At 41.5% G+C, this 72,089-nt stretch overlaps 2 protein-coding genes across 3 annotated transcripts; one reads left to right on the top strand and one right to left on the bottom strand.

Annotated features, from left to right (window-relative positions):
• Window positions 1–8,167: 8,167 nt before the first annotated feature.
• Window positions 8,168–27,175, bottom strand: LOC140717008 (uncharacterized). The gene is made up of 8 exons (XM_073030203.1): window positions 27,154–27,175; window positions 25,973–26,074; window positions 25,025–25,339; window positions 22,673–22,987; window positions 16,582–16,681; window positions 14,714–14,805; window positions 14,006–14,052; window positions 8,168–11,521 (listed from the first exon to the last, which is right to left on the bottom strand). The coding sequence occupies exons 1-8, from the start codon at window positions 27,173–27,175 to the stop codon at window positions 11,240–11,242; spliced, it is 1,275 nt and encodes a 424-aa protein (XP_072886304.1). The 3' UTR covers window positions 8,168–11,239.
• A 17,738-nt stretch (window positions 27,176–44,913) lies between these two features.
• LOC140717038 (Fc receptor-like protein 5) lies at window positions 44,914–61,977 on the top strand. 2 transcript variants are annotated; one of them, XM_073030223.1, is made up of 7 exons: window positions 44,914–44,995; window positions 49,017–49,337; window positions 55,600–55,920; window positions 57,112–57,432; window positions 59,466–59,511; window positions 60,378–60,468; window positions 60,732–61,977. In XM_073030223.1, the coding sequence occupies exons 1-7, from the start codon at window positions 44,959–44,961 to the stop codon at window positions 60,780–60,782; spliced, it is 1,188 nt and encodes a 395-aa protein (XP_072886324.1). In that variant the 5' UTR covers window positions 44,914–44,958; the 3' UTR covers window positions 60,783–61,977. The 2 variants fall into 2 exon arrangements, with proteins under 2 accessions (XP_072886324.1, XP_072886323.1); XM_073030222.1 differs by having other exon boundaries at window positions 60,654–60,783.
• The last annotated feature ends 10,112 nt before the right edge of the window (window positions 61,978–72,089 follow it).

Consider the following 72,089-nt stretch of genomic DNA (forward strand, 5'->3'; position numbering starts at 1 on the left):
ACCTAATCAGCCAATCATGTGACAACAACTCAATGTGTAAAAACATGCAGACTGGGTCAACAAGTTCAGTTATTGTTCAGGCCAAGCATCAGAATGGGGGAAGGAATGTGATCTAAGTGACTTTGAACATGGAATGATTATTGGTGCCGGACAGGGTAGTTTCAGGATCTTAGAAACTGCTGATCTCCTGGAATTTTCATGCACATTGGTCTCTAGAGTTTACAGAGGATGGTGCAAAAAACCCCCCAAAAAAACATCCAGGCTAAAGCAGTTCTCTGGGCAATAACATCTTGTTAATGAGGTGGGTCAGAGAAAAATGGACAGACTGTTTCAAGCTGGCAGGATGGTGACAATAACTCAAATAACCACACATTAAAACAGTGGTGCATGGAAATCATCTATGAACGTGCCACACTTCGGACCTTGGAGTGGATGATCGACAGAAGCAGAAGACCATGAACATACATTCAGTACAGGAGAGTATGGTACAATAAAGTGGCCTATCTGTATAAGATGATGAGAGGCTTTGATGGTGTGGATAGTCAGAGGCTTTTTCCCAGGGCTGAAATGGCTAACATGAGGGCACAGTTTTAAGCTGTTTGGAAGTAGGTGCAGAGGAGATGTCAGGGGTAAGCTTTTTTACGAGGAGAGTCGTGTGTGCATCGAATGGGCTGCCGGCAACAGTGGTGGAGGTGGAAATAATAGGGTCTTTTATGAGACTCCTGGATAGGTCCATGGAGCTTAGGAAAATAGAGAGCTATGGGTAACCCTAGGTAATTTCTAAAGTAAGTATGTTTGGCACAGCTTTGTGAGCCGAAGCACCTGTACTGTGCTGTAGGTTTTCTATGTTTCTTTGTACGTTACTGATTGAAGGCGTGCAGCCTTCGAAAACCACACATTTGATCTGCTTGGTTTCATAAACATTTACTGGTGATACATTTCAAAGAAATTTAATCTAAGCAGCAACATGTGCAGGAAACTCCAGAAATCCATGCAGCTATATTGGACCCTGACTGGCTCTGCCTTTTGTCTCTCTTCAGGGAGTCTCCAGGAGAGAGTGCATAAACCTGGGGTGAGCAGTTTATATATGGAGAGAAACACCAGGAGTACTCAAAAGTACTCGGAGTTATTAGGGATCAGGACAAACTAAGTCTGGTCTCAAAATGCACCACATTAGTGAGTCAGCAACGCAAGGAAATAAATTTAAGATTAATAAAGTTGTGGAAATCTATTTCTATATTTATGTTTGTAAGTATGTATGTATTGACATATGATGCAGCATGGAAAAGACTTTCTGGCCCAGCAAACCACCTTTATATCACTAACCTAACCAATTTATAATAACCAATTAACTGGCTAATCTGTATGTCTGGATTGTGGGAGGAAACAGGAGGTCGTTGAGGAAATCCATGTACCAACTCCTCACTGGCGGTTCTGGAATTGAGCTCTGAACTCCAAAAGTCCCAGGCTGTGATAGTTCTAACTCAAACTGCCTGGTGCCTGATTGTAAGAAAGCAGATTATTATCTGAGTGGAAATTTATTAGGAGAGGATCAAGCAGCAAGGATTGGTATCCCTGTGTGTCAGTTGCTGCAAGAACACAGGTGCAGTGGACAATTTAGAAAGCAAGTGGTATGTTGGCACTATCAGTGATAGGATTCAAGTGCAGAAACAGGATTGTAATGAAGTATAGTGATTAAACAGGGCTTTAGGAGGATGTCACAATGACTGGTGTGTGCAGTTTTGATCTCCATATTTGGGGACAATTGTTTTTGCTTTGGAAGGAGTTGATCAAATATTCTCCAGACTGGCCAATTCCAGGTATGACATACCTGAGAGATAGCAGAGAGATTGGTTGAATTCAGGTTTCATGTGTTATAGTTCAGAAGAGTTATTGGAGTTTCTATTGCAGCCTACCTTCCATACTACTCAGATGGGAGTAACACTCCCGAATATTTCCACAGGATAATATCCATTTTGCTCTCCCACCAATCTCAGCACTTTTACTGCACTTGCAGGTGCTCAGTGTTCAAAGGTACATTTAATGTCAGAGGAATGTATACGATATACATCCTCAAGTGCTTTTTCTTCGCAACCATCCACGACGATAGAGGAGTGTCCCAAAGAATGAACCACAGTTAAATATTAGAACCCCAGAGTCCCCCCAGCTCCCCCCCTCCCGTGTGTAAGTGGCAGCAAGACACGATCCTCCCTCTCCCCACCGGCAAAAAAAAACATCAGCACCTGCCACCAAGCACTCAAGCATGAGCAAAGCAACAGCAAAGAGACTGACTTGTAGTTACCCCAGAGACTTCACGTTTCACCTGGTATTCAATATACCGCAGGCTCTCCCTCTCCCTAATAAGGGAGAAAGACGTGATTCCGTTTTCACAGCGAGCGGGAAATCATAACAAACAACTCGCTGGTTTACGATGTTAAAAGTCTGTCATGTCGTTTTTCAAGCTCTGTGCCCAAATATCTTGAATTTCTGGGCACACAGCCGCAGCTATTCTGACTCCCCTAGCGACACACGGGTCTCCTGCCGTGATACTGACCCTCGATCCACCCATCTCCAGAGCCTCGAGATCCCAGGCTTTCAAACCTGAGCCAGACTCTTAGGCCGAGCCCTTGCTGTGCCAAACAAAGGCCAGTCATGAAACCCTGAGAATGGGTCCCATTCCCATAAAGAACCATAGACAGCATGTAACTCCATGTCAGGGTCTTCAAAAGAAACCTGACAGGAAAAAAAAGATATTAAAAATGGAAATAGAGCTGTTTCCCAAGATGGAAGCAAAAGGAGTCGCTGTTTAGTCCCATCATCACTCCGCTCCACCTCAAATATGTGAAGGACAGATAAAGTATCAGTGAATGTGACTGAGACATGAGTGCGGGCAGTGTCTCTCATTTGCAGCAACAGACACACCGTCACTAATAAAACTTAACAACATCCATGAAAACAATGAGTCTTTACTCAATGGAAGAGCTTTCATCTAGCGATTGTGCTTGATTGCGAGTGAAAAGTGGGTGAAATTAAATTTTATTTCCTTGCCTCAACAGGACGTGATTATTCTTGTGAAACTACTACAGCAGAGTCAGTGACAACTGCAGGTTCTACAGAGATAGGAATAAATTGCAGTGCTTCCCTGAGGTAAATCACTCAATCAGTTTCCAATGAAAAGCATAATGTTCCCATTGCCAATGATTTGAGATGTTCCACTTCAGATTGGTGCAGATTGTAGACAGAATTCCTTTTCATATGCTAGCACTATATGTCTGTGAGATTATTGACTGCAATCAAATTGACATTGAGAGCCAGGAATACCTGGTGCTCCCATGCATGTTTAAAGCTGCAGGTTCCAAGGTAAATTTATTTTTGAATAGCACAGGAATAAAAAGGGATATTTGTTTACATTGGAAAGCAGTTCATTAAGATGAAAATATCACTGGGGTTATCTCATGCTGCATGTTTATACCCCCTTCAGGCCTTTTCCCATCTTTGCTTGTCTATCTCTCATTCTTACCCTCAATTCTCTTCTCCTTCAATGCCTATCTTAATCATCCCTAGAGGTCTGACATAAAAAGCGTACTCACATCTCTGTGGGAATGACCTGTGCGTTCTCAGAAATCTTTCTAAGGAGATACTTCTGATTTCAATTGGATATGTCAGAGGCTAACTTTTATTGACAATTACTTGATACGCTCTTTCCATAATAGGAAGCGGTCTCTTGTTACCCATTCTGTTAAAACTTCTAAGAGAAAGTGGTTATAAATGGCCATATCTCAGTGTACAGGAAGGAGAAAGAGAGTCTCATGATGAGTTGTTATAACAACAACCATTTCCTCAATGTCAGCAAAACAAAGGATCTGGTGATAGACTTGAGCACGTGCCCCTGTCTTCATTAACCGTGCTCAGGTTGACAGGGTTGAGAGCTTCAAGATCCTCGGGGTGAACATTACCAATAACGTGACTGGTCCGATTATATAGATGCTTTGCCCCAATTGGAAAATAATTTTTTATTAAGGTTATTACATATTCAAATATTAGTGTATCTACACATTCTGTTGAACCCAGTCCACACACCAGCCACTGTAACCCAAGCCATAATGGATTTAATAAAGTAGCTCATGATCATTTTCCAGTTTTAAAAATCATTACCCTTGTTTCTATGCCTTCGCTCCTCATCCTCCTGAATCTTCTGCAGTTGCTCATATCCATCCATGTGATTCCATTGTCTCCTTCAGAGCTGTATCCATTTCTCCAATGACATCACATTGCTCGCAGCACTGTCATTGTTTTACCTCGCCAGTTCTCTCTCTGTCTTTTCTAAATCCATTTCATGCTGCAGTGACTAATTCCTAGACCCGATTTATCTGTAGCTATTTACCAGTAGCTAGGTCTGTAAATGATGATCACAGGTTTTCCCTCTCCCTCAGTCAACAGACTTTAGTCTCGTAGCTGAACTCTGTTGTCTCTGTTGCTTCACTCCACTAGGATTACAGTGCAAAACTGGGGGTGAGTGTATCAAACACAAAGCCAGCTCGTTTCTTCCCACTCATTCTATATCTCTTCTCCTTTGCTTAGTTACATGGTATGGAAACTGGGGCGCTGGCTGCTCTTTGCTCTCATGGTGATCTGCGCTATTTCAATCAAATAGTTCAAGCAAGAAACCTAAGGTAGGTTTGATGGACATCTGAGGTGTGTGCCCAAATAGTTTCCATGAATGCTTTCAAATATACAGGTCACTGAAAGGCCAAAATATTGTCTGTATGAAGTACTTTACATCCTCTTATCAAACCAAGCCTCTGTTCAAAGCCCAAGATTCAAGGTAAATTTTATTATCAAAGTACACATATGACACCATATATAAGCCTGAGATTCATTTTCTTGTCATAATCAACAAGTCTATGGAATAGTAACAGGATTAATGAAAGATCAACCAGAGTACAGAAGACAACAAACTGTGCAAATGCAAATATAAATAAATAGCAATAAATAATGAGAACATGAGTTGAAGAGTCCTTGAAAATGAGTCCATTGGTTGTGGGAAAGTTTCAATTGTGGGGCAAGTGGACCTGGTAGCGGGCTTGAACCTGGTGGTGTGAGTCCTGAGGTTCTATGCAGCTGATTTCAGTAAGTTTTGACACACTGTGTACAGAAGGGACTGGAGAGCTTGATATCAAATCAAATCAAGTTTAATTATCATTTAAACCATATATAGGTAGTGCTGAACGAGACAGTGTTAATCTGGGGTTAAGGTGCAAAACATTCAAAATAGCAAGCTAACTTGAAAATAGTGAGTAACGTTCAAAATAGCAAGTAATGTAATTCAATGTGAATATGGAGTCCTTGTGCCAGTGTGAGGCAGAATTCTGTTGTGAGCAGCCATTTGGAATAAACTGGATTCCCATTTTCAATGTATCTGATGACTTCATCATTGTCTTTTGCAGAAATGCCATGACTGAAATCTGCACTGCTTATACCTTTGTGAAGAATCCTTGAAGTTGACGAATGTGATGGGATCTTGCTTCAAGATCAGATGTTTTCTTCCAGCTTTGAACAGCTCTTATTGACTCTGTGTATATGCCTTATGTCACTACACCAATGACTTAATGAAAGCGAAACCAGGCAAAACAAACTAGTCATCCTTCAAAGTGACATTTTTGTTTCCATAATTCTATTTTTAAAACTTTCCCTTCTTTGTACTGAACATAATTTCACATTTCCCAATGCTTGAGAATCTTTAACTCAGTTAGATAGAGAGTTGTCAATTCAAATTTTAGCCATAGATATTGCTTATTATACTAATCTACAAATAATAATGAATTAAACGCTTCTTAATTCATTGCTGTTGTTAATGAGTGGTTATATGTTTTTTTCATCTGACTGAAATCATGGAGAACAGATAGCATTTTGGTTCTTGGATTTGTCTCACAGTGTCAATGGTTAATTACTTGCTGCCTGTTATGCTGGTGTTTAAAGCAGCAATGAAGGTCCTCCATCTCTGTCTGTCCTAGGCCATCTTCTCTATTGTATCTCAGATTTGGTTCATTTTTGCCTCTGTGGTATGGTGCCAAGTGGTATTTGGCCTCCTGCGTTTCCTCCACCCTTCAGGTGTCCTGTGAAGTGCTGTCTTAGAGAATGGAGTTGACCTCTCTTCTCACTACGTGCCCAATTCATCTGCTACATTTACTCACGATGACTGAGGCCACGTCCTCTTGATAACACTGATGGAGAATGGGAAACAATTAATCCTTCAGGCCATGAGATTACATGAGAACAACTATTGAGGATGGAGATGGACCTGAAGTATTGGATTTGTTTCACTTTATGCAGATGCTGCCTGACCCACTGAGGAATTTTCATCATTGGCTATTTTTGTTTGGATATTCAACATTGTTGCTTCTCTGTTAGAAAGATGAATATATGGGCAATGCTGCAATGATACAATCAACTCAAGCACAATTTCCGTCACTATATAAAAGCCTTAAAGGCCAATGAACAATATTAAGAAAAGACAGGTGCTGGATTAAATGAATGAGTTGCAGCATGAAATGGTGAATGGTGAAGCACGTGAAAGTGCTTGTAGATGATGTTACTTTATTTACTGCTGTTGTGTGATAGAAACCAATGAACACGCAATAACACTTGGAACTACTGTGTGAAGGAAGTTGTTTGCAAATGGGACAAAGTGAACTACGTTCACGGTACAGGAGTCTCTGCTATTTGGTGCTTCAGGAGTGGGTTGTGGAATTTTGCACTCACTCTCAACACTGTTACTATCACGATACTATTCACTGTTTGGATGAGTGCAGCTCCACAAAGACACTCACAAAGTCAAATATCTTCCTGGGCAAATTAGTGAGGGTGTTCGCCTGGAACAGCATCTCCCAGTTGAAGGTCTCCAGCAGTGACAAACGGCAACGTCCTGAGTAATGTTCCACTTTACAGTGGAAATATTTGGCAGTTTGTTCATTATTGCTGGCTGTGAATCTTGAATATTATTCATGAAATAATAATGTGGCTGATCTTAAGAGCTGTGTGGCATGAACCCTAACCAACAATAACATATGAAAAGAGGAGAAGAAATGGGGCATCAGACATGTCAGATTTCAAAGTCAATGTCAAAGTTCAATTTACTGTCATATGCACAATTATATGTATGGACAGGTGCAATGAAAATCTTATTTGCAGGGCCAGCATAGGCACATAACATCAGAGCAGGTAGATAAATCACCCGGACGAGGTAGTCTGCACTCCAGGGTTCTGAAAATGGTGGCTGAAGAGATTATGGAGGCTTTAGTAATGATCTTTCAAGGGTCAATAGACTCTGGCATGGTTCCAGAGGACCGAAAAATTTAAAATGTCAAGAAGGGAGGGAGGCAGAAGAAAGGAAATTATAGTTAGTCTGACCTCAATGAATGGGAACATGTTGGAGTCGATTATTAAGGATGTGGTTTCAAGGTACTTGTACATGATAAAATAGGCCATAATAAGCATGGTTTCCTTAAGGGAAAACTTGTCTGATAAATCAGTTGGAATTCTTTGAAGAAATAGCAAGCAGGATAGACAAAGGAGAATTGGTGGCTGTTGTGAACTTGGATTTTCAGAAGGCCTCTGACAAGGTGCCACACATGAGGCTGCTTAACGTTTAAGAACACATGGTATTACAGGAAAGATATTAGCATTGATAGAGCATTGGTTGCTTGGTATGAGCCAAAGAGGTGGAAATAAAGGGAAGATCTTCCAGTGGGCTACCGGTGGTGTTCCACAGTGGGCTGTGTTGGGAACACTTGTTATGTTATATGTCAATGATTTGGATGATGGAATTGATGACTTTGTGGCCAAGTTTGAGGATGATATGGAGAGAGGTGGATGGGCAATTATTTTTGAGGAAGTAGAGAGGCTACAGAAAAGCTTAGAAAGAATGAGAATGGGTAAAGAAGTGGCAAATAGAACTCAGTGTCATAAAGTGCATGTTCATGCACGTTGGTCAAAGAAATAAGAGCATGCACTATTTTCTAAATAGAGAGAAACTTCAAAAATCTTTTCCTAGTAATGTTCAGACCAGCTACTCCTTCTAGCAAATGAGTCTAAACAACTTTTCTTACCCACAATTGGATAATTTATTTTTGTATTTTGCATGAGAAAGGAAAATCTAAATGATCAATGACCATTAATGCAAACTATAATGCTTTATTTCAGGTTTACATAACATTAAATAACAAAACTTTTGATGAATTTAAGTTCCTTTCCATTTAATTTCAAGTTCAGGTTTTTTGTCATGCAACTACACACATGTATATGGCTAAATTAAACATTGTTTTATTAGGGACAAGTACATATAGTCAGCAAAACACAGTACATATAGTCACACACAGTAGATACTGTATAGTTTTGATTCACCATATACAATCATAAAATAATATTAGCAGAAGTCCCTGTGTAGCATGGCCTGAATATTGACAGGTTGACACAGAGTGTGAGGTGCATGCTTATGCGTGACAGTATAATGTTGCTGGCACTATTATAATAGAACAAGCAGGCATATAAATATTTGAAGCAGGCAGCAATAAATGGTGAACAGTGACAAGTGCAGGATGAGAGTGTGTCTGTGAGATGGAGAATGGGTAGGCAGTTATGTAATTTGAATGCCCACTGTAATCAGCACACTTGAATAAACAGCTAGATAATGGGGAACTGCATTGCAAGAGCTGTTGTGCAATAAATACCACTTCTTCAAATATGAAAGGAAATTAAACCAGATGTTTCCTGTTGTTTTCTCCTGTGTCGAGGCCTGAAGTCAGTGTTGAACTCAACAAAGGACTGTCTTAAGGACTTCAGCCATTGGAAGCATTTAATAGGTAGTCGCAACTTAATCCCATTATCAACCCTAGCTATAACAACCTTAAGGAACCATGTATACAGTATACATATTTCGATAATAAATGTGCTTTAACTTTGAGTTTCCTAGTGTAACTATTATCTAAGGCGTAAAGAGGATTGTTTCATATGGCTTTAAATGGGGACTTGTTTCCTTATAAAAGTATTGGACTATAACACACAAGTGTAGAATTAGGTTATTCAATCTATCGAGTCTGCTCAGCCATTCCATCATGGCTGATCCCATATCCCACTGAACCCTATACACCTGCCTTCTCATCATATCCTTTGATGCACTGACCAATCCGGAAATAATCAACTTCTGCTTTAAATACACCCACAGACTTGGCCTCAACTGCAGTCTGTAGCAGGGCATTCCACAGATTTACTACTCTCTGGCTAAAAAATATTCCTCCTTACCTCTGTTCTAAAGGGTCACCCTTCAATTTTGAGGCTGTGCCTTTTAGTTCTGGATGTGTCTGCCATAGGAAATACCTTTTCCACATCCACCCTATTTAGTCCTTTCAACATCCGATGGGTTTCAAAGAGATCCCCCTGCACTCTTCTAAATTCCAATGTGTACAGGCTCAAAGCTGCAAAACGCTCCTCATATGTTAACCACTTCATTCCAGAATCATCCTCGTGAACCTCCTCTGGACTCTAATGACAACACATCCTTTCTGAGATATGGGGGCCAAAACTGTTGACGATACTCCAAGTGCAGCCTGACCATTGTCTTATAAAGTCTCAGCATAATCTCTAGTGTTATCAGTATGGGTGGAGCTAAGAATGCTCAAAGAGCAGAAGACATTAATGGGAGCTGTCATAAAGTCATACAACTGCGAAGAGATAAATCACAACCCACCGAGTCCATGGACCAGGTTCTATTACTCACTTGTAAAGGACGTGTAGTTGAAACTAGACAGTAATCTACCAAGATTCACATTTTTTGAGATCTGCATGGAAATTGAGTCAAATGGAAGAAACCCAGGAAAACAGTACTGTATTCTCTTTCATACAGTTACAGACTTGTCCAACCAGTACTTCTGAAATTCAGAGTTCAATTCTGGTGCCATTCTGTGAGGAGAATCTGTATGTCCTCTCCGTAGACTGCAGGAGTTTTCTCCAGGTTCTCTGGTTTTCTTCCACAGTCCAAAGATGTACCGTGACCATTCACAATTAAGTGCCATGTCGGATGACATAGGTGATCGTTGTCAGCAAGGTGACCATGATTGTTGTTGGTGAATTCTTCCACAAAAGTGGTTTCCCATTGCCTTTTTCTGGGCAGTGTCTTTACAAGACAGGAGAACCCAACCATTATCAATACTCTTCAGAGATTGTCCACTTGGTGTCAGTGGTCACATAGCCAGGACTTGTGATATGCACCAGCTGCTTATACGACCATCCACCACCTGTTCCCATGGCTTCATTTGAACCTGATCATGGGGCTAAGCAGGTTGTACACCTTGCTCAAGGGTGACCTGCAGGCTAGTTGGTGGAAGGAGCACCTTGAGAATGGGAAGGGTGGAGTGCTGCAGGAGAGGTGTGGGAGAAGGAGGATGAGAGGAGACATGATAGAGGTGTACAAGATATTAAGAGGAATAGATAGAGTGGACAGCCAGCGCCTCTTCCCCAGGGCACCACTGCTCAGTACAAGAGGACATGGCTTTAAGGTAAGGGGTGGGAAGTTCAAGGGGGATATTAGAGGAAGGTTTTTCACTCAGAGAGTTGGTGGTGCGTGGAATGCACTGCCCGAGTCAGTGGTGGAGGCAGATACACTAGTGAAATTTGAGAGACTACTAGACAGGTATATGAAGGAATTTAAGGTGGGGGGTTATACAGGAGGCAGGGTTTAAGGGTCAGTACAACACTGTGGGCCGAAGGGCCTTTACTGTGCTGTACTATTCCATGTTCTATGTTCTATCAGAAGAGACAACATCCATCATTAAGGACTCTCACCATCCAGGACCTGCCCTCTTCTCATTGCTATCATTAAAGAGGATGTATACGAGCCTGAAGAAACACACTCAACATTTTAGGAACAGTTTCTTCCCCTCTGCCATCAGATGAACCCACAAACACTGCCTCATTATTTTGCTCGCTTTTTGCACTATATGTTTACTTTCTACATATTTCTTATTGTGATTTATAGTAATTTTGATGCATTGCACTCTACTGCAGCTGCAGAACAACAAATATCATGAAATATGTCAGTAATAATAAACCTTATTATGATTCTGACTTGGATTTGAAAATCTGTATGTGGGTAGTTTATGACTGTGGAATCCCAATAAAACAGTGGATCTCAACACAAAGCTGGAGTAATAACAATCATGTCCAAGCGTATACAGTAGATCTCCTAAGGAGCAATACTGGCATAAATTGTCTTTGTAGAGTTCTCTGGCATACCAGGAGATGAATATTTTCTGTTGACCTTTGGGGGATTGTTTATAAATTTAACATCTGTGTAGAAGACATTACTCTCTCCATTAACAGAGGGATCTGCTGTTGATTTCCTTTGAAGTTCCATTGTTGCACCCATGGCCCCATTTTCTTTGTTAGCCAGCTGGGCAGGTGTCCTGTCACTTTGAATCTCCAGCACTGTTTCATATGCATCTTGATCTTCGGATGTTGTTGTTTCCTCAAGAATAAAAAATGCAGAGACCAGTTTATGTCTGATGAATATGAAAGGTGCTGAGCAGAGGTCTATGACTAAGAGGTCTCAAGCAGTTCTTTTTTTAAACAAAGTAAACTTCATTCATAATAAAAAATATTTACAAAAATAAACCGTGCACTGTCTTTTCATTGTTTACATCCACAAAGCTGATGCTTAAGATACTGTTCTATTATTTTCCTACTTATCAATCAAAAGCACTGCTGCCTCTCAATTGGGCCCCTGAGTTGCGGCCCTATTACATAATAGAAGGGCTTCCTCCACTAACCCAACCCTCCCTCTCCAGTAAGAGATAAACCCTACACGTTTGTTCCTTCCCCACCAAGCCTTTGCAGTGGCTTCACCAAGCTTCTGTGATTCCTACAGCCCGCAATCTTCCAGCCTGGAATGTGACAGTCGGCAGCGTTCCCTTATGGACATCTCGATGTGCCGGCAGACCACCAGGCTTCAGGCAGACCAAAGGATGGCTTCACCAATTTGATGATCTGCCAGCAGCACTTGATGTCCACCTCCCTGTGTGCCCGTAGGTTTAGAGTCCTCTGTCACACAGCTGCTCGGGGTCAACTGCAATACAGGCGCTTGCATCTTTCCCCCACACCCTCTTTGCAAACCCACAGCTCGCGTTGAGGTGAGCTACTGTCTCTTCCCCACAATAGTCATCCTGCGGTCGCAACAAGCAGTTTTTGCAGTGAGCAGTCTTCTAAAGACCTCAGCAGGCTGAGCAGCATCTATGGTTGGGGGGGGGGGGGAAAGGGGAGGAATTTTAGCATTTCAGATTGAAACCCAGTATCGGGACTGATTTTATATGTCTAGCTGGTGCTTGAACATAATTTATTTACTTGTGTTAAGCCATGTTGTTGTCTTCCCCACATGCTTACACACTTTCCTTTATGACACTTGATTCACTTCACTTACCTCCAGCAGCGACTAACTCTAGAATGTCATCATGATCAGTCTACGTATATAAGCTAATCTTATGTAATTATAATTATTGGGTTTTTTAAAGTTTAGTTCTTTATGCTTATTGTGTTTTTTATGCTCCATTGTATCTGGATTAACCATCATTTTGTTCTCCTTTACACTTCTCTACTGAAGAATGACAATAAACAAAGTGAATCTTGAATAACCTGGGAATGGAATTTAATCTAGAATTCTTGATGGGGTAGGTCTATTATTAATTGCTTTATACATACAGCTTTACATCTGTTCTCCCCTTCTAGTGGAAACACCTTCACCTCTCTTTAAGGTACTCTGACAACCTTGTAACTTCCATCAAATCACCACTGCCCCCGCTCCAACTCTGCTTTGCTTTTCATTTTTTTTTTATTAAGCTTCATCTCCTTAAATGTGACAATAAAACTGTAATTTTCTAGCCTGTATGATAACAACTAATGATTCAAGTGATTCTCAATCAACATTGGCTATATGTAAATGTACAAGAACCATAGCAAATTCAATACAAGAAAAACTATTCCAACTGCTTCACGGTGGCATCATTAGATGAAAGACAAACTGAATGTGGATGGCATCAGAGCAAGGCACAAAATCTTTGTTGTTTGCAGTCAACAAGGCTTAGTGGACCAGTTTAGAGTTGCAGATATTCAGGGAGTGGATCCCAGAGCTGAGAACTGGGACAACTGAAGCCAAAGTGACAAGCAGTGAGATTAAGCAAGTGCAGATGGACAAGAGGGAAGGTCTATGACAGATCAGCAACCTGTGGAAATGTGAAGAGACAGTGGATATAAGTGAGAAGATTTTGAACCCAATTGACCATTTATTCAAAGTGGCCAAAGATTTTATCAACTGGAGTGTCCAGTTAAAAATTCATCATGAAGTCAGACAGAACAAGCATGCAGCACATTGTAGAAAATATCATTAACAAAGATGGCTGATAACTGATCCAAGAATCAGCAATATGTTTGGAGTGATGTTGTCAGCATTGAATGGTACAGTGAGAAAGTGGGTAGCTGAGGGCAGCTTATGACCACAGAAAAGACAAGCTTTTTATTCACTTGCAGACAACAAATTTTACAATATACAGTATGACAATGATATTAAACCTGATTCTGATTCTGGGTGTCAGAGTGAACTTTCTTTATTTTTCTGATTTTGCTTCAGTGTTTGGGACTCAGTGGGGAAAAATGAACTGTCGACTGAATAATTGTTGAACACAAATATAGAATAAGAAAAGTTCCCATTTTCAACAGTAAAGCCAGAGCCAAACTCACCCTGTGCCCATCAGTAAAAATATTAAAGTATGTGGCCACTCTGAGGATGAGCTCAGTAAAGTATTACGGATTTTTTAAGGCAATGCTGGATAATACTGGAGAGAGAATGAACAGAAGGATATACTAAAGAAGAATGATGTGAGGAGGTTTGTATATGGTATGGGGTAAATGGCCTGAAATGTTTGTTGTAAATTTTAAAAACATTCACAGTTCAAGCCCTTACCTGGGTTTCATTCTTGCTTGTTCTGTGAAACATTTTGAACGTGGTGTCTGGAAAATACAATATCACCTTTGAAAATACTTGTCAGTAACAGGGTTAATTGGCCATGTGCTGCGTGCAAAACCTTGGTTCCACCACAGGCACAAATCGCCACACAGAGCCAGAATATGCTCTGGCCACTGCACGCAACATCAGAAAAAGCAGTATTATTTTCTATAAGTGCTCAACTCAATACTGAACCTCAAAGACATGTCCTCTTCCCATTATTATCAACAGGGAGGAAGTACAGAAGCCTGAAGCCTGATTCTCAGTGATTCAGGAACAGCTTGTTCCCTTTCATAATCAGATATCTGAACAAGCCATGAACCTATAAACAATACTTCATTCCTCTTTAGCCCTTTTAACCTATCTTTGCAATTTACAGCATACAGATGAGATCATGTTAACAGAAAATGCTGGAAGTACTGGTGCTGCCAGAAAGAGAAGCAGTGAGCAATCCAGCTCCTAAGAACTTCATCAGAATAGCTGCCTGATCTGCCATTTCCCTTACTTCTGCTTCAGATTTCAACACCAGCAAGCAGGTTTTTGATTTTCAGTCAAGTATGTCCTTAACACTATTACTTTTTAATAAGAACCAGACAAAATCTCTCAATACAGTGCAGCAAATTCTCACAAATATCATGAAACAACTTTAAAATGTTCAAAACTCACCCTTGAGTTTACGGTTTAGGAACCAAATTAGGCAAACAATAAAAACCATGACAAGAACTCCAGTGACACTGAGCACGATTATGGAAATGAGTCTGTGGCACAAAGAATAAGAAAGCATCAGCCTTGGCTCACATTGATTCTTGGCTAATGATAAACAATGAGCATCTGGCATTTACACAATTTATTATATGTTATATGTGTTTCTAGTTTCTGATCGCTCCCTTTTATTGCTATTTTGTTTGCTTTTGATTGAGGTGGACTGGCTCTGCAGACAACGACACAGTGCTAAGTTGAACTGAAGTGAACTAAACTGAACATTCCTAGACTGTTTCAATGACTCTGTATTTTATTCTGTGTTTTTCATGCATTTTTTGCCACTTGCATGATTTGCTCTTTTCTTTTTGTCCATTGGGTGTTTGATATTTTCCTTGAACAGGTTTCATTGTGTTTCTCTGTTTCGGGGCTGTCTGTGGGAAGACGAATCTCAGGGTTGTATACTGAATACATACTTTGATAATCGATATACTTGCAATCTTTGAACTCCACTCGTGACCTCAGGATGTGCACAGCCCAGTAAGTGAGGTGTTGGATATTTTTGCAGTGTAGAAATGCAGCAGCCAATATATGCCTAGCAAGATCCCATAAACAATCATGTGATAATGACCGATAATGAGGGAGATAAGTATTGTTTAGACTATAAGGAAGTGGCAATTTATTCCTCATTGAATATTACACAGGGACTGCACCATCCACCTGAAAGCACTGATTGAGTTATTTTAATCCAACAGATGACAGTAATCATCATGCAACCCTCCTTAGTCCTGCTCACCAAGATATTGACTGAATAATTTGCAGTCGGACCGAAACACTACATTTAGAAGCCAACCCCAACCTCAGTGATGAAGTCTTCTCTTGCAAGGCCAGCAACCTGTCAGTCCTCTTAAGGGGAAGGGTGGAGGAGGCAGAGCAAACAAGGCCCAGGAAACTGATGTTAAATGCTTTACTATTGGCTAAACTCCTCCCACCCACATGGCTTTCTGTCCATCAGTCAAATCTATGACAGTTTATGACTACAGACATAGTCATAGACAAGTACAGCATAGAAGCAGGCCTTTTGGCCCATCTAGTCCATGCAGAAACCATCTAAACTGCCTACTCCCATTGACCTGCAGCAGGACCATAGTTCTCCGTGCCTCTACTATTCATGTACCTATCCAAACTTCTCTTAAATGTTGAATTTAAGTTCATATGTGCTGCTTGGGCTGGCAGCTCATTCCACTCTCATGACCCTCTGAGCAAAGAATTTTCCCCTCATATTCCTCTTAAACTTCTCAACTTTCACCCTTAACTCATGACCTCTGGTTGTATTCCTATGCAAACTCAGTGGAAAATGATTGCTCCCTGTCTATAACCTCTCATAATTCTGTATACTGTAATTCTATCAAATCTCCTCTCAGTCTTATGCATTCTAAAGAATATAGTCCTAACCTATTCAATCTTTCCTTATAACTCAGGTTCTCCAGACACAGTAACATCCTTGTAAATTTTCTCTGTACTATTTTGGCAGGGAGATTAATGAAATAAATCACACTATTTAAGGAAGTTTGAAATAATTATAAATCTATGTAAAATTATAATTCATGAAAATTTTCAAGCACTGCTTTTAGGAATCTGAACAGTAGTATTATTGTTGGGAGATTCTGGTTGATATCTACAGACTCACTGCAAATACACTCACATCATGAGCATCTCATAAAAGGACAATCCTCAGATTAAGTTGTTTTCTCCCTAATAATTGTCCCATAAAACCAGTCAAACCATTAGGATTGAGAACACTGCACTATTTAACAAAACTGGATCAAGTTTACCTTTGTCCGTCATTGTCTCTTATTTCTGGATTTGTAGAAGGGGTTATTATTGCTGATTCCTTTCCAGAACTTTTACAAGAATATCTAGACCCTGTGGAGACTAGGAAATAAAATTCAGTTTAAACTTTGTTTCCACCTGCATTCAAGTTAGAGAGCATGACTGTCAGAAGGAAAGTCTTTTCTTAACTAAATTTAGCGTAATGATTTACAGTGCCGGTGACTTGGGTTCAATTCCCAGCACTGTCTGTAAGGAGTTTGTACATACTCCTGTGACCACGTGCATTTCCTCCGGTTGCCCCAGGTTCCTCCCACATTCCAAAGACATACAGGTTAGTTGGTTAATTAGTCACATTGTTGTAATTGTGCAGCACAGGCTCATTTGCCAGGAAGGGCCTGTTACTGTGTTGTATCTCTAAGTAAATACTAAGTAAGAAACAGAGAATAGAAATAAACTGGTATTTTAGGTTGTCAGCCAGCGAACATTGAAATCTTTTGAATATTGAAAGGCTTAATCCCAATCTTGTGCATGCCTGCAAAAAGAATAGTGGGATCATAAAATATTTTCCACTCAGTTGCTGAGAAAATATCCAAGTACTGGGCTTTATAAGGCTTGGCCAGACTGCACTTGGAATATGATGAGCAGTTTTGGGACCCTTATTGAGAGAAGGATGTGCTGTCATCACAGACAGGGGGTTCCCAACCTTTTTTTATGCCAATGGGCCTGACCATCAGCCAAGGGATCTATGGACCCCCAAGTTGGGAACCCCTAGTCTAGGGGAGCTTGATGCAAATGATCTTGGGAATGAAAGGGTTAAAGTATGAGGACTGTTTGCCTGTACTCATTGCAGTTTAGAAGAATGATGGGTGATCTTGTTGAAACCTATTAAATATTGAAAGGCCCAGACAGCGTGGATGTGGAGAGGATGTTTTCTAGAGTAGGCGAGTCTCAGTCCAGAGGGTATAGTCTCAGAATACAGAAATGCTCCTCTAAAATAGAGATGAGGAGGAATTTATTTAGCCAGAGAGTGTTGAACCTGTGTTTTTTTTTACCATAGATGGCTGTAGAGGCCAAGTCATTGGATATATTTAAAGCAGAGATTGATAGGTTTTTCATTAGTAAAGGCATCAAAATTTATGGGGAAAAGGCATGAGAATAGGGTTGGGAGGGGTAATAAATCAGCCGAGATTGAATGGCAGAGTACTTGATGGGCCAAATGACCTAATTCTGGTCCTATATCTTATGCTGTTGTGATATATAGTATACTAGGGCTACTCACAATATGTAGTAGTTAAGTGGATGAGGAAATCTACTATAATATTTTCTGACTTCCAACAACTGAGAGTGTTTATGAGTTGGGAGGAGGATAGATCTCCATAGATCCATAGATCTCCATGGATCTCCGGTTTCCTCCTCCTGAAGACAATAATCAACTCCTTGGTCTTGCTGACTTTGAATGAGAGGTTGTTGTTGTGGTAGTACTCAGCCAGAATGGTAATTCATCACCAGCTTTGACATGGCCAACGACAGTGGTGTCACAGCAAACTTAAATATGCCACTGGAGCTGTGCTTAGCTACACAGTCAGAATTATAAAGCAAGTAGAACAGGGGGCTAAGCGCACACAAAATATTTTGTGTGACAGCCTTGTGTCGCACTTGTGCTGATGGTGACTGTGGAGGAGACGTTGCTGCCAATCCGAACAGGCTGGGACAGGACTTCTCCAGTTCCTGCATCACCCACGACAATTTCCATCAGAAATTCTCACCGGCATTACTACTTACATCTTTCACTGCAGCAGGATTCAGAGAGGGAAGAACAACAGGGTCCAGGTCACCAAGGACAAGGAGTAGGGCAGGTGAACTCGGGAACCAGGGACTATACAGGAAGGTGGAGTTGGATAATTGATTGGTCTCAAGGGAGGTTGGGAAAATGACACTCATTCTTCTTCTGGTGTTCCCACAATCGATGGTCTCACTTTAAGGGCTCTTTGTCTTGTTATTTCATGTTTGTTATTTATTGCTCATTATTTGTATCTACATTTGCACTGTATGTTCATTGATCCTGTTTACTGTTACTCTTCTATTAATTTGCTAAACACGCCTGCAGAAAAAGAATCTCAGGGTTGTACCTGGTGTCATGTATATACTCTGATAATAAATTTTACTTTGAAATTCGAACTTTTTGAATAAGCCTGGTCAGCAAGCCCCCCCCCCCCCCCAACATAAAGACATCCGCAGCTGCGAAACAGAGGACACGGTGCCCGAGATTTTACCACGCAGGCTTTGGTACAAACGCTAGAAAGTGCCGACAGCCTTGGTGCATCGGGCCATCCGAGGTGAATGAGCTGTGGGTTCCAGCTGCAACGGATGTCTACTGTTCATTACAGACACCTTTTCAGGGCGACGCATCCCGTGTGACACCGCTGCTCAAGTAGTGCGATGCCAGTATCGCCTACTGATGAGCAAGCGAAGAACGACAAAACCTCGCCAACGCTTCACATGAGATTTCGTCCTGGTTAAAGTGGCTAGACATCTGCTCGGTGCAGATCGTCTGTGTGCCCAAGGACTGCTGATCATCTTAAGAGCTGCTGGCTTATGGATGTCGAGGACTTTGGGTCGTTACCCTGTGCATATGGTGAGCAATAAAAGAACTGTGAAATATGGGAATGCTTCATAGTCTGGGCAGTGGGCTTAGTAAAAAGAAAGATCAGATAATGGCTTCAGTGGGGCATTTCAGGGCAAGAATCTTGGAGACATGACTGAAATGGTTATTAGATCAATGGACCTGTTGGGGGAAAACCTTGTGGTGGGGAAAATGTTGACTGTAAAATACCAGGAAGTTGGTTGAAGATAAAGCAGAGTGAAGGGCTAAAAATAAACAGATTACAAGGAAATCTGAAGTAGGAATCAGATCAGAGAGAGGCTGAGGAGGCTTGCCAATAAAACAGAGGAAAGAACTGTGTGAATGCACGTAATAGCACAAATGACTAAGCCAGAGGCACAAGTCTGGTTGATGCAATAGATTTCAAAGAATCAAAGTTTCAGGTAGAGTGAAATTGGGACCTTAACATTAGAGTTTATAACTCTAATTCATTAGGAACAAGATATGGCAAAAAAGTAACAAAAGGTTACTGCTTAAAAATAAAAACAAGAGAGAAGACCAACATTAATTATGACTCCAAGGTACTATAAGGTTGTTTTAAAGTTTATTGAGTTCACTATTGTCCTCTAGGGAAGAAAATCCACTATCCTTACCTGGCCTGTCTGATGACAGCATACCATTAAATGTGCTCACTCTTCTCCAACTCCCTCATTCCCCTTCTTCCATTCCCTGCTCTAGCTCCCTTCTTATCTCTTCTCTTCTCCACATCTGGTTATTATCTCCTCTTGGCACCCCTCCTAGTCACTTTCTTCCCTGGTTCACTCTTCTTTCCTGTTAGATTTTCCACCTGTCACCTCCCAGCTTCTTACTTCCTCCTCATTCCCATGACCACCTGGCTTCACCTATCACCTTCTAGCTTGTACTCCTTCCTATCCCCCCATCTGCTTATTCCGGCTTATCCGCCCTTTCCTTTCCAGTCTTGATGAAGGGTCTCAGCCTGAACCTTTCCTTTTCAAAGATACTGCATTACCTGCTAAGATTCTCCAGCATTCTGTATGTGTTATGCGCTCTTAAATGTGCTGAGAAGCCTCTTGTTCACATTTTTGTTTTGTAAGGGACGTGTTATCTTGTACTTCATGAGGAATTACAGAAAGGCTCCTCCTTTCATACCATTCCCTTGCATGTTTCCCCTCCAACCTGAATCAGCAGCTCTTCACTTCCCTTTTAGATGTGTATTTTGGTTCTGTGCCTCAGCAGCAATTCCACTTCATCAGGATCGTTTGCATCAATAAATTTCTCATAATCCCTGACTATATGAAATTTACATTTTCTAGTACTAACTCACTAACTGGTAGACCTTTACCCATTTTTTCCAAAATCCTGATAATTTTGAGTGCCTCCAGCAGCTAATACTCTCTCTGTGTTGATATCTCTCCCCTCAGAACTAAAACTGCTCACTTCTGGTGTTAATGGTATCTCAACCCATTCACACCCTCTCCTGGACATCCTCTCTAAACTAGGCTACACCACTCTGCAGCACTTTCAACTTTTCACATGCCTTTTTTTGTGTCTTTGCTCTTTCCAGCTTTAAGTTCATAACTTTTATTCATCTATCCAGTTTTCTCTTCTCTTCCTCTTTAACTCAACGATCAGCTATCCTCCATAATATGTTCCCCTAACAATCTTGGTCTTACCCTGTCATTAATACATGCAGTGGACTCTTTATTAGGTACACCTTTACACCTGCTCATTAATGCAAATATCTAATTAGCCCAATGACATGTGGCAGCAACTTAATGCATAAAAGCATGCAGACATGGTCAAGCAGTTCAGTTGTTGTTCAGATCAAACATCAGAATGAAGAAGAAATGTGATCTAAGTGAATTTGATGGTGGAATGATTGTTGGCGCTGGATGGGGTGGTTTGAGTATCTCAGAATCTGCTGATTTCCTGGGCTTTTCCTATACAACAGTCTCTAGCATTTATAGAGAATGGTGCAAAAACAAAAGAAAAAAAATCATTTAGTGAGCAGCAGTTCCATGAGTGAAAGCACTTCGTTAATGAGAGTTTATATGAGAATGGTCAGACTGGTTCAAGCTGACAGAAAGGCAACGTGTTTCCTGTCTCTGCTGATGTATCACAAGAGTGGTGTGCAGAAGAGTATCTCTGAATGCACAACACATCAAATCTTAAAGTGAATTGGCTACAGCAGCAGAACGTGCACTGAGTGGCTACTTCATTAGGTACAGGAGGTGTCTGAGTGGTCACTAAGTGTACTTGTTTCGTTATATTCATCACTTTCCCTGCAACTGAAAGCTAACTCTTCTCGACTTCTCGTGAAGAGTCTTCAAACTGAAATGTTAGCTCTGTTTGCCTCTCCACCAATGCAGCCTGAACTGCCGAGTGCAATTTCCAGCTTTTCCGCTTTTCAGACTTGCAGTTTCTTGATTTCCACGATCTACATCAGATGGGTTCCAGATTTCTCAGATCCAAATGACATTATCCTTTATAAATGCTGAGCTAATCAGATTCTATACTAATCACATTTCTGTGCTCCCGTAGTTCTGAACTCTCTTGTCCTGTACTCCAACTGTGTTTAGTCCATGGTTTGAGATTCATTACAAATGTATACCAACATTCAGCAGGTCAGGCAAAAGGAACAGAGACACTTTCAGGTCAGAGAACCTTTGCCCAAACTGAAGCCAACCCAAAAGAGAAGGGTTCCAGAACGACTTCTCTTTCCTCAGATGCTGCCTGACCTGCTGAGTATGTCCAAAATGTTATGCTATTATTTTGAATTTTCAACATCTGCAAGAAGTTTTTCTTTTTTTAAATTTACTTTTGTGATTTAATAATTCCGCCACAAGCCGGGAAAATAGGGTGGCCTGCATCAGGGTGGTGAATCTGTGGAAGTTATTGCCAAAGGTGGCTGTGGAGGCCAGGCCATTCAAAGCATTTAAAGTGGAGGTCGATAGATTCTTGATAAAGGCCTGAACAGACTCGATGGGCTGAATGGCCCAATTCTGCTCCAATGTCTTAAGGTCATATAAGTGCTAATGTATCCACACTGAGAGATATGGGTTTTTTTTTCAAAATGACTGAGAGATCTAAATCAGGAATTTGGCACTCATTTTGTCCATTTACACAGCATAGTGGTAATTCCAGATGGTCAGAAGCTGGATAACCTACCTCACTCTTCAAAGCCTTCAGGGCACTAATCTAGGCATATGTTGGAATGATTTCCATTTGCCTGAAATAATGCAAACCAATCTGCAAAATTTCCAAGTGTTAGTGCTATCATAATAGGCACATTAAACATCATGAAAGACGTCATAAATAAACCCCATATGCACCAGTAGCACCCTGGCACGAGTGTGTGACATCTACAAAACAGCGGGAAGCACATAACTATCACCATCAAGGCAAAATCAACAGCCGCATAGCATGCAGTGAAATAATCAGTATAGAGCGCATGGACAAAAGCAGCTTACCAATGGTGGTGGTATCTGAAGTACCTGTACATTTTTCTATAACGTTGGAGGCTGTCACATCCAGTATCTCACTGGCTTTTGGTCCACAATAATTCGAGACAGTGCAGTAATACTGCTGGCGTTTGAAGGATTGACAATGTAGATCCAATGTGCTGGTGTTTGAGATCATTGTATCCCCAGATTCGGTTTTTTCATACCACACGTACTGAATGGGAAGCGATCCTTGAACAGACTCACAGGACACTGACAGTGAGTTCTGCAAATTTAAAGCATTTGCTGATGGCAGAAACCTAAACACAGGTTCAGACACACATTCTGTGGGCAAGAATCAAAGATTCAGATATTGAGTGACCATCTAAAAATAAAACACTCTCCAATTTTTTTGCACTTCTGTATCTCAGCCCAGACCCACCAGGTTGGGACCTCAGCAGCTCAGCTCCCTCTCTGTGTCTCTGTATCCTGCCACGTCTACCATTATCTCTGAGCATTGCAGGGCAGCAGTGATGACACTGAGACTGTTAAAATCAGGGCTACAATCTCTCTCAGCAGCAGGGAACCAGTTCCCAGTGGTGACATGTGCATGCTCTACTGGTTTGCCACTTCGATGGGCTTAAGTCAGAAAGTGTCCTGGAAAACCTAAGCAGAACATTAATGGAGGAATTTGTGACATATGTATCACATGTTCTGTGGCTTCAGAGTCATAAAGTTGGTGTTACACAGCATGGAAACAAGTCCTTCAGTCTATCTCATTTGAGATGATTCAATTGTCTACTTGTCAACTAGTCCTGTTTCCCTGCAATTGTCACATATCCCTCTCAGCATTTCATCCATGTACCTGTTTCAATATATTTTAAGTGTTGTACCCATGTCCATAAGAGGCTTTATCAATGTACCCATCACCCACTTGGTGAAAAAAGTTGATCCTGATATTCTTTCTAAATCTTCCCTCTCTCACTTTAAATGCATGCCCTCTGTTATTATATTGCATTACCCTAGGAATAGGACTTTTGCCATTATCAATGCCCCTCCTGTATTTCTTTACAAATCTCTACAAAGCCAACACTCGGCCTCCTACACTGTAGAAGAAAAAGTCCATGCTTATCCGATCTCTCCTCATAATTTAAGCCCTCCAGGCTGATAAACTACTTTTACACCCATTCCAGGTTAATGACTTCACTCCTTTACCAAGATTATCAGAACAGAGTGTATTCCAAATGCAGCTTCACACATATCTTTTACAGATGTAACTTGGCATTATAACTCTTGAACTCAGTCCCCTGACCATTAAAGGCAAGTGTGCCAAGTGCATTCTTCACCAACCTGTCAATTTGTGTCTCGCCTTTCAGGGAAGTATCCACCTTTCCTTCTGTTATGTAACACTTCCCAGGGCCCTACCGTGTACTTCTTCAGTTAACTTACCAAAGTGCAGCAACTCATATTTATCTGCTTTAAATTTAATATTCTATTTCTAACCCACCTCATATGTTGGTCTAAGTTTCTTTGCAAAGCAGACGTGTTTTTCATTGCCCACAATACCACCAACTTTGTTGTCATGTGCAAACTAATTAGCCATATGGATAATGTCATCCTCCAGACCGATAACACTGATAACATACAACAGTGGAACCAAAACAATCTCCTTAAAACATCACTGGTCACAGACCTCCAACCTGGAAGCAACTCTACACCACAATGGTCATACACCTTCCACTAAGACAATTTTTTTTTCAGCTTACCCTGATTTCCAGGTGATCACACCTTCCAAATCAGCCTACCTTGCTGAAGCTCATGAAGATCATGTCCACCACTCTGCCCTTCGTCGCCCCTTCTATAAATTCAATCAACTTCATGAATGAGGTAGAGAGTTTAATTGTGATTGGTTTCAGTGACTTGCAGCTGACACTTACACAGAGGTAGCAAGAGATCATGTCAAACTTGTCCAGGCAAAAACTTGGTAAATCTCTTTCCAAAGCTTCCACATCCTTCCTATAATGGGGTAAACAGAACTAATGCAAGACTGCAGATATGGTCTAGTTTAATAAAGCTGCAACGTAACATCCTGTCTCTTGAACGCAGTGCCTCAATCAATAACAGCGAGCACTCCACACTCCTTCTTTACCACCCTCTCAACCTGTGCAGCTACTTTCAGGGAGGTATGGACTTGCACACTGAGATCCTTCTGTCAACCAGCATCGTTAATGCACCTGGCGTTACCTATGTACTCACCCTTTACATTTAATCGTTCAAGTGCAACAACTCACATTTGGCTGACTAAAGTCCAATTTGGGCAGATTAAACTTCACGGATCAAATTTATTAGTGGGGACGTAACATCAATTACTGACAAACTTACCTTCAAGTACATGCAGATGTACATTAAAGAACGGATTATGACCTATTTTTGTAATTCCACATCCGTGCCATCCTGTATCTTCAGAGTGAAGATCCTCCATAGTAACAGTAAATATTCCCTGTTCCGGGTTATCTGTGATTGACACTCGTCCACTCCGTCCGTGTTGCCCTTTTGTTTCCACTAAAACTAAACATTGTGGAGTCAGTCCACGGCACCAATACTTTGTGTCTGAACAGTATTTTGTTTCATAGTGACAATCGATTGTGATCGCTCTTCCCAAAACTCCTGTTACATATTTATCTGCCCACAATGCACCTGAAATTAAGGGGAAAGTACTTCAGAAAATTAAGATGTAAAATCAATTTAATCAACAAGGCATCTGAAATTGAACAGAAGAATATCCAGAAAGGAAATGCTTCATATACTAATGTACATTTTGTGAATAATTACTACCCTCCAGTCACTGATTAAAAGGAATTCTGTCAGATTTATGATAAGAGATGATAGTAAAAAAATCATTAGATATTAATCATTAGCTTCTCGCACTGGTTGTGTTCCTGCTCCTCACCTTCTTCTTTGTCTCAATCATCACCCTCCCTGCCATCCACACAGATCCATCTGCCTTGTGTTTTCCTCTGGCTGCTTCCAGCCATCATCCACCTGCCTCTATCTCCAAACATCACCGCTCCCCTTCCCCTACAAGGGGAACATCTGCCTGTCATCCTACAGCCCTCTTCAGTCCACTAGTGACCTACTGGCCCCAGTCTCGCCACTCCCCCTCTTCTTTTGATACGGACTATCTTTCCTCTCCACCCTCAGTCCTAAGATAGGGAATCAAGCCAAAACATCGACAGTATCTTTTTCAGCCATCTCCCCCAACCCACAGATGCAGCTCGACTCACAGAAGCCCCAGGACCAATCCCTTTGGATTGGTTAAACATGACCTACCACGCACAAAGCCATGCTGACTTTTTCTAATAAGTCCCTGTCTATCCAAATGTTGACTGTAAAATACCAGGAAGTTGGTTGAAGATAAAGCAGAGTGAAGGGCTAAAAATAAACAGATTACAAGGAAATCTGAAGTAGGAATCAGATCAGAGAGAGGCTGAGGAGGCTTGCCAATAAAACAGAGGAAAGAACTGTGTGAATGCACGTAATAGCACAAATGACTAAGCCAGAGGCACAAGTCTGGTTGATGCAATAGATTTCAAAGAATCAAAGTTTCAGGTAGAGTGAAATTGGGACCTTAACATTAGAGTTTATAACTCTAATTCATTAGGAACAAGATATGGCAAAAAAGTAACAAAAGGTTACTGCTTAAAAATAAAAACAAGAGAGAAGACCAACATTAATTATGACTCCAAGGTACTATAAGGTTGTTTTAAAGTTTATTGAGTTCACTATTGTCCTCTAGGGAAGAAAATCCACTATCCTTACCTGGCCTGTCTGATGACAGCATACCATTAAATGTGCTCACTCTTCTCCAACTCCCTCATTCCCCTTCTTCCATTCCCTGCTCTAGCTCCCTTCTTATCTCTTCTCTTCTCCACATCTGGTTATTATCTCCTCTTGGCACCCCTCCTAGTCACTTTCTTCCCTGGTTCACTCTTCTTTCCTGTTAGATTTTCCACCTGTCACCTCCCAGCTTCTTACTTCCTCCTCATTCCCATGACCACCTGGCTTCACCTATCACCTTCTAGCTTGTACTCCTTCCTATCCCCCCATCTGCTTATTCCGGCTTATCCGCCCTTTCCTTTCCAGTCTTGATGAAGGGTCTCAGCCTGAACCTTTCCTTTTCAAAGATACTGCATTACCTGCTAAGATTCTCCAGCATTCTGTATGTGTTATGCGCTCTTAAATGTGCTGAGAAGCCTCTTGTTCACATTTTTGTTTTGTAAGGGACGTGTTATCTTGTACTTCATGAGGAATTACAGAAAGGCTCCTCCTTTCATACCATTCCCTTGCATGTTTCCCCTCCAACCTGAATCAGCAGCTCTTCACTTCCCTTTTAGATGTGTATTTTGGTTCTGTGCCTCAGCAGCAATTCCACTTCATCAGGATCGTTTGCATCAATAAATTTCTCATAATCTCTGACTATATGAAATTTACATTTTCTAGTACTAACTCACTAACTGGTAGACCTTTACCCATTTTTTCCAAAATCCTGATAATTTTGAGTGCCTCCAGCAGCTAATACTCTCTCTGTGTTGATATCTCTCCCCTCAGAACTAAAACTGCTCACTTCTGGTGTTAATGGTATCTCAACCCATTCACACTCTCTCCTGGACATCCTCTCTAAACTAGGCTACACCACTCTGCAGCACTTTCAACTTTTCACATGCCTTTTTTTTGTGTCTTTGTTCTTTCCAGCTTTAAGTTCATAACTTTTATTCATCCATCCAGTTTTCTCTTCTCTTCCTCTTTAACTCAATGATCAGCTATCCTTCATAATATGTTCCCCTAACAATCTTGGTCTTACCCTGTCATTAATACACGCAGTGGACTCTTTATTAGGTACACCTTTACACCTGCTTATTAATGCAAATATCTAATTAGCCCAATGACATGGCAGCAACTTAATGCATAAAAGCATGCAGACATGGTCAAGCAGTTCAGTTGTTGTTCAGATCAAACATCAGAATGAAGAAGAAATGTGATCTAAGTGAATTTGATGGTGGAATGATTGTTGGCGCTGGATGGGGTGGTTTGAGTATCTCAGAATCTGCTGATCTCCTGGGCTTTTCCTATACAACAGTCTCTAGCGTTTATAGAGAACGGTGCAAAAACAAAAGAAAAAAAATCATTTAGTGAGCAGCAGTTCCATGAGTGAAAGCATTTCGTTAATGAGAGTTTATATGAGAATGGTCAGACTGGTTCAAGCTGACAGAAAGGCAACGAGTTTCCTGTCTCTGCTGATGTATCACAAGAGTGGTGTGCAGAAGAGTATCTCTGAATGCACAACACATCAAATCTTAAAGTGAATTGGCTACAGCAGCAGAACATGCACTGAGTGGCCACTTCATTAGGTACAGGAGGTGTCTGAGTGGTCACTAAGTGTAGTTGTTTTGTTATATTCATCACTTTCCCTGCAACTGAAAGCTAACCCTTCTCGACTTCTTGTGAAGAGTCTTCAAACTGAAATGTTAGCTCTGCTTGCCTCTCCACCAATGCAGCCTGAACTGCCGAGTGCAATTTCCAGCTTTTCTGCTTTTCAGACTTGCAGTTTCTTGATTTCCACGATCTACATCAGATGGGTTCCAGATTTCTCAGATCCAAATGACATTATCCTTTATAAATGCTGAGCTAATCAGATTCTATACTAATCACATTTCTGTGCTCCCGTAGTTCTGAACTCTCTTGTCCTGTACTCCAACTGTGTTTAGTCCACGTTTTGAGATTCATTACAAATATATACCAACATTCAGCAGGTCAGGCAAAAGGAACAGAGACACTTTCAGGTCAGAGAACCTTTGCCCAAACTGGAGCCAACCCAAAAGAGAAGGGTTCCAGAACGACTTCTCTTTCCTCAGATGCTGCCTGACCTGCTGAGTATGTCCAAAATGTTATGCTTTTATTTTGAATTTTCAACATCTGCAAGACGTTTTTCTTATTTTAAATTTACTTTTGTGATTTAATAATTCTGCCACAAGCCGGGAAAATAGGGTGGCCTGCATCAGGGTGGTGAATCTGTGGAAGTTATTGCCAAAGGTGGCTGTGGAGGCCAGGCCATTCAAAGCATTTAAAGTGGAAGTCGATAGATTCTTGATAAAGGCCTGAACAGACTCGATGGGCTGAATGGCCCAATTCTGCTCCAATGTCTTAAGGTCATATAAGTGCTAATGTATCCACACTGAGAGATATGGGTTTTTTTTTTCAAAATGACTGAGAGATCTAAATCAGGAATTTGGCACTCATTTTGTCCATTTACACAGCATAGTGGTAATTCCAGATGGTCAGAAGCTGGATAACCTACCTCACTCTTCAAAGCCTTCAGGGCACTAATCTAGGCATATGTTGGAATGATTTCCATTTGCCTGAAATAATGCAAACCAATCTGCAAAATTTCCAAGTGTTAGTGCTATCATAATAGGCACATTAAACATCATGAAAGACGTCATAAATAAACCCCATATGCACCAGTAGCACCCTGGCACGAGTGTGTGACATCTACAAAACAGCGGGAAGCACATAACTATCACCATCAAGGCAAAATCAACAGCCGCATAGCATGCAGTGAAATAATCAGTATAGAGCGCATGGACAAAAGCAGCTTACCAATGGTGGTGGTATCTGAAGTACCTGTACATTTTTCTATAACGTTGGAGGCTGTCACATCCAGTATCTCACTGGCTTTTGGTCCACAATAATTCGAGACAGTGCAGTAATACTGCTGGCGTTTGAAGGATTGACAATGTAGATCCAATGTGCTGGTGTTTGAGATCATTGTATCCCCAGATTCGGTTTTTTCATACCACACGTACTGAATGGGAAGCGATCCTTGAACAGACTCACAGGACACTGACAGTGAGTTCTGCAAATTTAAAGCATTTGCTGATGGCAGAAACCTAAACACAGGTTCAGACACACATTCTGTGGGCAAGAATCAAAGATTCAGATATTGAGTGACCATCTAAAAATAAAACACTCTCCAATTTTTTTGCACTTCTGTATCTCAGCCCAGACCCACCAGGTTGGGACCTCAGCAGCTCAGCTCCCTCTCTGTGTCTCTGTATCCTGCCACGTCTACCATTATCTCTGAGCATTGCAGGGCAGCAGTGATGACACTGAGACTGTTAAAATCAGGGCTACAATCTCTCTCAGCAGCAGGGAACCAGTTCCCAGTGGTGACATGTGCATGCTCTACTGGTTTGCCACTTCGATGGGCTTAAGTCAGAAAGTGTCCTGGAAAACCTAAGCAGAACATTAATGGAGGAATTTGTGACATATGTATCACATGTTCTGTGGCTTCAGAGTCATAAAGTTGGTGTTACACAGCATGGAAACAAGTCCTTCAGTCTATCTCATTTGAGATGATTCAATTGTCTACTTGTCAACTAGTCCTGTTTCCCTGCAATTGTCACATATCCCTCTCAGCATTTCATCCATGTACCTGTTTCAATATATTTTAAGTGTTGTACCCATGTCCATAAGAGGCTTTATCAATGTACCCATCACCCACTTGGTGAAAAAAGTTGATCCTGATATTCTTTCTAAATCTTCCCTCTCTCACTTTAAATGCATGCCCTCTGTTATTATATTGCATTACCCTAGGAATAGGACTTTTGCCATTATCAATGCCCCTCCTGTATTTCTTTACAAATCTCTACAAAGCCAACACTCGGCCTCCTACACTGTAGAAGAAAAAGTCCATGCTTATTCGATCTCTCCTCATAATTTAAGCCCTCCAGGCTGATAAACTACTTTTACACCCATTCCAGGTTAATGACTTCACTCCTTTACCAAGATTATCAGAACAGAGTATTCCAAATGCAGCTTCACACATATCTTTTACAGATGTAACTTGGCATTATAACTCTTGAACTCAGTCCCCTGACCATTAAAGGCAAGTGTGCCAAGTGCATTCTTCACCAACCTGTCAATTTGTGTCTCGCCTTTCAGGGAAGTATCCACCTTTCCTTCTGTTATGTAACACTTCCCAGGGCCCTACCGTGTACTTCTTCAGTTAACTTACCAAAGTGCAGCAACTCATATTTATCTGCTTTAAATTTAATATTCTATTTCTAACCCACCTCATATGTTGGTCTAAGTTTCTTTGCAAAGCAGACGTGTTTTTCATTGCCCACAATACCACCAACTTTGTTGTCATGTGCAAACTAATTAGCCATATGGATAATGTCATCCTCCAGACCGATAACACTGATAACATACAACAGTGGAACCAAATCAATCTCCTTAAAACATCACTGGTCACAGACCTCCAACCTGGAAGCAACTCTACACCACAATGGTCATACACTTTCCACCAAGACAATTTTTTTTCAGCTTACCCTGATTTCCAGGTGATCACACCTTCCAAATCAGCCTACCTTGCTGAAGCTCATGAAGATCATGTCCACCACTCTGCCCTTCGTCGCCCCTTCTATAAATTCAATCAACTTCATGAATGAGGTAGAGAGTTTAATTGTGATTGGTTTCAGTGACTTGCAGCTGACACTTACACAGAGGTAGCAAGAGATCATGTCAAACTTGTCCAGGCAAAAACTTGGTAAATCTCTTTCCAAAGCTTCCACATCCTTCCTATAATGGGGTAAACAGAACTAATGCAAGACTGCAGATATGGTCTAGTTTAATAAAGCTGCAACGTAACATCCTGTCTCTTGAACGCAGTGCCTCAATCAATAACAGCAAGCACTCCACACTCCTTCTTTACCACCCTCTCAACCTGTGCAGCTACTTTCAGGGAGGTATGGACTTGCACACTGAGATCCTTCTGTCAACCAGCATCGTTAATGCACCTGGCGTTACCTATGTACTCACCCTTTACATTTAATCGTTCAAGTGCAACACCTCACATTTGGCTGGACTAAAGTCCAATTTGGGCAGATTAAACTTCACGGATCAAATTTATTAGTGGGGACGTAACATCAATTACTGACAAACTTACCTTCAAGTACATGCAGATGTACATTAAAGAACGGATTATGACCTATTTTTGTAATTCCACATCCGTGCCATCCTGTATCTTCAGAGTGAAGATCCTCCATAGTAACAGTAAATATTCCCTGTTCCGGGTTATCTGTGATTGACACTCGTCCACTCCGTCTGTGTTGCCCTTTTGTTTCCACTAAAACTAAACATTGTGGAGTCAGTCCACGGCACCAATACTTTGTGTCTGAACAGTATTTTGTTTCATAGTGACAATCGATTGTGATCGCTCTTCCCAAAACTCCTGTTACATATTTATCTGCCCACAATGCACCTAAAATTAAGGGGAAAGTACTTCAGAAAATTAAGATGTAAAATCAATTTAATCAACAAGGCATCTGAAATTGAACAGAAGAATATCCAGAAAGGAAATCCTTCATATACTAATGTACATTTTGTGAATAATTACTACCCTCCAGTCACTGATTAAAAGGAATTCTGTCAGATTTATGATAAGAGATGATAGTAAAAAAATCATTAGATATTAATCATTAGCTTCTCGCACTGGTTGTGTTCCTGCTCCTCACCTTCTTCTTTGTCTCAATCATCACCCTCCCTGCCATCCACACAGATCCATCTGCCTTGTGTTTTCCTCTGGCTGCTTCCAGCCATCATCCACCTGCCTCTATCTCCAAACATCACCGCTCCCCTTCCCCTAAAAGGGGAACATCTGCCTGTCATCCTACAGCCCTCTTCAGTCCACTAGTGACCTACTGGCCCCAGTCTCGCCACTCCCCCTCTTCTTTTGATACGGACTATCTTTCCTCTCCACCCTCAGTCCTAAGATAGGGAATCAAGCCAAAACATCGACAGTATCTTTTTCAGCCATCTCCCCCAACCCACAGATGCAGCTCGACTCACAGAAGCCCCAGGACCAATCCCTTTGGATTGGTTAAACATGACCTACCACGCACAAAGCCATGCTGACTTTTTCTAATAAGTCCCTGTCTATCCAAATACTTGTATATCCTATCTCTTAGTATTCCTTCCAATAATTTACCTACAACCAATGTCAAACTAACCGGCCTATAATTTCCCAGCTTATTTTTTTGAGCCTTTTTTAAACAACGGAACTACATGAGCTATCCTCTAGTCCTCTGGCACCTGACCCGTGGATATCGACATTTTAAATATTTCTGCCAGGGCCCCTGCAATTTCAACACTAGAGTCCATCAAGGTCCAAGGGAATACCCTGTCAGGTCCTGGGGATTTATCTACTCTAATTTGCCTCAAGACAGCAAGCACCTCCTCCTCTTTAATCTGTATAAGTTCCATGACCTCTTTACTTGTTTGCCTTGTTTCCACAGACTCCATTCCAGTTTCCTTAATAAATACAGATGCAAAAAACCCATTTAATATCTCTCCCATTTCTTTTGGTTCCATACATAGCCGACCACTCTGATCTTCAAGAGCACCAATTTTATCCCTTATTATCCTTTTGCTCTTAGCATACCTGTAGAAGTTCTTAGGATTATACTTCACCCTGACTGCCAAAGCAATCTCATGTCTTCTTTTAGCCCTCCTGATTTCTTTCTTAAGTATTTTCTTACTCTTTTTATACTCCTCAAGCATCTTATTTCCTCCCTGTTGCTTATACATGTTATACATCCCTCTCTTCTTCTTTATCAGAGTTCCAATATCCCTCGAGAACCAAGGTTCTTTATTCTTATTCATTTTGCCTTTAACCCTGACAGGAACATACAAACTCTGCCCTCTCAAAATTTCTCCTTTGAAGGCCTCCCACTTAACAATCACATCCTTACAAGAGAACAAACTGTTCCAATCTATGCTTTTTAGATCTTTTCTCATTTCTTCAAATTTGGCCTTTTTCCAGTTTAGAACTTCAACCCGAGGACCAGATCTATCTTCATCCAGGATCAATTGAAACTAATGACGTTATGATCACTGGAACCAAAGTGTGCCCCTACACACACTTCCATCACTTGCCCTAACTCATTTCCTAATAGGAGATCTAATGTTGCATCCTCCCTAGTTGGTATAGCTATATATTGATTTACAAAACTTTCCTGAACACATTTTTGTCACATATTCATTGAAACATACAGTGAAATGTTTCATTTTACTTCAAAGACCAACACGGTCCAAGGATTGTAATAATCTTATACTCTGTCCCAAGCTCCATCAATCTTTGTGTCAGCTGCAAACTTACTAAGCCAGGCATCAACTTCCTAATTCAAATCATGTATGTATTTATATATCACAAAGCACAGAAGGCCCAGCACCAATCCCTTTGGAACATCCACTTGTAATGGACCTCTAGCCAGAATAACACTTCCCAGTACTACCCTCTGTCTTCAATACAAAAGCCAATTCTGAATCCAAACCACTAACTCACTGTAAAACCCAACACTTTAATCTTCTGGATCATATTAGAGGTTTAGAGGGACATAGGCAAGTGGAATTAGATTATGAAGGCACCATGGATGAGTTTGGCCAAGGAGTTTGTTACTGTACTGTGTAACAGTGAGGGTGAAGAAGAAACTACCAGGTTTTACTAAAGCACACCTGGTTTGTTAATGTCCTTTGTTAAGGAGATCTAACATTCCTGTCAGACATGAACCACCAATGTGCTTGATTACTAACTGCCTCTCTGCTGTGGCTCCAGAATGTTGGTCATTTATTATCTTGAACTCAGCGATGCCCATATCGCCCAGGAATCGGCAACACACTCGCATTTGGCCATTAGAATGAAAAGGCTGTTGGTGAAGCTGACAAATCTACATGATTAGCAGTAGTGAGCAAGAAGAAAATGGTTCCTCATTGCTAGAGTAACACAGACCTTCAGGAGCATGGTCTTGATGTAAGGATCATTAAACTGGATTTTAATGAACAAAAACAATTGAGAACAGGAGACAATTATATCCAGTGTTGTACTCAATTAAAACTGCAGATTATTAGAAATATTACCTTTTAACAGATAACTGGCCGGTGGTAAAGTGGCATCTGCACTGGACTATGATGGCGTGTGGTCCCTCGTTCTCCTTCACAAGTAAGAGAAAATCTGCAGAAGTTAGAAATCAAAGTAATAAACACAAAATGCTGAGTTCCTCTGGCATTTTGTGTGTATTACCTGGGTTCTCCTTGCACACTTTCCATCCGTGCTGAGGTTGAACGTCTAGCAACACAGCCTCATAAAACTGGACAAATGCTAAATAAACAGGAAGGTTGCCACCCGATGCACCACAAGGCGTGGAAAGGAACGGCAACTTTATAACAGAAGAGAATCATGACCTACGTGTTTCAATTTTGTTACTTGTATAGACTTTTAACTTAAATGCCCTTCCTTTTCATTTACAATTCATATCAAAAATCTTAGTATCGGTACTATTTGTGTGGTACGCCAGTGCAGACATACAAGAAATTACTTGACAACACCTATTGAGTGACATTTTTATATCTTTACAAGTCTACACATAGTTAAACATCTTTGTTGTGGAGACATTGCACAAGACCCAAGCACTGATGTCCGAGACTAGCTGATACTCACCAGGCAGGAGGAAGATGAGAATCCACATTATTTTATTCACAGAAACTAAGCCAGCTCTTGTCAGTCACCCAGTTCTTAACCTTTGAAGCTAAATATCTACCTAGTAAAAAGAAAATTTAGAAAAAATGAGGAAGAAGGAGGAGGAAGTCCAAATGTGAAAGCACAGTGAGTTATTTAATGAAATCTGATAGTTTAAAATTTGGAACCCTCTCAATCTTCTTTCACAAATTATTCTGAAATATTTGACATTGGCAGATGGAAATAGTGAAAACCAGCAAGTTATAATATTACCAGAGTTATTAATGACAATGACTGAAACATCATGATGAATTGCAGGAAAAGCAGGAAAAAAAAGAAAACAAAATCATAAAATTGTTGAGATTGATTGGAAAATTACATCCCCCGTCTCCTGGAATACATGCAAGAGGTATCACACCAGCATCTTCTGAGGACAATTAGAAATGGGCAATGACTGCTGATTTTATTTCACACTTGTACCACTCACCTGACATATACTTACTTAGGTAATAAATCTACTTTGATTAGCAGGATGTCCATCCCTGGCTGTCACTCAGGGAGAGAAAACATGGGGAGAATCAGACTCCATATTCTTTTATTGGCAGGGTCCAGACCAACATATTTAATCTATCACCTGGCTGATAGGGCAGTTAGAAATGCATGCTGAAATGTAAATGAGGAAGAAGGGCGCAGTAAGTCTAGTACTGAAATCACACTGAGCCAGCTGACAAAGTCTAATAGGCTAATTAACCATTAAAAATTCTCCTAGGAGAATAATACACATTTATGAGGATTATAGTCAATGTAAATATATGCAGGTATCTTTCCCCTGAGGCTGGGTGAGAGTAGGACTACAGGTTATAGGTTTATGATGAAAGGTGACATAATTAAGGGGAACCTGTGGGCAAAAACCTTCATTCAGTGTGTGGTGCAAGTGTACAGTGAGCTAATTGGAGAAGTGATGGATGTGGGTTCAATTGCGACATTTCAGCGAAGCTTAAATAGTTACCTGGATAAGTTAAGTCTGGAAGGATATGGTCCAGATGGAGTTAAATGAGTCTTTGAAGAAAAACAGGTCAACAGATGGGCTGAAGGGCTGTAGTGTTCTATGACTTTGTGACTGTGTTTCTCCCTTCATTGCTAGAAATGCTCACCCTGGGTATCATTGTATCTCAGTTCTTTCTGGTCCCTCCTTGAACTGGGACACACAGAGTGGAGAACACATCTCATAATTCTATTCATTAGGAGTTGGTATGCAGGTTGAAAAGACTCAGTCAATCAGAACCTATGCTAAAATCATGGAGTTACAGGGTGTTCATTCTAGTGTTGAGATAATAAGGATTTGACTATTTTTTAGTCAATGTATTGGTTAGTGAATCTAAAGAGAGAGAGTGGAGGTACTTGCAATTTATCAAAGCCTCAGGTGTTTCAGTGAGGCATCAGAAAGAGTAGTTGACACATAAACATTATGCCAGCAAGAAAAAGTAACAGACTGGGCATTCTGTGGTAAATGATACTCATCTCAGCTATATTGCAGTTTTCAACATTTTCCACAAATACACGTCCACACATATTCCAGTAGATGGCAGGGCAGTTGGATGCTGTGGTTCCAGTCAAAGGCCTATTTGTTCACTTTTGATGTCCTTTTTACAAATGCAGATCACTGCTGGATACTAAGAACATCAATTACTACAAGGCTGTCCCATCAACGAGTTGCTTGATAGCGATGGAGCTGAACTTATTACATATCATTGTGTTGTCACCTAGACTTGTTAGGTACTGTTGTTGTGTTGAGGCAGTCCATGGTGTGAGTGATTGGCTTGGACTTTATACTGTGATTGAACGACTCTATTGGACTTTGGTAAAGTAGAATAGTGTAAGTCTGGTTCACTGGTGAGACTGAGGACAGGTGAGCTGCATGGCCCTGCTTGTGGTGAGGACTAGGCCTGCACAGTGGGGTCACCTGTTGTAATCACCCAAGGGAGGAGATACTAGAGGCAATGTGGGAGAGAGCAGAAACCTCTTTTGGCACATTGGAATCTATACTGGTTGAAATCTGATGCCCTCTGGTTTGTGCTGCTCTCCAGTGTTCGCTCTGTGCGGCTCTCCAGTGTTTGTTCTGTGCTGCTCTCCAGTGTTTGCTCTATTCTGCACTCCAGTGTTCACTCTATTCTGCTCTCCAGTGTTCGCTCTATTCTGCTCTCCAGTGTTCGCTCTGTGCTGCTCTCCAGTGTTTGTTCTGTGCTGCTCTCCAGTGTTTGCTCTATTCTGCACTCCAGTGTTCGCTCTGTGGAAGAAGAAGCTGGACCAGGACAATTTATCAATCTACAGTCATGCCACTCAGGGACCAAACCTTTTTTTTTCCGTTTGTAACAGTATGTTTTTCTGCACTTGTAACTATATGTGCTATTTGTGCCAAGTGCCAAGTGGATTGAATTGAATTGGCTTTATTAATTACATCCTTCATATACACGAGGAGTAAAAATCTTTAAGTTGCATCTCTGTCTAAATGTGCAATGTTCAATTTATCGTAATTTATAATAAATAGTATGTACAAAAGGACAGTCAAAACAACATAGAAATATAATTGTATCAGCATAAATTAATCAGTCTGATGGCCCGATGGAAGAAGCTGTCCCAGAGCCTGTTGGTCCTGGCTTTTATGCTGCAACACTGTTTCCTGGATGGTGTCAGTTTGTGGTTGATATGACTTAGGTACCCAATGATCCTTTGGGCTCTTTATACACACCTGTCTTTGTAAATGTCCTGAATAGTGGGAAGTTCACATCTACGGATACACTGGGCTGTCTTCACCACTCTCTGCAGAGTCCTGCGATTGAGGGAAGTACATACCAGGCAGTGATACAGCCAGTCATGATGCTCTCATTTGTGCCCCTATAGAAAGTTCTTGGGATTAAGGGCCCACACCAAACTTCTTCAACTATCTGAGCTGAAAGAGGCGTTGGGCTTTTTTCACCACACAGCTGGTATGTAGAGACTACATGAGATCCTTGGTGATAATTATGCCGAAGAATTTAAAGCAGTTCACGCTCTCAACCCCAGATCCATTGATGTCAATAGGGGTTAGTCTGTCTCCATTCCTCCTGTAGTCCACAACCAGCTCCTTTGTTCTTGCGACTTAGAGGGAGAGGTTGTTTTCTTGTCACCACTGGGTCAAGATGATGACTTCTTCTCTGTAGGCTGCCTCATTATTATTTGAGATTAGGCCAATTAGTGTAGTGTCATCAGCAAATTTAATTAGCAGATTGGAACTGTGGGTAGTGACACAGTTATGGGTATACAGAGAGTGAAGGAGGGGGCTTAGTACACAGCCCAGAGGGGCACTTGTGTTGAGGGGCAGAGGGGCAGAGATGAGGGAGCCCATGCTTACCACCTGCCGGCAATCTGACAGGCAGTCCAGGATCCAGGCAGGATGAAAGCCAAGAAGGCTTCTGAGCTTCTTGTCTAGCCTGGAGGAAATTATGGTGTTGAATGCTGAGCTGTAGACCAAGAACAGCATTCTCCCAAAAGCATCCTTCTTCTCCAGATGTGTAAGGACAGTGTGTAGAGCTGTGGCTATAGCCTCATCTGTCAATCGGTTGTGTCAGTAGACGAATTGTAGTGGGACCAGTGTGTGTGGCAGCATGCTGCAGATGTAGTGTGCAATGGGCCATTGGTAATGTTCATTTGTGTTCATGTACAGTTGAATGATTGTTAAACTTGAACTTGATATTTAATCATCCCCTTTGAGGAAACCTTCGAGTAGTTCTGAACTATGACTGACCGTGAGAATGTTCAATTTTGGGTGTCACTCACCAGGCAGAAAACAGATAAGGGTTGTTAGAACATTCAGGAAAACAAAACAGCTCTTAATTCTTTGCGCAAAGGGATTATTCAATAGAGATGTTGATAGAATATTAGTGAGGAAGAAAATGACAGGAAGTACACTGGAGAAATTGCTGTGAGCCTGATATCTGAAGATCTGTAAGCATACTTAACAAATAAAAAGAAAGCAATTATTATAAAAAGTAAAAAGAAGAAACATTTTAAGGTCTGGGTAATTATAACCCATTTTAAACAGTCTGAAATATTCACAATCAAGCACAACAACAATTATTGTGAAAATAAAATAAAGGAAGAGACGATGGCAGGTCTGGGTAATTATAACCCAAAATTGTAAACACGCTTAGTCTGAAAAATTCATCCCCTCACTCTCAGAAGCACTTGGCAGTTAAATTCGTGCCACGGATGAAGCAAAGTTTATTTGCAGTGGGGAGTTATCTGAGCACACAGCCCAAGGTCCTGTGAAGTCCATGGTTGGTGTTAGATGAACCTCGTGTAATCAGGCTTTCAGCAGTTTTGCAACAGTTTCTTCTTTCTGTCGTGCTGCCCCACAGTGGGACGTCCCACTTGGTCTGGTAGTGACTGCAATCCATGGCGTTCCCGCCTTTCCCAGACCATACCTGCAATTCGTTTTATGGGAGGTGTCCAAAAATATCAGAGAAACTGCCAACTCCATCATGGGCAGTAGCCATTCCAGGATCGAGGACATTTTCAAAAGGTGATGCCTCAAAAAAAGATTGCATCCATCACGAAAGACACCCATCACCCAGGATCTACTCTCTTCTCATTGCTACATCAAAGAGGAGGTACAGGAGCCTGAAGATGCACAAATAATGTTTTCAGAAGAAATTTGTTCCCTTCCGCAATCAGATTTCTGAATGGACAATGAACCCCTGAATACTAACTCAGTATTTTGTGCTCCCTTTTGCTCATTTCTTTATATGCGGTTTTCTTAACGTAAATTGTAGTTTTGTTTTATTATGTATTGCACTGTACTGCTGCTACAAAACAGCACATTTCACGACATACCAGTACATATATGTGGTGAAATGTGTTGATACAGTGACATTGTCTGATTCTGATTCATCTAGCGCTGCTCGGAGCAGTGTGCGCACTCCCCTGTTTATGAACACTAAAGATGGTGGCGGAGGTCAAATTGTTTGACCCATCAGCTGCCTTGTAGTCAGGGCCACCAGCAGCCATCCGGTCAGTGGCTGTACGCTGGATATATCTCAGCGGATATTACACTTTGATCTCGCTGAGGGCCTGAGGGCTGAGGACTGGTCAGAGGCAATACTTCTTATAGAGGTGTTGTTGAGGCTTTGACCATGGGCACCGACTTAATTCTCTTGGGCGGGATTTGTTCTCGTGAGCTTGATCACCAGTTTTATTACTACAACAGGCTGTGGCCCCACTCCATGCAACAGGTCCTGTGTGTCAGCTTAGTCCAGATCATGACTGCCTACACTGGCCACAATGGGTACACTCCGGACTGCCAGATCCTCCCTGGACAGGCAGGAGAGGTCCTGACTTTGGTATAGTGCCTGTCTCTCTGCACAGAAGTCTAGCTGCTACTCTCACTGTCCAAAATGTAGCATTTCAATTTAAAACAACGATCATAATTTTTCTCCACGAATGCTGCCTGACCCGATAAGTTCAAAGTAAATTTATTATCGAAGTAGGGAGACCATATACATCCCCAAGGTTCACTTTCATGCCGGCACTCACAGGAAAATAAAGAAATGCGATAGAATCCGTCATATAACAAAGAATGAAAAACATCCTATGTGTAAAAGAGGACAAATCGGGCAAATAATAAAATTAAACATATTATAATGAGAATGTGAACTGCAGAATCCCTGAATTTGAGGCCACAGGTTGTGAAGTCATTTCATAACTGAGGCAGTGAAGCCACACATGCTGGTCCAGAGTTTTTTTTCTAAATTTCTCACTTCACAATCTTCACAATTTACCACAAATACCTGCTAACAGTTTAACCACCTCTCACTAATTATAGCAGACACTGAAAGTTCGTTTTGTTGTAGTTGCCAACACTACACTTCCTCTGTTACAGTAACTTTATTCTGCATTCTGTTATTGCTTCTCTCTTGATGTACTGATATGATAAAAGTTTCTGTATGAATGGCTGAGTTTTTCACTAACGTGATAATAATAAATCTGTAGATGTGGGAAATCCTAAGCAATGCACACAAAATGAGCCAACTGCTCATTTCCATAGATGCCGCCTGAACTGTTGAGTTCCGCCAGCATCGTGTGTGTGTCGCTTTGAGTTTTCCATTGTGTATCTGCACACGTGACAGTAACCGTGGGTTACTAATGAAGAACCATATTCTGAAAGAATGGAACTTTTATTTAACAACAGCCACACGTGTCTTAAAAAGCCATGTTTTCTCGATCATTCTATCATTCCTGCACATGCTCAGAACTCTCTCCAATCACATTCTTACACGTCATATCACCACAACAGTAATAACTCGATAAACCAATTTGTTAAATATAACAGAGATGATGTTGCATTCTAGAGTAATTTCACCCGCTGTCTCACTGTTGTAATAACTATAGAGCTTCCTGGTGTTTTCTTCCTTATGTGTTTTCTACCTAACATTTAACTCATCGAAGAGCTGGCTCAGTAAGTGACAAGGGCCGGCCTGCTGTCTGTGAATAAAACAATTTGTCTCGTCTGCACCCTGCCACAGGGAAGCTGTTGGAATTGAATTTTATCTTCTTATCTCCACAGAATCTGATATTTTTGTGGAACTTCAGCAACAGAATCAACAAGAGCCGCATATTCCGAAAAATCAAAAATAAGATTCAATGATACTGTAAGATGCAGTTCTATCGAAAGGCACAATGTCCTCAATACCAGTGTTTTGTGACACTACTGCCACGTGAGATATAATTGCTGTGATATTATTGATGGCGGTGGACAGCGGAGGGTGGGGGAGGGGGGATAGGGCAGTGCACCCACTTTCATTCACTAAGGTTGTGCCTGTGACTTCAATCATACAGAAATAATGGGAGAGGACTATACGCTAACCCTCTCTTACAGGTTTCAATCCTGAGACCCCACGGTCTCTATAAATATTCTGTCTTGATTTAGACATGAGAGTTGAAATTGTTATCTTAGAATCTCACTTTTCAAAATGGGTTTGCATCTCGCAGTCTTGCTTGCAGAGAACAGATTCTTCCATTTGTCACTGCTCAGATGTTCTATGGTTTGAAGGAAGTTGTATTTGCCAGACCCCGGCAATGCTGCCTTCTCTTACCGTATCCGACTCTGACGTAGCCCCTGGTGGCAAAGTTCATGGTCGGTTAGGGTGTCAATGCGGTCACTGCATCTGCAGGAAAGGAGTTCCTGGGGAGTTGGAACCAGTAGTGAGGTCAGTACTATTGACCTGGACTACATGGGCATTAAAATGGGCTTATGTTGGAGATATATTAAAGTAAAAAGACAATTCTGTCACAACTACAGGCTCTACCGTTGGGTCTACGCGCCCTTGCAGGTTCGGCAATTGTGCTGGGAATATTGGGAAATTATGCATGCTCCAGATAGTTAGTTTCATTATAGCGGGATTTAACTCTCTTATTTTTGTTGAAATCTTGTTGAGGCTTGACTAAAAGCATAGAAACATTATACTCCAACCCCATCCCCATCTGAGAAAGAGGACTACTACCTCAACTGATGCTGGAAAGGAGCGATATTTATTTAGTACTGCCTTCTGCCCTGTCTTATGAGGATAGGTTGAGTGAACTAGGACTTTTCTTTTTGGCCAGAAGGAGAATAAGAGGTGACATGACAGAGGTGTATAAGATTATAGGAGGCCTAGGTAGAGTGAATAGCCAGTACCTTTTTTTCTTGGCTTTTTTCCACAACAGATGTTCCCACTTTCAGGTCTCTTCACCTCATGTTCTCCATATTTATTGCTTATTTATTTATTATCCTTCCTTTCTTTTTGTATTTGCATGGTTTGCTGCCTTCTACAGTTTAGTTAAACACCCATATTTTGTGGTCTTTTATTCATTCTGTTATTGTTATTATTCTATAGATTTATTGAGTATGCCCACCAGAAAATGAATCTTTTCTCACTGCTGTCATTGGGAAGAAGGTACAAGTCTGTCAGCCCTCACAACTCCAGGTTCAAGAACAGTTACTAGCCCCACAGCCATCAGGGTCTTGAACAAAGGGGATAACTACACACACTTGCCTAACCATTGAGATGTTCCCACTACTAATGATCTCACTTTAAGGACTCTTTATCTTGGGATCTCATGTTCTCAATATTTATTTCTATTTATTTATATTTGCAATTGCAGTTTGTTGTCTTATGCATTCTGGTTGATTGTTCATTGATCCAGGATAAAGAAACCATAAAGTGACGATTGTCATCTATATCAATGATCTGGATGATAATGTGGTAAATTGGATCAGCAAATTTGCTGATGATACAAAGATTGGAGGTGTAGTGGACAGTGAGGAAGGTTTTCAAAGCTTGCAGAGGGATTTGGACCAGCTGGAAAAATGGGCTGACAAATGGCAGATAGATTTTAATGCAGACAAGTGTGAGGTATTGCACTTTGGAAGGACAAACCAAGGTAGAACATACAAGGTAAATGGTAGGACACTGAGGAGTGCAGTAGAACAGAGGGATCTGGGAATACAAATACATAATTCCCTAAAAGTGGCATCACAGGTAGATAGGGTCATAAAGAATGTTTTTGGCACATTGGCCTTTATAAATCAAAGTACTGAGTATAAGAGTTGGAATGTTACGGTTAGGTTGCATAAGACATTGGTGGGACCAAATTTGGAGTATTGTGTGCAGTTTTGGTCACCTAATTACAGGAAGGATATTAATAAGGTTGAAAGAGTGCAGAGAAGGTTTACAAGGATGTTGCCGGGGCTTGAGAAACTGAGTTACAGAGAGAGGTTGAATAGGTTAGGACTTTATTCCCTGGAGTATAGAAGAATGAGGGGAGATTTGATAGAGGTGTATAAAATTATGATGGGTATAGATAGAGTGAATGCAAGCAGGCTTTTTCCACTGAGGCTAGGGGAGAAAAAAAAAGAGGTCATGGGTTAAGTGTGAACGGGGAAAAGTTTAAAGGGAACATTGTGGGGGCTTCTTCATGCAGAGAGTGGTGGGAGTGTGGAATGAGCTGCCAGATGAAGTGGTGAATGCGGGCTCACTTTTGACATTTAAGAAAAACTTCGACAAGTATATGGATGAGAGGGGTTTGGAGGGATATGGCCCAGGTGCAGATCAGTGGGTCTAGGCAGAAAAATAGTTCGGCACAGCCAAGAAGGGTCAAAAGACCAGTTTCTGTGCTGTAATGTTCTATGGTTCTATGGTTTTACATGGATGAGAGGGGTATGGAGGGGATATGGTCTAGGTGCAGGTCAGTGGGACTTGGCACCAAAATGCTTCGGCACGGCCAAGAAGGGCCAAAGGGCCTGTTTCTGTGCTGTAATGTTCTATGGTTCTATGAGATTAGTGGTGGTGGGTACATCTCAATGGATGTGTAGTTATCCTCTTTGTTCAAGAGCTTAATGGTTGTGGGGTAGTAAGTGTTCTTCATCATGGAGTTGTGAAACTTGAGATTCTTGTACCTTCTTCCCAATGACAGCAGCGAGAAAAGACTCACTTTACTGTTCTATAGATTTGCTGCATATGCCTGCAAGAAAATGAATCTCAGGGTTGTATATGGTGATATATATGTCCTTTGATAATTAAATTTACCTTTTCACTTTGTAATGTACCACATTTCAGTTAGCTGCGGTTTGATCATCAGACTTCCTGCTGCCTTCTTCCTCAATTTTATTTCAGTTATTTCGCTCCAAGGACAGAGAGTATTTGGCGGGGTCTCTGCAAATAAAGCAATGTGGATTTCGACTCTGCTGATTAGTTTCCTACCTGGTGAGTGAAAGCCAGCACAGGATGTTCACATCGTCAGTGTTAGGTTGGGTAGTGTGCGCCATTTGTGCAGCAGAGTGGTTCCCTGGATGTAGTAGAGTACAGAATTTAAGTGGGAAGGGGGTGGTTGATGTATGTTTAGGATGAGATAGGAAAGATTTAAAAAGCACCTGAGGATTACCCAGTGGATTGTAGAAGGAACTGATAGCAGTATTGTTTAATGCAGGTACGGTAGTATCATTTAGGAGACTTTCTATTAAGTACCACAGAGGGGTTGGACTTGGAAGGAAATGAACCAAATGCAGAAAACTTAGACTGACTATATAGGTGCTGTGCTCAGTGCGAACCGGTTTGGCTGAAGGGTGTCTGTCCATGCTCCGTTGCTCTAATGTGTGTAGACATAAAAGAATGCAAATGCCAGCATGCAAAGTTCAAAGCAAATGACTGGAGTTCAGCAGGTTGAGTAGTATCTGTGGGAGGAGGGGAATTGTCAACATTTTGGGCCGAGGACCTGCATCAGATTGAAAGTGGAGGGTGGAGATACAGTCAGCGGCTACTTTTTTAGGAACACTTGTGTAGATGTTCGTTAATGTAAATATCTAACCTGCCAATTATGTGGCAGCAACTCAGTGCAGATATGGTCAAGAGGTCAGTTGTTCTTCAGACCTACTATCAGAATGGGAAAAAATGTGATTTAAGTGACACTGTTGCGGTAAGAAGGGATGGGTTGAGTGTATTAGAAACTGCTGATTTCCTGGGATTTTCATGGACAATAGTCTGTAGAGTTTAAAGAGAATAGTCTGAGAAACAAAAAAACATCCTGTGAGCAGCAGTTTTGTGGGCAAAATTGCCTCGTTAATGAGAGAGGTCAGAGGAGGATAGTCAAACTGGTTCAAGTTGACAGAGAGCCATTGTTCAATTTCTGAATCTAGTCAAGACTTTCAAACATAGTGGGGACGATTTTTGAACTATTTTCAAAATGTTTGATTTGCTCTTAAAGTACAGATGTTGGATAATAACATATTTCACTATGCGATAAGGACTTTTTTTCCTATTTTCTTTCTTTATCAAACAGCTTCGATCTTGGTAGTGGGCTAAGATTTTTTTGTATAATAAAATTATCACATTTTGATATTACAATTTAATTTAATTTACATGAATATAGGGCAATGAGATTGCAAATGTGATTCAAATATAATGTATTTGGTATTATTTTATCCTTTGACTTATAATATATATATCTTTTTGTACTCTGTATTCTTCTATGTAGAAATTAATAAAAATATTGAAAGGGAAGTTGACAGAGAAGTGACAATAATTGAAATGACCAAACGTTACAACATTGGTAAACAGAGGAACATCTCTGAACACACAGCATGTCGAACATTGAAGTGGATGGAGTACAACAGATGACCCCAAACATGCACTCAGTAGCCACTTTATTAGGAAAAAGGGGTACACAAAGTGTCTTCTTTAATAGGTACACAATAAAGTGGTCACTGTCTGTAGTGCAAGGAGGACAGAACAAAGTGTGAATCAGGGTCCAATAGGTGGTAGAGGGACCAAGGGGGAAGTGGGGATGAAGGAGCCAGGTGGGAGAGGGTGATGTTGGGAGACAGAGGCATGTGGGTGGGAGAAAAAGCAGACATGGGAAAAAGAGGTAGGTGTGGAGAATACTGCTGGAAAGTGTTAAATGGGAAAATCTGGTACTAGAATCTGATCTCGCAGTGCAGGGATTGGGATTGCAGTGAAATTCAGCATTATTCTCTTGAATTTGGTGTCTTTATGGGGCCATTTCTGGGGGGGGGGGAAATTAGTAGTCAAGAAGATTGATAGGTCTGTATTTATGGGTAAATCAGATTGGGTAGGGATGTTAGATTTCCATCACTAATATGTCTTTGCAACCCTCGTAAGATTTTGGTAACCACCTGGAGGTCTCTTGATCATTATAATTATTTTATCATTATTGATACATGGTTGTTAATTCCAGAATTAAATAATCAATTGTATTAAATTGTCAATGCCCCCTCATGGAATTTGAAATCACATCTGGATTTCCTGATGTGAAATTGGTCCGTGCACTGTTGTAAAATACTCTAACTACTCATTGAAGGATGCTTGGCAGAAAATATGGACAGAATTTGGAACAGATAACTCCAAGGCAAATGGACCAGCCCTGTAGAAGGACCATGTGGTATCCATGTGTAAAATCAGGGATTTCAGTGACTGCTGGCACCACAAGGGCTGCAGAGTGCTCTGGATGTGAAATACTGCAGTATTGTAATAAACCTCTGTAGGCGTGGGAGAAGTCAGGATGTTACACAGTACCTAGTTATTCCTTGACCCAACCTCACAGCTCCGCCAAGTCTGAGACTGACGAATAGTCCTTTCTCCTGTGATCTCTCAGGCAGCCTAGCCCTCCCCTCCCATTATTGGCAGTGGCATGTAAGTTCGCTTGCCCACCTGAGACAATCCCAAATAAAATGCGCTTGAGGACATAATACTGTACCTACACTAGAGGAGTTGTGGGAAGATTGTAAGAGAGCAGAGAAAATTTCCAAGGACATTGCCTAGACTTGAGGACCTGTGTTATCGGGAAAAGTTGAATAGGTTAGGATTTTATTACCTAGAGTGCAGAAGAATGAGGGGAGATTTGATTAAGGTATACAAAATTATGAGGGATATAGATAAGGTGAAGGCAAGCAGCTTTTTCCCACTAAGGTCAGGTGAGACCAGAACTAGAAGTAAAGGGTGAAAGGTGAAGTGTTTAACAGGAACTTGAGGGGGATCTTCTTCACTGCTGGTCAGAGAGTGGAGCAAGTGGTGGATGCAGGTTCGATTTTAGCATTTAAGATTAATTTGCACATGTACATGGATGGGCTCAGGTCTAGGTGCAGGTTAATGGGATTGGGCAGAATAATAGTTTGACTAAACTGATCTAAGGGCCTGTTTCTGTGCTGTAGTTCCCTATGACTCTGGTCTGAGTTGATTGAAAGGTAACATCCACTTCACTGCCACACTCCTCACCAGAACGTTTCCTCAGAGTTCCACTTGGGTCTCTGGAGTGGAAAGTGACCCCACAATGTACTGCAGCCAGCACAGTAACAGCACTGACAGCACTAAAATCATTAAATGTGAGGTCATCAGACATATCCTAGGACATGACCTGGAGCTTTTTTTGAAATTATTTTCTAAGTATATTTGTTTGTATTAAATAGTTCCTTTTACCTCAGATCTGAAACTATTCCCTTCAGTTTCAGGTGCATTGTGGGCAGAGAAATATGTCAGAGGAGTTGTGGGAAGAACAGTCACAATCGATTGTCATTATGAAGCAATGTACCACTTTCACACAAAATATTGGTGCATTGGATTGAACCACCAGTGTTCAACTGTAGTGCAAACACATGGGCACCCAGAACGGAGAGGAAGAGTGTCAATCACAGATAACCGGACACTAGGAGTATTCACTGTTACTATGGAGGGTCTTTGCCCTGGAGATACAGGATGGTACGGTTGCGGAATTACAACATCTGGCAACAATCCACTGTTTGGAGTACATCTACTTGTATCTGATGGTCAGTTTGCTAGTGATTGCCCTTGTGTCTTTATTAAGTAAATGTTTGATCCATGTTTCCTCTGGGAAGAGTCAGAGCAAACGATGTCTGGGGGAGTTAATGCACAGGAGTCCCTGCCAAATGGGGAGATGTTGCTCTCGTGACTGAGGGTCATTATCATACTAATAAAGACAATCTTCTCCTCCGCCTCTTCCTCCTATTTCTCCTCCTCCTCTTCCTCGGCAACACAGATTACAAGATCTCTTTTCAGTCCTTGTCCATCCCTTGCTGCCTCCATACTCTATCAGTGCCAAATGTTTCCCTTCCTGCTACAGGTATCGAAAAAACCCACAGTCATAATTACATTCTCTATCAAGAGCCATCAACATATTCAAGACATCCGAGACATCGGTGCTTTTAAAATTTTCAGATGCTCACCCAGTGTCTAAATATTTGATTCTTTCCCACAGAACCCGTGTCTGTTCCTGTGCTTGGATTTCTGTCGTCAGCAAATGTCTCACGTATCGGGGGCTCAGTGACAGTGTCCTGTGAGTCTGAGCAGGGGTCCCTTCCCATTCAGTACACATGGTATGAAAACAATTCATCTGGGCATTCAAATATCTCAAATGCTAACGAACTGGATCTACATTGTCAATCCTTCAACCACCAGCACCATCAATACTACTGCAGTGCCTCGAATCAGCTTGGAGCAAGATCCAGTGCAATGGTTAAAGTGACAGTCTTCAACAACGGAGAGATCTGCAGTTATGTGACAGAAATCAATGGCACCAGTAAGTGTTTTTTTTTTTGGAAGGATGCATTTAATTACACTCAGTGGCTACTTTATTTCACACACCTATAGACCTACTCATTAATGCAAATATCTAATCAGCAAATCATGCGACAGAAATTCAATGCATAAAATCGTGGTGACACGGTCAAGAGGTTCAATTGCTGCTCAGACCAAAGATCAAAATGGGGGGAAAATGTGTTCTAAGTGACAACGACCATGTAATGAGTGTAATTCACAAGGATGTTGCTGGGACATGAGGACCTGAGTTATAGAGAAAGGATGGATAGGTTAGGAGTTTATTCCTTGGAGTGTCAAAGAGTCAGAGAAAATTTGATAGAGGTATGCAAAATTATAAGGGGTAGAGATAGGATAAAAGCAAACAGACTTTTTTCCACTGAGGTTGAGTGGGACAAGAACTGTAGGTCATGTGTTAAAGCCATTACTTCCTTCAAAGCAAAACCTAAAATCATGAATGGCAGTGATGCTTCAATCCCAGATGAACTCAACACCTTTTATGCATGCTTTGAAAAGGAGAATAAAACTACAGTTATGATGATTCCTGCAGCATCCAGTGACACTGTGAGCTGCGTCTCTGTCGGCTGTTTTCATGACTGTGTGGCTAAGCACAACTCAAATGCCATCTATAAACCTGCTGATGATAGAACTATTGTTGGCAGGATTTCAGATGGTGACAAGAAGGCATACAGGAGCAAGGTAGTTCAGCTGGTTGAGTGGTGTTGCAGCAACAACCTTGCACTCAATGTCAGTAGGATCAAAGAATTAATAGACAATAGACAATAGGTGCAGAAGTAGACCATTTGGCCCTTCGAGCCTGCACCACCATTTTGAGATCATGGCTGATCATCTACTATCAATACCCAGTTCCTGCCTTGTCCCCATAAGATACCTATCTAGCTCCTTCTTGAAAGCATCCAGAGAATTGGCCTCCACTACCTTCCGAGGCAGTGCATTCCAGACCCCCACAACCCTCTGGGAGAAGAAGTTTTTCCTTAACTCTGTCCTAAGTGACCTACCCCTTATTCTCAAACCATGCCCTCTGGTACTGGACTCTCCCAGCATCTGGAACATATTTCCTGCCTCTATCTTGTCCAATCCCTTAATAATCTTATATGTTTCAATCAGATCCTCTCTCAATCTCCTTAATTCCAGCACGTACAAGCCCAGTCTCTCTAACCTCTCTGCATAAGACAGTCCAGACATCCCAGGAATTAACCTCGTGAATCTATGCTGCACTTCCTCTACAGCCAGGATGTCCTTCCTTAACCCTGGAGACCAAAACTGTACACAATACTCCAGGTGTCATCTCACCAGGGCTCTGTACAAATGCAAGAGGATTTCCTTGCTCTTGTACTTAATTCTCTTTGTAATAAAGGCCAACATTCCATTAGCCTGCTTCACTGCCTGCTGCACTTGCTCATTCACCTTCAGTGACTGATGAACAAGGACTCCTAGATCTCTTTGTATTTCTCCCTTACCTAACTCTACACTGTTCAGATAATAATCTGCCTTCCTGTTCTTACTCCCAAAGTGGACAACCTCACACTTAGTCACATTAAACGTCATCTGCCAAGTATCTGCCCACTCACCCAGCCTATCCAAGTCACCCTGAATTCTCCTAACATCCTCATCACATGTCACACTGCCACCCAGCTTAGTATCATTAGCAAGCTTGCTGATGTTATTCTCAATAAATAGTGGACTTCAGAAAGGGTAAGACATTGGAACACATACCAGTCCTCACCAAGGGACTAGAAGTGGAAAGAGTGAGAAATTTCATGTACTGGGTGTAAACATCTCTGAGGGTCTATAATGGGCCCAACATATTGATGCCAGCTACAAAAAAGGCACAACAATGGCTATATTTCATTAGGAGTTTGAAGAGATTTGGTATGTCACCAAAGACACTGGTAAGCATCTAAGGATGTACTGTGGAGAGTGTTCTAACTGGCTGCAAAACACTCTGGTTATAGGGGTGGGGTCCACTGCACAGAATCAAAATAAGCTGCAGAAAGCTGAGAACTCATTCGAATCCATCATGGGTACAGGCCTCCATAGTATTCAGGACATCTTCAAGGAGCAATGCCTCAGAAAGGTAGCATCCATTAAACCAAACATCACTTACCATGCTCACACTATTGACACACAAGGATTACATGAAGTGTGCAGAGAAAACTCAAGTGGTGGTGGATGACCCAAGGGAAAAATATTTGTCACAATTGTGGTCCTTTTCAGGATTTGTCAATGACTATAACAGGTTCCTGCCAAGTCTGGCTACTGTACACCACTGCTTAAGCTCATTACTGGAGATCAGAAAGGAATGGCAATGGACAAAGCAGTATGAGGTGGCTTTCAAAAGAAGAAAGAAAATGGTGACATGATAGGAAACTGTACTCACACATTATGATCCATATCATCCAGAGAAGCTTTCCTTTGACACTTCTCTTTATGGCATGGTGCAATCATGTCACGTTATGAGTGAAGGAAGTGAACGCCCCATGGCCTTTGCATCACATTTCCTTACCTCTGCAGAGAAAAATTATGCTCAGTTTGACAGAGAGGAATTGAGACTGGTTTGGGCATAAAATGTTAAAACCAGTACTTGTATGGGAGAGTATTTACCCTTGTTATTGATCATCAAGCACTGGTGTCCATTATCAATCCACTGAAGGGTGTTCCACAAACATCAGCAGCATGAATTCAGAGATGGGCTCTGCTTATTGGAGGGCTCAATTACAAGAACTGAATTCAAGAGAACAATTAAAAATGGAAATGCTGATGGATTGTCCTATTTACCTGACTCGATGGGTCGAATGTCTGACTTCTGCTCCTTTGTCTTATGGTCTTATGGCCTATTTACTGTTGGAAAAGGAAATGCTGGAAAACAATTTACAGAATAGGACACTCTTCGATGTATCCTCCCTTAAGCAAATTGAAAATCTCCCTATTATGGCAGAGATGATCCAGAGGAAAACCAAAAAAATACTCCACACTGTCTCAGGTCTACATGGCCACCCAAAATGGCTGGAATGTGCAGCAGGAACTCCAGTTCCCTTTTTATACTAGCATTGGGATGAATTTGCCCTTGACGGGTGTTGCCTTAGAGAGGATTGAAAGTACCATCCAAACTGAGTGCTAAAAGTGTTAGAGGAGCTATATGCTGGTCATCTAGGTGTAGTCAAAATGAAAGTGTTTGCTCTAAGTTTTGTTTGTTAGTCTGGGATGGAACATTAGACTGAGCAGCTTGCCATTCACTGCTTGGGACGCCAACATGTCCAGAAGATGCCAAGGGCAGCCCCTCTGCCTTCCTGGGAATGGCCTGCATAGCACTGACGGAGGATTCATGTGGCATTTGCTTGAGCCATTCATGAGCACAGATTTCTTTGTAGTAGTGGATGCAGCTACAAAGTGGCCAGAAATGTTCCCAACAGTCTCCCATTATTGCCTCGCACACTGTTGATGTGTTGAGAAGCCTCTTCGTGAGGACTGGTGTTCCAGAACACTTAGTCGGTGACAATGGACCACAGTTTGTGGCAGAACAGTTTCAGTCATTCCTGAAAATGAATGGAACAAGACATATCACATCTGGGCCATACCGCCAAGCCACAAATGGCTTGTGGCGATGTTCATCCAGAGTCTAAAGAATGTACTTGGAGCAATGTCAGCAGGACTCAGTACACTGATACTGAATCAGAAGCTTGCTAGCTTCCTCCTTGCATATTGCAATGTAGCACCTCAGAACCAACAACTCGCCAGCTATGCTGTTCCTCGGTCATTACTTGTGCTCACACTTGGAGCTCCTCAAACCCATTCTTAGAAGGAGTACGCAGGACAAACAGCTAAGACAAATTGAAGGTCCAGAGGTTGTTTCACAGCTGTAAATCTTACCTGACAAGCAGAGCAATCAAATCACTAGATCACTAGAAAGAGGTGACATAGGATTGGAACATGTATAATCTTTGTGCATAGAGTTAAGAAACCGCGAAGGTAAAAAGACCCTGATGTCAATTATATACAGGCCTCTGAGCAGTAGCCAGAATGTGGGATGGAAATTACAATGTGAGATAGAAAAGGCATGTCGAAAAGTGAATGTTACCATAGTCATAGGGGATTTCAATATGCAGGCCAATAGGGAAAATCCAGTTGCTGTGGTCCCAAGAAAGAGAATTTGTAGAATGCCAATGAGATGGCTTTTCAGAGCAGCTTGTCATTGAGCCTGATAGTGGAAAGGCAATTCTGGACATTTCTCTCTCCCAGTTTCCCTCTTTAAACTTCCTTTATCTTTTCCCCTTTCTGCATTTCTCTCTGCTCTTATCTTAAACCTCCTTCCTTCCATTCCAATGTAATCTCCCTCCCCAAAGTTCATCTCCCCACATGCCCACTGATCCAAGTCCACCATGGTAGTGTAGTGGCTGGTATGATGCTATTAGAGCCTGGGGCATCGGAGTTCAGGGTTCAGTTCCGGCATCCTCTGTTAAGAAACTTTGTACGTTCTTCCAGTGAGAAGTTGGGTTTCCTCCCACAGTCCAAAGATGTAGTGGTTAGTAGGTTAATTGATCATTGTAAATTGCCATGTGATTAGGATAAGCTTAAATAGGTGGGTTGCTGGGTGGAATGGCTCATATCAGTAGATAGACGGATAGATAGATAGATAGATCCAATAAACATTCCAGTAATGGCTTTCTGTGGTGTACAAGCCACTTCTCTTCTATAACAGGCCTCCTTTCCCCAGATGTATTCTGATTAATTTTCTTCTTTCGTATTCCCCAGACAATATGTGCCCACATCTTTTCTTGTTCATGTACTGACCCCCATGTCACATTGACACTAGTTCTTGGTTCAGGTACTCTTCAATTATTCATCTCTGACATCCTGAATTTTCCCCTGCATCACCTCAGTTCTCTTCCTCTCCTTGTCCTTGGCTGCACGGACTATGTGCACCTTCCTTTTGAAGATCCTGCTGCAGGAAATGTTGCCAATGATAAAGCTGGTGAGACAGTTTTCCTTCCACCATCACTGTGGTGATAGTAGAGGTTCAGAGTGTCAAATTCAAGTAGCTGATGTGAGAAAAAGTTATTTATTTTATAGCTGCTTCACTACTTCAGAATTTTACAGCAAGTATGATCAGGGACATCAAGTCCGCAGGACAAACTGGACCAACACTCAGTGGCAACGTTATTGGGTACAGTAGTGAAACCTGGTGAGGTCCTCTTTTGCTGTAGCCCTTCCACTTCTAGGTTTGATGAATTTATCCATTCAGGGATGCTCTTCTGCGCAGCACTCTTGTTATCTGTGGCTATTTGAGTTGCTGCGACTGTCCTGTCAACTTGAACCAGTCTGGCCATTCTCCTTTGACCTCTCTCATTAGCTAGGTGTTTATACCACAGAACTGCTGCTCACTCAGTGTTTCTTTCTTATTATTTTTCTTACCATTCTCTGTTAACTCTGGAGATGGTGGTGTGTGAAAATCCCAGGAAATCAGCAGTTTCTGAGATACTCAAACCAATTCATCTATCACAAACAATCATTCCACAGTCATGTAGATAACATTTCTTCACCATTGTGATGTTTGGTTTCAGCAACAACAGAACCTCTTGACCATGTCTGCGTGCGTTTGTGCATCAAGTTGCTGGCACGTGGTTAGTTGATTGGATATTCTCATTAATGTGCAAGTGTACTGGTGTACGCAATAAAGAAGCCTCTGATTGCAGCAAGATCACACACCACATATTAGTAATAGCCAGGCATCATTGTATAATTTCACAGGGATTATTAAGAGTGTCCAGGGAACTGGGCATATTTCCTCTTCTCTTCTTTCAAGTGATACCGATGGAGTTTTACCATCTGCATGAGAGAAGGTCCTCATCTCAGTGACAGGCAGCTCCTTGGACAGTGTTTGCAGTCTCTCAGGACAGGCACCGGATGGGCAGCAGAGGTTCTATTGCCCGGATGCCAGAGTGAGACTGGAATCTGGAATTCACTCAGAAATGAGGAAAGATAAAAGTCAGCCACTGACAACAGCAGCTCTGGTCAAAAGCAAACCAGTGGTCATGAGGGCCTTTGCAACATCCTGAACACGTGATTAGGGATGATGTTATTGTTTCTGTTCTCGGTCTATGTGCTACTCAATTTTATTAATGGATGAAGTGGGCATACTTCTGGTACAGTAGCTGATTAAAATATGTACTTTTTTTTGGTCAGTTTGAATTAACTGTTCATTTTCTGAAGAATTTCTCTCTCAGTTTCAGGTGCTTTATGGGCAGAAGATAAAGTAAGAGGAGTTGTGGGAAGAGCAATCACAATCGATTGTCACTATGCACCAATGTACCGTTCACACACAAAGTATTGGTGCCGTAGTTCGAGTCACCAGTGTACAGTTTTAGTGGAAACAAATGGGACACAAGGACAGAGTGGAAGACGGTCAATCATAGATAACCCAGCGCAGGGAATATTTACTGTTACCGTGGAGGATCTTCGGTCTGGAGAATCAGGGTGGTACAGATGTGGAATTACAACATCTGGCAACAATCCAACATTTGTCGTATATCTACGAGTCTCTGATGGTAAGTTTCTCAGCAATTGAGTTTAGGTCCCCCACTGAAATGTCTGATCCATGGAAGGGTCATGGCAGCTCTGGTATCCTGATGCTTCACACCAGTGCAGAGACCTGTGAGGAGGTGGGCAGGGGTGGAGAAACCTCACTCATGTTGTCTGACTCACTGGCTGGCCAGTGCTTTCCACTGGGAGGCCCAGCACATTATCCTGTCTCTGAACTGTATGATATGTCACCGTGTCAGAAGTTTGCATTCAGACTAAAACTAATGATTCAACCGTAATAGATCAATGAGAAACAAGTGATGATCATGGTCCAAGTACCTCAAAAATTATAGAAAGTTAATCAGTCCGCAGAGAACAATAGACAGTGTTCGGTTCTTAGAGAGAAGGCCAGCCTGTTGCCCTCCCCTTCAATTCCTCCCCCACCCTGCAGTCTCTTACACCTTCTATCCCTGTGAATGCAATCCAAGCCCCCACCCCCAGACGATATCACTCCCTGTAGTCTGGCTCCCTTCCTGACAGGCCCCAGCCAGTGTGGATCAGTAGTAACATGTCCTCCTCACCGACAATAAACACAGGCACATCTCAGGTATGAGTGCTTAGCCCACTGCTCTACACACACGTCTGTGTGGCTCAGTTCAGCTCAAATGCCGTCTATCAATTTGCCGATGACACAACTGTTGTTGGTGGAATCTCAGATAGCGACGAGTGGGCATACAGGGGCGAGTTGGATCAGCTGGTCGAGCGGTGTCACGGCAACAATTTTGCACTTAATGTCAGCCAAATCAAGGAAATGATCGCGGACTTTCAGAATGGGAAGTCAGGGGAACACATACTCTCACATGTTCATGATAACAAATCTGATTATAATTCAGATTTTTTGCATCCAGTTCATTTCTGGTGAAAAATATAATTGTAACCTGGCTTCCTGCTGCCGAGAGAGCTGTAGCCCTGATTTTCACACTGACGTATTTTTGTTATCATTACTGCTGTCCCGATCTGGAGACCTGCTATGTTGTAGGATAATGGCAGACGTGGTAGACCAGGTAGCCGGGAGGATATAGAGACACAGAGAGGTAAAGGAGCTGGTGAGATTCCAAACTGGTGAGCCCTGGCTGAGATACAAAAATGGTGAAACAAGGGAGTGTTTGATTTTCAGGTGTTTACTCAGTGTCTAAATATTTGATCCTTTCCCGCAGAACCCGTATCTGTCCCAGTGCTTGGATTTCTGTCACCACCAAATGTCTCACATCTTGAGGGTTCAGCATCAATGTCATGTGAGTCTGTCAAGGGATCCCTTCCAATTCAATACTCATGGTATGAAAAGACACCATCTATGGATTCAAAGATCTCAGACACCAATAAACTGGATCTACATTGTCAACCTTTCAAACACCAACTCAATCAATATTACTGCAAAGCCACAAATACGCTTGGAACAAAATCAAGTGAAACTGTGAATATGTCCATCTACAACAGAGGAGGGAAGTACAAATATCTGATGCAATTGAGTCACATGGGTAAGTTGTGGAGGGAGTGACTCCTTAGGGTGATCACTGTGGTGTAATTGAATGAGTGGTTTATAATGAATGTTATACTCTTAGACTTGTATTTGTCTCCATCATGACGCTTCCTGCAGAGAATGGGATGCCTTAGCAGTCAGTAGCTAAGAAGTCAGTCCTTCACCAGAGAGCATCGTGTCTCCAGCTTGCTCTTGCTGAATGTGGTGGCTTTGTGGTTAAACTGCTGACTGAGATTTTCTCATCTTTGAGAAGTGGTAAATAACTAAACATGCTCCTTCTGGATCTGTAAACACATTCCTGCAGTCCATTTATATAACCATATAACAATTACAGCACGGAAACAGGCCATCTCGGCCCTTCTAGTCCATGCCGAACACTTACTCTCACCTAGTCCCACTGACCTGCACTCAGCCCATAACCCTGCATTCCTTTCCTGTCCATATACCTATCCAATTTTTTTTTAATGACAATATCGAACCTGCCTCTACAACTTCTACTGGAAGCTCGTTCCACACAGCTACCACTCTCTGAGTAAAGAAGCTCCCCCTCATGTTACGAGGGAGTAGGGGAGATTCAAACAACAGGACATGATTTGAGAGTTAGGGGGCAAAAGTTTAAGGGTAACACGAGAGGGAATTTCTTTACTCAGAGAGTGGTAGCTGTGTGGAACGAGCTTCCAGTAGAAGTGGTAGAAGCAGGTTCGGTATTGTCATTTAAAGTAAAATTGGATAGGTATATGGACAGGAAAGGAATGGAGGGTTATGGGCTGAGTGCGGGCCAGTGGGACTAGGTGAGTGTAAGCATAGGCACAGACTAGAAGGGCCGAGATGGCCTGTTTCTGTGCTGTAATTGTTATATGGTTACCACTAAACTTTTGCCCCCTTAACTCTTAACTCATGTCCTCTTGTTTGAATCTCCCCTACTCTCAATGGAAAAAGCCTATCCACGTCAACTCTATCTATCCCCCTCGTAATTTTAAGTACCTCTATCAAGTCTGCCCTCAACCTACTATGTTCCAAAGAATAAAGACCTAACTTGTTCAACCTTTCTCTGTAACTTAGGTGCTGAAACACAGGTAACATTCTAGTAAATCTCCTCTGTACTCTTGCTATTTTGTTGACATCTTTCCTATAATTAGGTGACCAGATCTGTACACAATACTCCAAATTTGGCCTCACCAATGCCTTGTACAATTTTAACATTATTTTATAGAAAATAGACAGAATAAAACAATCTAAGGAACCTCTAGAAAGCTCATGCAGTTAGTATGAGAACTCAAGAAGATACTTGCAGCAACAGGCCATTTCGTCTCTCAGTTGAAGGGCTGATCTATCTCAGGTTTCAACTCTTCCCACAGTTCTCCATTCTCTGTCTATAAAAATGATTATCTACTTTCTCTTTAAGCATCCCTTTGGTCCAGCATCACAACCTCCCATGTGGAGAATTCCAGAGATTAATAAGTTCCTATGCGCCTCAGTTTTGAATGACCCTATCCTTGTGATGAGAGTCCTTGATACAGTTGAATTGGACCCGTATACTGGGATATTCAAAAGAAAGTTTGGATCTGAGCTCAAAACAAACACAGGATGAAATCACTTATGATTGAACACCGAACCTCATTTCAGCTGCTCCTTAAATACTCAATCCTTGGTGCCCAGAATATGATTGGCAATGAATGGGTCAGTCCTGAATCTTTAAAGGGGCCACAACACCTAGCCACACTCTGGGGAGTTAGAGCTCCTAAACCTCGGAAGCTGGCACAGATGGGTGTGTTGCAACAGTCTTAATCTTGTTAATATGTTACAGATCCTCTAACAAATGCAAACACTTCGGCATCTTCTCTGTGATGCTCCTAAGGATCTTCCCCAGCAACATTGATGTTCGGTAATGCACAGGAAATAGAACCACCCACCTCTGTGAAAGCAGTCATTTTTCACTCAAGGCATGAGTTTCCACTTGAAAATCATGTACTCCTGCTTGGGTGCATTTGGAAAACACACGAGACTGAATTTCTTTCCTTGTTTCAACAGGACGTGAATATTCATGTGAAACATTTACAACAGTATCAACTGCAAGGTAAATCACTTGATCCAGTTTTGCTGAAAGCACAATGTTCTCTTTGCTGGTGCTATGATTGGCCCTTTCTAATATTATGCTGTCACTTTGAGATCAAACATTTTGAATCTTCTCTCTTCTTCTTGCACACATTATCTACCAAATCTCTATGCAGAGCCACTCAACATGTTTTTTTTCCCTTTAATGCATTAAATTGTTTTTCTTATCATGATAAAGTGCATTTTATTTTTGTCACTTCTTATTGCTTTTCATACATGCTCTGGTTAATTTATCCCGAATTTGCTTCAATTTGCAAAGACTTTTATTGGCTTTTAGATTGGTTATGAAATAGTTGAACTTAATTCTTCGAACCCCACATAAACACTAGTCCAGAGAGTAACGAGTTTTTTCTTTCTGATCACCAAAGATGATCTTTCTCAGTTCTATAGTCATTTGTTATGCACCATGTTGTATGACATTTGCAATCATGGTCGTTCCATGACCATGATTGTTCTTAGCAAATTTTTCTACAGAAGTAGTCTACCATTGCCTTCTTCTGAGCAGTGTCTTTACAAGATGGGTGACCCAGCCATTATCAATACACTTCAGAGATTATCTGCCTGGTGTCAGTGGTCGCATTACCAGGACTTGTGATATGCACCAACTGCTCATACAACCAACCACCAACCTTCACGTGACCGTGATTGGTGGGGTTGATGTGGGGCTCTTTCAAACACTAGTTTAGTCTCCTGTTGAACTCCCCTGGCCCAGCTGCTTTACCTCACTTCACTCCACTGAGATTACAGTGGAAACAGGAGGCAAATGTTTCAAACACAAAACCACCTCATTTCCTCGAACTAATTCTACATCTCTTCCCCTTTGCCCAGTTTCATGATATGGGAGGTGGGTCGTTGGCTGCTCTTTGCTCTCCTGATGATCAGCACGATTTCAGTCATGTGGTTCACAAGAGTAACGAAGGTAAGCTTATGGACACCGCTGGAATTGCTTTCAAATATACTGTTCATTTGAGAAAAAACATTTAAATACTTGAGTCCTCTTTCATCCTATGGTAAAATCATGCTTTATGCAAATGATATGGTTCAGCTTTGACATGGTCTCTTGTGTGTACAATGTTTGATGTATGTATGGAATGCTTCTTTCAGACAGAATTCCATTGTGAGTGGCCACCTGCAATAAAGCATTGTCGAAGAATCTGATGGGTTGACCATTGTCTTTTGCAGAGACGTGATGAATCTGATCCTTTCAGCCTGGTGGTCTGGGAGGTAAAGTGAAGACTCCAAGATTACACTGAACATGCTGGAATTTTGCATCAAGTTCATATATTCATTCTTCTGCACACTTTGTGCAGTGAGAATTAAAATGAAAACCAAACAAGATAATGTTGCCATCCTTCAAGTCAGTGACTTTGATTTTTGATTTCCTTCTCCAAAATGTTGCCCTTATTGATATCAGTATTATGGCAGATTTATCTCTGCAGATGTTAACTGATTTGTTGGGTATTTCAATTATCTGCAGATTTCATTTCAAATAGGTACATATTGAGAGCTCAAGTTTCATTGTAATTCAACCATACCAGAATATGCATGAATATAGCCAAATGAAACAGCATTACTCTGGGGCCAAGGTGCAAAACGCAGTACCAACAGTCACACACAGCACAATAATACATATAAGATAACAAGCATGTTTCTGTATCAGTAAAATACAGTCAGACAAGACCCTAAGTCCCATGAATGTTGCAAAAATTTGCGGTTAAGCACAAAACGGCTTGTTTTCTGCTGAGTGAACACTGGGGGGCAGCACTGACTCCAGCTTGGATGCTGTGCCACACTGCCTCCAGCGGAGGGCACCAACTCCGATGCCTCTCTCATGGGTGGCTGTAAATAGACAACACAGCTTGGGGCCAAGTCCTTGCTACGACCAAGGCCACACAGCTCTCCTGCCATCTGCCAATAAATGATTCGGACTTGCAGTATTTCACGTTACCAGTTGCCAGAAGTGTTGTGCGACCTCAAGAAAAGCAAATAAGACAATCACTCACTGCTAGACTTTGTGCACTAATGCCTCTCTGTTGCAGGAAGCATCATTCTCTGCACCAAATCTGGCTCCTTCAGTTTTTCCACTAACAAGCAACTCACAAATGGGTTAGACCAGCAGTACTTTCAGTTCTTAATGTTCAGCAGATTCTTGCAGCCCGGTTGGAGCTGCAGCGATCGAACGTGCCGCTATCTTATTTTGTTTTTGAGTGTTCGGAGATATTGATACATAGTGATTGCTGTGATGAATTATTCAATGTGGGTACAATTGATGTCACTGTACAAGGGTGTTAAAGGACAAAGAACAATAGAAAGTAATATAGAGAGCTGAATAAAATGAGTGATGCACAACTTGTTGCATCTTGTATGGGTCAACGGGATGTGAAATTCCAAACAGGAGATGTTGTGTATCTCAAAGATGATCTGTGACTGTAACCCAAGATTGTACAATAAATCATCTGATTTGAAAATGACAGAAGTGGAACTCTGTTGTTGTAATCATGAAGTTAGAAAACATAGATTACTCACTCCTAATCAGGTACAAATGATCAGGTGACATAACATCCTTCACTCGATATATGAGAAAGTGATGCAATATGACCAGAGTCGGTTTTGAGTTCATAACCTCTTCAGGTCACGGTTATCTCATGAGTGTTGATTAGCCACAGATACTTCCAGATGCAGTTGCTCCACTGATGGATGTGGACCTGTTAAACCTGAGCTTGTCAATACTCTGAGGGAAGGATTGCTTAAACTGCAGCCTGACCCTGTCACAGGACATCACAAAGCACTTCAGAGACACAGAGTGGAGAACATTGTAATATTCCACAGTTCAGTTTATAAGATTGGGATTTCGTTCAAGCAAATATGATTAAACAGCATTTTCACTCATTTCACTGAATTGTTGTAAGGTGTTGATAGTCTAATCCAGCTGCGGAAACACAGGATGTGTTTCAGATCTGTACACTTGTTCTCAGCATCCAATTTATTATCACCGGCATGTGCCGTGAAATTAGTTAACTTAGCAATACATGGTAATATAGAAATTTTAAAAAATCAATTACAGTAAGTATATATGTATATTGAATGGATTAAAATAGTCCAAAAACAGATGAAATATATATTTTTTTTAAGTGAGGTAGTATTCATGGGTTCAATGTCTATTTAGAAATCAGATGCAGAGGGGAAGAAGCTGTCCTTGGATCATTGAGGGTGTGCCTTCAGGCTTCTGTACCTCCTTCCTGACAGTAACAAGGAAAAGATGGCATATCCTGGGTGATGCGGGTCCTTAATAACAACTTTCTGAGATGCCACTCCTTGAAGACATCTTGGGTATTATGGAAGCTAGTAACCCAAGATGGAGCTGACTTATTTTACAACTTTCTGTAGCTTTTTTTGGTCCTGTTCTGTAGTCCTCCCCCTGTCCTCCATACCAGACAGTCACAATGTCACAATGCTCACAATAGTACATCTATAGAAGTTTTTGAGTGTCTTAGGTGACAAATCAAGTGTCTTCAAACTTCTAATGAAACATAGCCACTGTCTTGCCTTCTTTATAGCTGCATCAATATGTTGGGACCAGCTTAGATTCTCAGAGATCTTGACACCCAGGAACTTGAAACTGCTTACTCCCTGCACTTCTGATCCCTCTTTGAGGATTGGTCTGTGTTCCTTCATCTTACCCTTCCTGCAGTCCACAATCAGCTCTTTCATCTTACTGACGTTGAATGCAAGGTTGTTGCTGTGATTCCACTCCAATATACCTCGGACCTGTACGTCCTCTCTTCTCCATCTGAGATTCTACCAACAATGGTTGCATCATCAGGAAATTTATAATGGCATTTAAGCTATGCCTAGCCACACAGTCATAAGTACTGTATAGACAGATTAGAGCAGTGGGCTAAGCACACACCCCTGAGGTGTTCCAGTGTTGATTATCAGCGAGGAGGAGATATTATTACCAATCTGCACATATTGTGATCTTCAGTTAGGAAGTTGCAGATCCAATTGCAGAGGAAGGTAGAGAGACCCAGGATCTGGGCTTATTGATCAGAACTGTGGGAACGATGGCATTAAATGCTGAGCTATATTCAACGAACAGCATCTAACATAGCAGATCTGACATAGTCCAGGTGATGTAAGGCTGATGTCAGGCTGTCAATCCATTGAGATTGTGTCTGCCATAGATTTACTGTGGTGATTGGCCAGTTGCAATGGGTCTTTGTCCTTGCTGAGGCTGGAGTCAATTCTAGCCATGACCAACCTCTCAAAGAATTTCATCACCATTGATGTGAGTGCAACTAGACGATAGTCATTAAGGCAGATCACACTAGTCACTGTTCTACAGTTGCCCTTTTGAAGCAGGTGGGAACTTCCAACCATAGCAGCAATAGTTTGAAAATGTCCTTGAATACTCCCGCCAGTCGGATGGCACAAGTTTTCAAAGCCTTACCAGGTACTCCATCGGGGCCTTCTGCCTTGCGAGGGTTCACCCACCTGATAGACAGCCTGACATCAGCCTCTGAGACAGAGATCACAGGGTCACCTGGTGCAGCAGGGATCTTCACAGGTGTAGTTATATTCTCCCTTTCAAAGGGGGCATAGAAGGCATAGAGCTCGCCTGGGAGTGAAGCGTTGCTGCCATTCATGCTATTGAGTTTCACTTTGTAGGAAGTAAAGTCCCGCAAACCTTGCCAGAGTTGACATACATCTGATGTCAACCTTGCTCAGAATTGTTTCTTCACTCTTAAAATAGCCCTCCACAAGTCATACCTGATTTTCTTGTACAGACCTGGGTCACCAGACTTAAATGCCACAGATCTAGCCCTCAGCAGATTATGTGCCTCCTGGTTCATCCATGGCTTTTGGTTTGGGAATGTATAACCAGCTTTTGTACACAAACACTCATCCACACAGGTTTTAATGACGCTGGTAACAACTACAGCATACTCGTCCAGATTTGAAAGTGAATCCCTGAATACAGTCCAGTCTACTGTTTCAAAGTAAGCACCCCTGTGCTTCCCTTGTCCACACCTTCTCCGTCCTCACTGCTGGTGCTGCAGTCTTCAGCCTCTGCCTGTACTCAGGGAGTAGAAGTACAGACAGGTGATCAGCTTTCCGAAGTGTGGGCGTGGAATATCACGGTAGGCGTTTTTGATCTTTTTGTAACAGTGGTCCAGTGGGTTGATTTCTCTGATACGTATTACAAAAAAAATTGTTGATGATAATTGTTCAGTGACTTTTTCAAGCTGGCCTAGTTAAAGTCCCCCAAAATGAGAAAGGGTCAGGGTATGTTGTTTTATGCATGTTGATCAAATCGATCAGCTCATTTATAGCCTGCTTGACTTTGCCTTGAGGTGAAATGTACACTGCTACCAAAATGACTGCTGAAATCTCCTGCAGCAGGTAAAATGATACGGCCCTTAATTGCGAGATATTCCAGATCAAGTCATCAGAATTGATACATCATTGATATATTTGTGCACCAAGAGGCTTTTGATAGACTCGACAATCCTAAAGTGAACCCGTCAATCTGAATCGCTGTGTCTGGTACAGAAGGGGTTAACCAGGATTCTATGAAACATATGATTAGAGTGCTCCAAATGTCCCACCTGATACTTCACCATAGCTCTGAGATGTTCAATTTTATTTACTACAAACTGTACGATAGCCAGCACGATAGTCAATATTGGGAGTCAAAATCCCCATCTTCTTAAATGCACCCATATCCCTGATCGGCAGCAACGTTTCCTTCAAGGAGTCCGATGAGAATAAGGGCCACAATCAGCATTGTTTCTATCAGTTTTAGGCAGTGATAGATGGTTCACTCACATTAGAACATCTTTATCAACTGCACAGACCTTAGAAGTAGTTGCGATTCTCAGCCGTATCAGGCTGAAACAGAAATATTTAATTGTCACCATTGAACTGCACTGCAGCGAGATTGCCTCAAGGTGCCTCATCAACATTTGGTACCATGGTTTGCTGAGTAGTTTTCAGATGCGATGGGCCAATCAAGGAAGAGGATGGAAGAAGTCATTCTGGAGTACCCACTGTAGTATCTCCACATTGTGTTTCATAAGGAAAGTACAGAGGACAGAGGTTCCAGACAAACACGAGGAAATCTGCAGATGCTGGAAATTCAAACAACACACACAAAATGCTGGTGGAACACAGCAGGCCAGTCAGCATCTATAGGGAGAAGCACTGTCGACGTATTGGGCCAAAACCCTTCGTCAGAACAAAGGGTCTCGGCCCGAAACATCGACAGCGCTTCTCCCTATAGATGCTGCCTGGCCTGCTGTGTTCCACCAGGATTTTGTGTGTGTGGTTCCAGACAAAGATCTTTACTGGAAATGACCATCAAACGGCTAACAACAGTGCGTGATACAACAATCTCAATGTACTTACTTTGTGATGCACACAGTTCATGCAGATATACAGCACCTGCAGTGGCCTCTTTATTATGTACCTCCTGTACCTGATAAAGTGGCAAAAGTTTGTGGTCTCTTTGTCTATAGCCCATCCAATTCAAGGTTTGACATGCTGTGCATTCAACATGCCGCTGTCGCAATGTATGATTATTTGAGTTACTGTTGCATTCCTGTCTGCTTGGTCCAGCCTGGCCTGTCCCCTCGGACCTTTCTTTTTAACAAAATGTTTTTTGTCCATCCAAACGCACTTCTGAAGTTTTATTTTTATTGTTTTTTCCCCATTCTCTGTAAACTCTGGAGAAAGTTATGCGTGAAAATCCCAGGAGATCAGCAATTTGTGAGATACTCAACCCACTCCGTCTGGCACCACAATCATTCCACGGTCAAAATCACTTTGATCACATTCCTTCTGAATTCTGATGCTTCGTCTGAACAACAACTGAACATCTTGACCATGTCTGCAAGGTTTTATGCATTGAGTTGCTGCCACATGATTGGCTGGTGAGAAATTAGCTTTGAAGTGCAGGTGTAGAGTTGTATTCATACCTCATATCCTGCACTGTGTTCCCCTAGAGAAATAAAACATGCAAAACAATGATAGATCCCCAGGCACATTAAATTATTTTATTACTTTGCTATTTATGCACAATTAAACTAAGCTTTTACAAAGAAGTAGAAATTCAACAACAAAATTTCAGGTGAATATAAATCAACTATTTTCTCAGAACACCTCAACTCTCACACTACAATGAAATCAATCCCGAACAGTTAAACACAATGTATTACTTCCTTAAAATGTGTAAATATATGGCAACTTTTACCCCTTGTATTGAAACTCTCCTCAGATTTTATCTGTGGCAGAGAATCACACAGCATGAACTAAATAGATCACATTTCGATTAACATCTAATGATCTGACCAGGTGAACAGTCATATGGTGGATTTATAAACCCAAGATGGTGGAGATCCAGAGAAACACACACAAAATGCTGGAGGAGTTCAGCTGCTCAGGCAACATCTATGGAAATGAATAAACAGCTGATGTTTCAGGCTGAGACCCATCATCATGTCTGGATTATGGGGACATGTTGTGGAACATTGTGGGGAAAAAAAAACAACCTCACCCTTCTTCCATTCCACACTCTGGCCCCTTACCTCTTCTCAGTTGCCTTTCACTTCCCCCTGGATCTCCTCCCCTTCCCCTTCTCCTATGGTCCACTCTCCTCCCTATCAGATTCCATCCTCTCTAGCCCTTTATTTTCCCTTCCCACTTGGTTTCACCTATCACCATCAAGATATCCTCCTTTCCCTCCCTCCATATTTTTATTCGGGTGTCTTCCCCTTTCCTGCGCAGTCCTGCAGAAGGGTCGCAGCTGTAAATGTTGACTGTATAGTCATTTCCATAGATGCTGCCTGACCTGCTGAGCTCCTCCAACTATGTTGTGTATGTTACTTCGGAATTCCAGTATCTGCAGAATTTCTTGTTGTGGTACTGAATATTGTGGAATTGCCAACTTCCATCAGCTGAGAAGGTGAGTGAAGGCATGCTGGGTTAGAGGTGGAAGAGAACATAGGGGAAAACGGATAATGTACATGTGACCTGTCCAAATTCTGTCCTGTATTATTCATGAGAAATACTTAAGTGACTCACGCAGACCATTTCCTGTCAAAGTGGAATTGATTTGACTCAAGAACAGAGCTGACATGGATTTTTCCACTGTGATAATGTGTAATTCAAACAACTATTTTCCCCCTAATACTGAACTGAAGAGAAGTGAAATCCCACCATTATCTCTTAAAGTTGCACTGACCAATGCAATGTATTTCAGAAGAGGTGAGTTTAAAGGTTGCCTCAAAAGATCTGACAAGATCGCCTCAATGGAAATGGAGCCATGTATTGCATGTTGAGTTTGTTTGCATGAAAAGTCCCTCCTACATCATGTCTGTCTCCTGCTTTGTTATTTCCTCAGTGGCGGGTTCTCCAAAACAGATTTGACTGAATTATCACCAAGGCAGGTCCAGAACGATGTGCAAATCTTGAAGTGCAGGTTCATAACTCTGTGAAGCTGGCAACATAGACAGACGCAATGTTGGCGGTAAATCAGGCTTTAATCTGGACATTAACCAAAAGAAGTTATGAAAGCATGTAGCAGCTGTATAAAACTTTGCTTAAGCCACATTTGGAGTATGTGTGTAGTTCTGGTTGCTGGATAACAGGAAAGGTGTGAACCCTTTAAGGGAGCAGCTGAAGAAAAGGTTCACGTACTTATTTTCTAGATGAGAGCATGTAAGTTGTACGCAGAAGTTGTATAAACAAGGATTGTTTTCTCTGGAGACTGTTCAATAGGATTTTTTTTATTTTGTTAAATATAACTAACAGCTTTTCATATTGCCACATATCACACTTCATTTGGTTTGCTACGGTTTCAAAATTGGACTTCCTGCTCCTTCCTTCCTTTTGATTTGACAGTTATTTCCACAATATCCACTCTCTTATTTACACAATGATCCCCTCTACTCAGAGTCTATGACAGACAGTCATACTTTATCGATCCCGAGGGAAATTGGGTTTCGTTACAGCCGCACCAACCAAGAATAGTGAAGAAATATAGCAATATAAAACGATCAATAATTAAATAATAAGTTAATTATGCCAAGTGGAAATAAGTCCAGGACCAGCCTATTGGCTCAGGGTGTCTGACACTCTGAGGGAGGAGTTGTAAAGTTTGATGGCCACAGGTAGGAATGACTTCCTATGACGCTCAGTGTTGCATCTCGGTGGAATGAGTCTTTGGCTGAATGTACTCCTGTGCCTCCTGACCCAATACTTTGACAGTTCTCTTCCCCCTGACAGATGCTGCATGTCCCATTGAATTCCTCTGGGAGTTTTCTCTGAATTCCAGTTTTCAGCATCTTTTGTGTCTACAAATATTAACACACTGTTCTGGAAATGATGCATGACTCCCAAACTGAAATGGATTATGAAAATCTCCCATGCTGGCTTAGAAGGATCAAAATCTACATTATTTATTTCTCAGATACCAGGTCCGCACTTGTCTGTTCACAGTGTTCTGAATGAGGTAGCTGAAGAGATTGTGGAAGCATTAGCAGCGATCTTCCAAATGCGGTTCCAGAGGACTGAAAAATCACAAATGTCAGACATCATTATGAAAGGAGGGAGATGAAAGCAGGATATTATAGGCAAATTAGCCTGACTTCAGTGGTTGGTAAGATGCTAAAATCTATTATTAAGGCCTGGATGGTGGTTCATAAATGATGGGTGCTGTTTTTGCTGCGACAATGCTCCTTGTAAATGTACTCAACAGTAAGCAGGGGCTTATCTGTGATGAACTGGGCTGTATCCACCACCTTTTGTAGTTTTTTTCTGTTCAAGGCCATTGGTGTTTTTATACCATGCCATGATGCAACCAGTAAGAATACTTTCCACAGTGCATCTATAGAACTTTGTCAAAGTTTTAGATGACATTTTGTTATTTGCAAACTTCCAAGAAAATAAGAGACTGCTATGCCTTCTTTGTAATGGCTGTTAAGTGCTGGACCCAGGACAGATCCAAGGAATTTAATGTCACTGACTCTTCCCACCTCTGATCCCCTGATGAGGACTGGCTCATGGACCTCTGGATTCCTCTTCCATGGTCAAAAATCAGCTCTTTGGGTTTGCTGATGCTGAGTGAGAGGTAGTTGTTGTGTTACCATTCAGACATATTTTCGATCATCCTCCAACATGCTGATTGAAGACACACAAATGCCAGAGGAACTCGACAAAGAAGGTAGCTTCCATGTAACAGAATAAGCAGTTGATATTTCAGGCTGAGACCCCTCATTGAACCCAGTTTCATGTCAGGGACCCCCTCCTTAGATCTGGGTAAAAGTGGAAGACTGTCAGTTTAGAAAGCAGCTCTGGTCAGAGGAAAGATGTGTAAGTTAAAAGAAGATACAGTTCTGTCCCAGCTGGTGAAACCCTGATGTATAGACACTTCTACATATGAACAAGCCTCTGCAATGTTACTTAATTCAAAATTCCAATGTATGTACATACATTTACACGTGACATGAAGACTTACGATGTTGTGGATGGTATAGACGGTTGTTGAAAGTTACGACAGGATAAAGACAGGAGGCAGTGCTGGGTGGAGAAGTGGTAGATGGAGCTTAACACTGAAAAATGTGAAGTGGTACAGTTTGGGTGATCGAACTTGAAGATAGATTACAAGGTTAATGGCGGGACACTTAACAATGAGGAGAAATAGAGGGATATTGGGGTCCAAGTCTGTGTTAGATTTCTCCAAGTTGCTGTGCAATTTGAGAGGGTGGGAAGGAAGGTGTATGAACTGCTGGAATTCACTAGTTCAGGGGATTGAGTTCAAGAGCGGCAAGGTAATGTTACAGCTCTATAAACCCCTGGTAGGATCACACTTGGAGTATTGTGTTCAGTTCTGATTGTGTCATTGTAAGGATGTTGTGGAAGTTTTAGGGACAGTGCAGAGGAGGTTTACCAGCATGCTGTCTGGATCGGAGAACACGTCTTATGAGGAAAAGTAGAAGTTGAGTCAGTCAGTGATTTTCTCTTTGGAGCAAAGGAAGGTGAGAGGTAACTTGGTAGAGAGGTGTATAAGGCATAGATTGAGTGTACAACCAGCACTTAATTCTCATCTATTTATGATGAGTGGAGGAAAGTTTAGGGGAGATGTAAGAGGTAGATTTTTTTTATTAACACAGAGAGTGGTGGGTCGTTGCAATGCACTGCAGGCATGGTGGGCAGAGGCCAATACAATTGGGATATTTAGAGGCTCTCAAATAGACAAATATATATATATGTATGAAAACATATGCTGTGTAGGATGGAAGTATTATATTGATCATGGGGTATAGATTAGCACAACACCGTGGGGTGAAGGGCCTGTACTGTGCTGTATGTTCTCCATTCTTACAAATAACAGAACTAGTTATCTTCCTCTCCGCTTTTCAGAATTAATCTTTCGTGTCAGTTTTATATGCAGCTGATGCCTTTCATTACAATACCATGGAGGTATGGATACGATATTGAGTGATATTTCCAGTCACTGTACAAAGGTCTTAAAGGAGAACGAGCAATGGAAATAAAAGTTGGGTACTGAATAAAATGAGTGAGCTACAAATTAATTCAGCTTGCATCGGTCATCAGGGACTGAATCTGCAAATAGAAGGTGTGACTTTTCTCAGTAACTGATCTGTGACTGTAGCCCGTGAATGTACAATAAAGGGTCTTGAAAATGAGAGAAGGTGAACTGCATGATTGTCATTATAATCAGGGTAGTCTATAGTGACATATATGCACTTTGATAACAGATGTAATTTGAATGTTGAACTTTGAAATGTGCCATTCACAATTTGGAATATCATATTATATCCTTCTCCTGTGAGGATGTGAAGCAGTAACACCAGAGTCTGTTTGGAGCTCTTGACCTCTTCAGCTCAGGGTTATCTGTTAGGTGTTGATGAGCTGGAGATAATTCCAGAAACAGTGGTCCCACTTGTGAATCTGGACCTGTTAAACCAGAGCTCGTTAATGGTCTGAGGGAAGGAACTTGCTTTGTGTTTTTTTTTACTGCAAATCAACAAATTTCACATCAGAAGACAATGTAAATAAATCTGATTCAGATTATGAAAGCTACCCTTTCTCTGAACGAGATACTCCAAAGCAATTCTCAAAGGATATGGTTGAAAATGCTGTGGCTCTTTACTTTATTCAAAACAGAATTTAGGGAAGTTCCAATAGATGCCTCACAAAAACAAATTGTTCTGTCCTCTCCCTGCATTGCTCCAACATTTAAAACCATAAGAACTAAAGAGATAGAAATAGAATTAGGCCATTCAGCCTACTCCACCATTCTATAATGACTGATTTATCATCCACCTTAACCATATTCGCATTGTAACCTTTTACAATCTTACCAAACAAAAACCTAACAAACTCTGCTTTAAACATACCCAATTACATGACCCCCATAGCTGCCTATGGCAGTGAATTCCACAGAATCAGCACCACCTGGCTAAAGAAATTCCTCCTCATCTCTCACCTAAAGGGACATCTTTGTTTTTTGAGGGT

This window comes from Hemitrygon akajei, chromosome 27 (assembly GCF_048418815.1).
Source record: "Hemitrygon akajei chromosome 27, sHemAka1.3, whole genome shotgun sequence".
Classification (NCBI taxonomy): Eukaryota; Metazoa; Chordata; class Chondrichthyes; order Myliobatiformes; family Dasyatidae; genus Hemitrygon; species Hemitrygon akajei.

What these genes read in the sequence shown, in the direction of transcription:
- LOC140717008 (XM_073030203.1), bottom strand. Translation starts at nt 27,175, where the DNA reads ATGGGTAAAGGTCTACCAGTTA. An exon ending in TCAGCATGGCTTTGTGCGTG is followed by an intron (nt 25,340 to 25,972) that starts GTAGGTCATGTT and finishes CCTTAATTTCAG; the next exon opens with GTGCATTGTGGGCAGATAAA. An exon ending in CAAGCAAGAATGAAACCCAG is followed by an intron (nt 11,522 to 14,005) that starts GTAAGGGCTTGA and finishes TTTATTCTTGAG; the next exon opens with GAAACAACAACATCCGAAGA.
- LOC140717038 (XM_073030222.1), top strand. Translation starts at nt 44,959, where the DNA reads ATGTGGATTTCGACTCTGCTGATTAGTTTCCTACCTG. An exon ending in ATATCTACGAGTCTCTGATG is followed by an intron (nt 55,921 to 57,111) that starts GTAAGTTTCTCA and finishes CCTTTCCCGCAG; the next exon opens with AACCCGTATCTGTCCCAGTG. An exon ending in GATGCAATTGAGTCACATGG is followed by an intron (nt 57,433 to 59,465) that starts GTAAGTTGTGGA and finishes TTGTTTCAACAG; the next exon opens with GACGTGAATATTCATGTGAA.